Genomic DNA, 72,089 nt, shown 5'->3' on the forward strand with positions numbered 1-72,089 from the left:
CATTGCTGAGGCCAATCATTACAGCCTTGGTATACATTCAAAAATAGTCTACATATGAACAATTTATCATCTTTTCTGATTCTCTATCCCGTCACCAGGCACTGCCAAAAGTCTGTCCAAATCATCAAATTACTTTAAACATTTTAGAATTTTATAATGATCTTTCAACAGGCCAATACGACATCGCCTTTTCTTGGTTGCCAAGTCATGTGGGCTTAAAAGGCAACACAATGGCTGATGCTGCTGCTAAAGCAGCACTCAACAAATCTGTGACACCACTTCTAATTCAATACAGTGATTATAAACCTGCGATCAGATGTTACATCAAAAGAAGTGGGACACCCAAGTGGTTATCAATAAATTACATCAAATTAAGCCAACTATCGGTTACACCTACTTGGGTTGTCAGTCCAGATTTGAAGAGGTCATTTTACGACGATGTCATATTGGCCATTCAAGATATACAAATGAATATTTATTGAAAGGTGAGGATCCTCCATTTTGTATCCCTTGTGATGAGAGAATCACAGTCAAGCACACGTACTGCTTGCCTGTATTGATTTTGCCATTACAAGGGATCAATATTTCAAAGTTTCATCCATAAAGGATTTTTTTAATCTAAGTTCCAATTTAATAATACGTTTTTTAAAAGAAGTAGAATGAATTGATATTTTTTTATGTACAAAGTTACTTTTAAAGAAATTGTAGTGTATAATTATTAACCTTGATTGTTTGTGGCTGTGCCCTCTTTGCTGACAGGTTTTTATTCTTCTAAATTTATATATTATTAATGTTCTCGTCACTATAGGGATGAAATATTGCCGATGTGACGTAGAGTTTTAACTCACTCACACTTTATCGTGTTATCTATAAATAGTGTATTGCGTAAAATTAACATACCCAAAAATCTAACATACTCACTCACTCACCAACCCATCCACTTACTCACTCCTTAAGGATTAGTGGATCATGAACATGAGCTTAAGCCATAGTTTCGTTGTAAAAGAAAATGAATTTCCTCTCTCTATCTGTTGCCAGCAGGACGTCACGTGTTCTCTGCCTTGTGTCTATTGAGTGCACAAACACGTGACGTATATTTATACGGAATGGGATGGGCTCACCCGGTCCGGTCATGTGACATATTGTAACTGAAGGGTAACAGTATAAAGACAGAGACTGGCGTAATGCGGTGCTGCATTTGGAGCTAGAGCTACTACTGGATTCAGGCAGTGCTTGGTCACAGCTGGTAAGTATCGCTTATTCTTTACTGATGATATACTGTTGTAAGTTTTGAAAAGATGTAAACCATAACACTATGATTAACCATGCCATGCAGTCCATTAATCAAGTCAGATATGTTTGTGAAATTTCAACATTTGAATTGAAATGAAGACAGGGGCGAAACAGATCATAACGCCAATTCAAAAACACAGACTGTACATGTAGACACCCGTCATCGGCTCAAGTCACGTTACTTCGTCCTTCACTAAACATGGCAACCGTTCAAGTAGTATTACTTCCTTCTTTGTTGCTCCCTGTGCCTTATGGGACGGGGGAGAGAGTTTTACGTTGGGAACTGACCTCATGTTCATGTACAGGTACTTTCATTTTTGTCGTTTTGATGCGTCAGAAATGACGTCATGTATGGCCACGTGACTTTCCATATAAGGATCTGTCCTGTCTACCTGTTGAAGTGATGGAGCCGACACATAGAATCTTGAATAATGCGATTACAGATTTTGTTCAACACAAAAAAGTATCATAAAAACAAGATATATATGTCTCAAGAATAGTTATTCAGTATCGGAAATACATACTTACCATGCCTCTTCGAACCTAAGTGTTTAGTTGAGTTAGGGTGGATGATCCCCCACTTTACCTTACCCTTTGGATCCTTGAATGAAAAAAGGGAACACAATATTCCGCTACTTTACATTTTTAACTCATTATTTCCGAGGAATTCGATTGGAGTCATGCATGGCAAATGAGAAGGAAATATCTCTGCACCAACTGATGATGGAAGCTTCAGCATTCGGTGGGGATGTATTTCACAGTAGCGAAATAGCTATAGGCTGTTATCTCAACTTATTTCTGAGTGAGTGAGTGAGTGAGTGATGAGTGTGGTTTGTCGCCACTTTTCGCAATATTCCAGCAATATCACTGCGGGGGACACCAGAAATGGGCTTCACACATTGTACCCATGTACCCGAAAACGGGTCTTTGGCGTGACGAGCGAACGTTTTAATCACTAGGCTACCCGACCGCCCCCGTTATTTCTGAAATATTCTGTGTTTAAAGATGACTGTGCCAATAATTATTTTTGGACACTATGAGCAAATGTGGTTATTGCAGTATACAGAAAAATTTGGGAAAAGTAGTGAATATGGAGTGTGTGTATCGGAAATGTGACAATCACGTAAACCGGGATCTTGTGATGCAGTACAATAAACACAATCCAAATTTTCCCAAAGCACTCCCCAGTCATTAGTAGATCAAAGCATTACGGTGACATTCTCCTTTCAAACAAGACAAATATATTAATTTATTGTTATTTCATTCCGTGACTGATTCAAGGATATATAGTTCGTATGACAACATAAATCGCACCTAATCGCAAGCACACAAAGTATGTATCTAAACTACCAGTTGACGGACTTTTTTCTGGAAGTCTAGGTGGCTGAGTGGGTTAGATGACTGGTTTTATGTGTTTACGATTAGGTGCATAACTCTGGCAGTGTTGGTTCGAATCCGGAACGGGACTTAACCCCCAAAAGTACGAGAATCTGTACTTTACTAAAAGGTGTTATCCCAAATATAACATGTGTTATATTTGACAGTTTTCTAAATGGCATTGTGAATTCATGCATTGAAATAGGTACCAAGGGAAAAATGGTACTTTCCTAATTTGTTGATGTCATGTTCTCTGCCTGAAATACAAAGTCTTTTCGGGCAGTCTAATTTCAATCGGGAGCTATCTCCGTTGTTTTCGTACTTGCGAAAAATGGCGTCAGTCACGCTGTACGTGGTCGTTGGTCAAGCTATTAATCGGTCATCTAATCCTTAAGGTAAACATTATATAATTATCTTTCCATTCGTAACTTGCAGAAAATTATAAACGGTGCTTACCATGAAATTGATAACTCGTAAATATTAGTTTTCCCAAAATGTAGGCCCACTCTCTCTCTCTTAGGTTTGTTTGACCCGTGAAGATCCGGGGTAGAATAGGTCCGACTGCGTGGATCGATGCTCAAGATGTCAATCACTGAATTGTCTGGTCTTAACTCGATTATTTACAGACCGCCGTCATTTAGCTTGAATATTGCGGAGTGCGGCGTTAAATATGCTAACAAACAAACTTAGGTTTGTTTAGTGCTGTTCCCCCCGTCATATATGGTGATCAAAACAAGTCGGCCCACATTTGTATAGGACTACAGAAAAGCTTCATTGGGTTGGCATAGTGTTGATAATCAATTTCTAAAGGGGGGCAGACTTTTTGCCGTCATAGTGATTGCAACGGGAGGGACTACATTTATAAATCGCGAAGTTCCATTTACTGATAACCATTTTCTAAAATGTGTGCCTACATTGTTCCCGTCATATATGGTGATCAAAACAAGTGGGCCCACATTTGTATTTCACCTAGCTTTATTAGGCTGCTTAACTAATGCGGATAATCAATTTCTAAATGTTGCCCACATTTTCCGTCATAGTGGTAGCGACAGGAGCGAACACATTTATAAATTGCTAAGCTTCAGTAGGTTTGCATACTAATAACCATTTTCTAAGATGTGGGCCCACTTCTTCCGTCATATACTAGTATATAGTGATCGAAACAGGTGGGCCAACATTTATAGATCGCTAGGCTTCATTGGATCTTTTAGTTGGCGCACATTTTTTAATAATTACATACTTTAAAGTTTACACTGTTTCTTTCATGCTGATTGGCTGAGTCACGTGATCTGATGTTTGGAGTTCACACACCTGTGAACGGAAAGAATTCTCGATCGGTGTTTACAATCTGCTCGTTTTTCTATTTTCTTTTTGATCCCTGCATTAATTAGCAGTAATTAATTAAGTATTTTTGCCTGGTCTTAAAACATTTCATCTGACTTAAAAATAAATAAATGCTTTGGTTCTTGGGTTTATAATTTTATCTATCTGCTAGATGAAACAAAATGGATTACCCTTACGGTGATTTGGATATAGAATTGCTATCTATCAACACAAATAACGCATGTGAAGAAAATGAATTCTGTATAATTTCTGAGGTGAACGAAATTGATTTATTCAGCGATATTGACTTTGATGCCTTGTTTTCGGAAATGACAGGAATCTAGCACCAAGACAATTGCGAATAAAAACAATGCTGTACCCTGCTCAGATGTGGCCACCCACACAGATCAACGTTTAACGCGACTGCTCCTGAACTAAAACCCGATTCACTATCGTATTGGGGAAAAATAAAAATGTAAGGAAAGAAACTTTAATTAAAAAACAACAAAAACCAAAAACTTGCCTACCCGTTTTACCGATTGGTCACTGGAAACGAGGAAATATCTGTTAACGGCAATCTCCGTACAATCTAGGCCGAGAAGCGGCGGCACATGAGGAATGACGGGGCACACAAATGAAGCTGGCATCAGGTCATACAGTAGGTCCATCTTCGATGACAAGAAACACCAGCTGAGCAAAGGATTACAGCACACACGACAAATTCCCTAACTCCAAATAAAACACACCCTGACGTTGAAAATTGATACAAACCACACAAGTTTCAGAGCACTCCGTTCAATTCCCACCAGTCCATTCCACATCGTCCGAATTGGTTTGCGATTATCCAAACACAAGCAACACATTCATAAATCGGTGATATTCCCAATTTGCTAGTGCCGTAGGAGGGTTCATTCGTCAGGGTGACAATTGAATGACAAATTATTAGCTTATGCTTGCCTTTTTATAGCCACTACCACGAGTTACGAATACCATAACTTGCACGTGCGTTTGCTTTACTGTTTTCCTCCATGACATTTTGGAACAAGTGTGAAAACAATGTCGTTTAAGACATTGCAAATCGACATTGGCTGCGTTTTGACGCACATTTCCAATAACATATATCCAATTGATATACCAGATTTATTGTGTAGTCAGGTTCAAAGAACTACATACTATCTGTGCGTTTCTATTTTTTTAAGAGTCTATATTATGAAGTCATTGAAGTTTGAATAACGTCATTACAGCTGATCACTCTCGTTCAAAAATAGAGTTTTGTCAAAATAGTTACGACGCAAGAAACATACTTTGAATAAAATATGAGAGGCAATACCACTGAATCTACTTTTTCCAGTATAACACATCAATCTAATCATACATGTCGGTGGAGATATAAACCTGAAAACTCTGTCTACACATGAATCGAACTCGGACATGATACCAGCCTAAGACCTCAAACGTTTCAGGGAACCTGTTCGATAAAAGGAATAACTCATGAATAATAATGACACAATTAAAAGTCACAATACTCATTTTGTGTAGCCAAATGGTAGTTTTTGATACGGGTCTATCTACATAGATAAGCCAAGCTGGTCTTGTTCCCTTCTCGAACCATCGAGAATGCGGTTTCGCCTAACTTTATGCCATCTTCATCCAAATCTTGCGCTCTTCAATGGATAAGTGCCATTTTATATGAATATATGCAGCATGGTATATTCGTTGACTTCCATACTTTATTTTCCTGTCAAATGTGTGTAGTTGACGGCGTAATTTTCCACGATCAATCTTCTCATTTAATTCTCATGCACAGGAAACTGATTTACATCACGTGACATATTGCAAACACGTGTTTATTTATATTACCTTTTCCTTTCAAATTCATTCAGTTTCATTTACTATTTCTTCTGAAAAGTAACATTAAATGTAAATGTTTATCCTACCTTAACTTCATTTATTTAGCCTAAATACTTGTGTTCAGTTTCCAGTTTTATCCAGTTTCACGAATTTATTCCTATTTTTGTATTAGAAGTTTACACTACTTAAGATTGGGCTGAGATTATATTTCCGTGTGCATAACCACCCGTCCTTGATAAGCCTGTTGATCTGGTTACACACCCATGTGAACAATAAAGGCGTTCAAAGCAAAACAGGTTATTAATATCACGACAAAGATTATGTTGTTAGGTGGTAGAATTCCAGGAAAAGGAGTTACTGTACACAGAAGGACGTCATATAGCTAGACTGTTGCTGGACAAACAACCTAACATTCTTATCACATTATCTGAATCGTACAAATGGACTCTGATTCCTGCAGACGTTTCTGTAGTTGAAGTTGACACTCCCTGATATGACTTAAATACTGTTCAAAGCGGCTTTAAACCCATTTCACTCACTCAGTATCAATGCATATCATTTCGAAGATATGTTAAACGCCACGACATCATACTTATCTCCACTATGTATGTTTTCAACAATCATATGAATTCCTGCCATGCGTCTAGTTTCGTATATTTAACCGAACCTTGACATCTCGAACCCGTTCTCTTGAATGTACAAATATCTCGAACCTATTCTCCGATTTGCCCACTTATTTCGATTTCGAGATTAAAACAAATTGTGTGATCTCGAACCTTTGATTCGGTTCCAACATCGACTTTGCTATTTTATATCTTTATCTCGAATTTGCCACATTAACAGTTTTGTGGAAGTATATGTAGGACCTATACTCACACATAAAACATCCCTGTAAAAGTACAATGCAATCTAAACTAATTTGGTCAACCAATGATGTATTTATTTTTAATACATTTGTAATGGTAATCTTTTTGAACAAATAAACCACCGTGATTAGACATGAGTAAAATCATGGCGGCACTTCCTGATTACATGAAAAAGTGCTAATCAAAGTCGGATTAAACGCATCAAAGTGGTGTCATGCTACTCACAATATTGAATTACCAAGGATGGTGCAAGAGTGGCACTTTATTGATTTGTCAAGTAGATAGACTGTATAGTGATTGCTAATTTCTTGTGTATGTAACCGTAAGCTATGTATGATACTATCTATATATAATACTGTTTCTGGATCTGTTTGGATGTCCATACCTCGTTATCTCGAATGTCCGAATATCTCGAAGTTACAACACGGTCTCACTTAGTTCGAGATAAAGGGGCTTTTTATGATCAACAAAGCAATTCTTCTTTGAACAAACAATTCCATAGTACAATTCACAATTTCATAGGCAGTGCCATCTGGACGGCTAGGCAACTTGACAATTTGTCACGTGATAAAACGGTAATGCGGCCGGCTAAAGCTACTGTTACAACTGGCTTAAGTGATATCTTCAGCATTTATATGGTATCATCATGCAATAGCTCTTGTAGATAGGATATTTAAGATGGTAACGTTGTGCAATAGCTCTTGTGGAAAGAAGTGATATTATAACTGGCATGTGTGTTGATATAATAAATATTTGAGATGGTAACATCAAGCAATAGCTCTTGATGATGGAATTGATTTTGAAACTGGCATATAGGATATCAATAATATGTTAGACTTAATTCATATTTTAAGACAAGTACTTATGAGATAGACCTACTGTGAAATAAGAGGTCGTATATCGGATTTATAATAGCACTAAATTAAATTTAAAAGCGAATGTTTTTGTTTGAATTATTACCAAAAGTGGCAATGTTTATGTGGACTGACGGCTTTTCTCGGTGTTTGATGTTGATGTGGGCCTATCCTCTGTTAACTTGTCATGATAAGTGTTCATATCCTCAACATAATGTGACAATAAATCGAATTCAATATGTAATTTATTTTAAAAGCAATAGCTTCATCTATTGAGCCATGATATGGAATTAATGTGACCATATATTTTTGCTGAATCTTTAAGAAAGCAGACTTTCCATAAATTTAGCCGAATTCGACTGAATACTTTTTTCTCTGCGTATGGAGTAATTTGTTTAGATGATCACCTGATTTGCGCAAGTAATGAGTTGAGCTCATCATCACTCAATCCATCTTCGAAAACAGATGTGAAATTTCCAACAGCAAAATCGCCGTAATCCATCGTCATATCGATAGTTTGTTTGGTGTCAATCAGAATCAAGTATTTACTCAAGTCATGGTAGAAAAAGTGTTGAATAATTAATTACTTTCTTAGTAACTGAACACCTTTCCATCAACTGCACCAAACTGTTGACCACTCGCTGGAGTGGTATTAACCTAAGTCAGATTACTTATTTACCAATCCAGATTCATTTATTGAATAATAATCACATACGTTTGATGGTAACACCACGCAAAAGTTCAGTTTAAATCAGTGTTAGTCCCAACCCACTTTATCATTGTAAAGTGTGCACAGGTGTTGTAGTTTAAGACAACCTGGTTTCAATAATGAAGGGATCTTGTATGTTTCATCAAAGCACTCAGCGCAGCAGACTGTTTGAACACAGCCTCTTTTTCGCTCTGTCACACAATGCATGTATCTATGTAGGCCAGCATGCACCAGGTGTCACTTCCTTTTCGCTTCACAATACGCAAGATATTTAAACACGCAACGTAATACACCAGTGGTCGTTTAGTAGGCCTTGATTGATTCTAAAATGCGCAATATTGAGGTTTCGGGGTATTGATGTCTGTGTTCTCTGTAAATGAGAAGTGTCGGTGAGGTAGACTTGTGGTTAACAAACTCGCTCGTAACCCCGACGAACCATGGTTTGATTCACCACATGGCCGTGAACCGCATCTTCAGCACATGAAGCCCGGGTTAGAATATTTGTTTTGTTGTTGTTTTACGCTGCATTCAGCAATATTCCCGCTATATGACGGCGGTCTGTAAATAATCGAGTCTGGACCAGACAATCCATTGATTGACATCATGAGCATCGATCCACGCAATTGTGATACTATGAAATGCATCAACGAAGTCAGTGAGTTATTTTCTTCAGATAATTGATTGTTTATTTCAAGTTCATGCTTTTGAAAGGTTTTATAGCATTTAATTGATAAATGATATTCTGTGTACTTCATCTTTCGGAATGACAAAACCAATTCTGTGCCAAATTCTTTTGGGTTCTTTTTATTTTTGCTTTGATTTGGAGATCCAGATAATATCATCACGCTTTGGCCACTGCTACTCTCTATTCTTTTTCTTAGGAAGGTAATTTTGATCTCATCGTCATCATCAACAATGGAGCAAATATACCAGTCTCCCTCATACACAACTCCGTTGACATCTGCAATGCCTGGACACATTTGATCAACAGAGAGTAATATGGCGGCCTGTCTTTCTTCAGCCTTCTTTGTGTAAATGTTACTTCTTTTCACTATTTTCTCAAATCAGAACTCGGAAAATAAAAAGAAATTCTCCACTTTTCTTTTTCAAGATAGGACTCCAATTATCCTCCTCTCTTCCTTTCTGTTTTGTCTTTTCCCTTCTCTACATTGGTTTTACCCATTTGTGAAATGTACACGTTTTGTCCCTGTAAATATTGATCTTTGTAACGTAGGATACCCCCTAAAGGTAATGTACATTACCACAACAATATTGATAACGGATAAGGGGGCAGTCGGGCAGCCTTATGGTTAAAGCGTTCGCTAGTTTCGCCGAAGACCCACGTTAGATTCCCGACATTCGTACAATGTGTGAAGCCAATTTCTGGTGTCCCCCGCCGTGATATTGCTGGAATATTGCTGAAAGCGGCTTAAAACCAAACACGCTCCCTCTCTCACTGATAACTGATTAGCAATTGCAGGGAATGCTTTGATAATGTGCGTTCTACAGACTTAGTGCGTCTAACTTTCAACTAATGAAATAATACAAATAATATATCAATAAATAAATTGTATTTATGAGTGAGATTTACTTTAAGATGGTCCATGTACAAAGTTATATCATATTTGTGAAGAGAATCGTTGTCGTCCCTTAAACCACCCTTTAAGATCGAAGTAAGAAATAATTTTCAGCAACCCAGTCGGGATTGGGTTATCACGCTTGCTGACTTAATTGACTGTATGTCATTGTGTCCCAATTGAGTAGCTCGATGTTCATATGATGCACAATGACCTGCTGTTTTTTTAATGGGGCCTGAAGAGTTTAGTCAGGGCCTGCAGCTTCTGAAGTCTGTAGGTCCCGATGGCAGCCTGGTAATATATATTTTTATTTTAAACACTGATTATTTATCAATTTATCGTTACATGAGACTGTTTACAAGTGATGAAGAATTGACACATTCTACAGTCAGAAAAACGTAAAGCTAAAGTCTTCTTGTTTTTAAAATGTTCATTACTGGTAACCAGGTAGACACTCTAATCAAGAACAGCAAGATTCATGCTGACCAAACGTGACCCATTGTGACCCATTCTTGTCAAATGCAAGTATTCTGACGTTTCTTTTTGTCCTTTGAGGAAGTATCACAAAACTAATTAAGATAGAAGAGAAATAGTCTCAATATCTTTTTTTTTGTGTGTGTAATATGAGTCAATCACTTAAATTATTCATACAACTTCAAGTGAAGTCATATATACAGGTGACGTACTTTACAATCATATCAATTCTTTATTCCCAAAGCACCCACTTCGGCGGCAGGCATATATTTATAACAATTGCAAAACAATCAATAGCATGATCACAATAGCGGGTACGGTCTATATTTTGTTCTAACAACACTAATAATAAATTTAGACAGACTTTTTTTGTAATAGAGAAACATATAAGAATAGGATTCGATATATCTATGTATCTAATGTTGTGTAATACTGAAAAAAAGGTGATATACAAAAGACAAACGACATATGCACTTTGTCAGTTTTTTCAGGAAGACAAACTAAATAATAGAATGTATCCAGTGTAAAGTTGTTTATGGCAGAACTGTTAGAATGCGTGCACATCTAGGTGGGAATTTTAAAAACGACAGCAACGTAAATCAAATCTAAAATTATAGTACATCTGTGTCTTAAAAAGAATCAGTAAAGAATAAACGTTATATAGGTTGCATGTAATTGATGCGATCCCACATTTAATGCACATTACACCTTGAAATTACCATGGTCTGTATTCAGCATACAGCACAAATGCAACGATTTATTGAGAATCATTCGTGACCAGCTCGTCCCCTTTCGGGAAGAGACGAATGTAGACTCAAGTCCCTCTGTTCGATACTGGCGTACTAAAGAGTACACGAACTACTTCAAAATTGCTTGAAACAATTATAAAAGTAATTTATACATTATCCTTTCTAGACAGTGTTGACAAATAGTACATATATTTTATATGAATTAATTACAATACAGTTATGAAGGAATGTCATATCCGCCGTGTCTAGAGATGTAGAGAAATATTTCTAAATATATACCAACAACATGGCGAGACCATGTTAACATTCAAACCCCTTGTTTCAATCTATTAGACCCACAGTGTTTTGCCACAGACTGCTGACTTGCCTGGCCAAGTCTCGATTATGTATGAGCAGCCGTCATTTACATGGAATATATCAGTGCAGTGTTAAACAACAAACAAGCTTGAATATATAAAGCTCGTTCAAATTTAATGTGTTAAGAAAAAGGGAACAATGACAATCTTATTAACTAATGTAAAGACACGTAAGAGGTGAGACCCAATGAATTACAATATCGAAGCCCTACAGAAAGCTAGCGACACTGATGTTTAAAGACATATTGTCATGCACCTCACTGTCGCATTTGTAATAGCATGTGTTTATTAATGTGCTAAACAATACGAAGGCGCTCCGAAAGGCTTGCAGCAATCAAGCCAGTCTGATCTGATTTCAGAATAATCACGTTTGCTTACGAAATACGAGAAAACTCCGGTCAGGTGATATGCAAATAAGCCTGTGGCAGCGGTGTTATACTACGTCACCACTGCGCCGGAGTGTGATGCAAGTGAAATGAGAGTGGAATCAGATTTCAAAAGGAGGGACCAAGAAGGGACATAACTACGATCGAGCCACGCAATTCCAGCCTTGTTCGGGAAGGGTGAAAACTGGACGTTCATTGTCAGTTAACCCCCTTGCTTCGGGAAGATGACAAAGTATACGTGATGGATACATAGAGGTTATCACGCGAGTGTGTTTGGGGATGGTAAATAACCTTCATCCACGGGTAGCTGGATGTAGCTCAGAACTGTTGAGTCCCACAGATTTTAACGAATTAATATTTTGTTTTGCTTTTTTGCAACATTTTTTCAATGCTTTTTGTAGCCCTCGTGGTGAGGTTCTAACAAGAGGTGTGTCGTCTGCAACCGAAACAGTTGGAATTTCTAGACCAAATACACAAATACCACTATTTGCTTGTCTAAGGGCTGTTATAAGGTCATTAATAAAGACTAAGAAGAACCAAGCAGAGAGAACTCTTCCTTGCCCGACACCTTGTCTTACATGGTATATATCTGACTGTTCACACTGATAAGTAACAAAAGCATGGTATTTGTATAGCTATGGTGTAATAACTTCCATGTATTTCCTCTGATACCCATTTGGTGTAATTTATAAAAAAAATGCCGTTCTGCAATATTCTGTCGAAAGCCTTTTCATTGTCTAAGAAAGCAGCATATACTGTGGAATCTCGCTGTATGTAAATTGAATACTTTCAATAAGGTAAAAACAGACATTATTGCCTCATGTTCTTTCCTAAAGCTGAACTGGAGCATGTCGGGGAAATCAGGATTTGTCTTTATCATTTTTAGTTCAAGGCACTTAGCAATAAGTTTTTCAAACAGCTTTCAATGTATGAAGTTAAGGTTATACCTCTATAGTTTCGGGGATCCGATTTGTCATTCTTACCCTTGTATATAGGAATGACCATTCCTAGTCTATAATTATAGACTTAACATAGCATTAAACAGGGCACACAGATATCTTATCACGGATTCACCCCCGTGAATTATATGCTCGTTTGTAACTTTATCAGGCCCATGGGACTTGTTTCTACTCAGTGTTTTTACAGTTTCATATATTTCTACAGTAGAAACTTGTCTATCTAGTTCCTCATCATGTGCCCCTATCTCTTCGTGAATACGTTCTTGGGAAGAAGATATATTGATTTCATTGTCGGTTAACCCCCTTGCCTCGGGAAGATGACAAAGTATACGTGATGGATACAACATAAATATCTTTTGTATAGTTGGTATTTAGATATTTATATTACATTAAGTTTTTATTAATAACTTCTGTATTTAATCGCCGAACTCTTTGCGATAGCTTAAAAAAGCTTCCTTTTATGCGAGACTTTCCTTGTTCAAATTTCGAAAACATTCGTTGGAATAAAATATCTTTGCGTTCTTGATTTGTGGTGTACCAATCATCATATTGTTGTGAATGTTATTGATGAATCAATTGTTTATCTCACTGTTCAGTTAACTCTTGTTACTGTGATAAAGGTATGTGACACGGATCTGACATAATACAGAGGAGAGTGTGTAAGGATATCTTAGAGAACCTGCAAACCACCAAATATATATTTAGGGCGATTAAATCCGTTTAACATATATTACCGCTGCCCTATGTTTATAATCCGCCCCCACACGTATCCACCCGTTAATATGCAAACAAAGAAAAGTTAAACATCATTAAAGCACTCGTTGTGGAAGTAGATTGTCTCTAAATATGTCAGTACTAGCTCGTATACATTACCTTTATACCCCAAAGAATTGTCTGACAAAGTCATATTTATGGATTGTATTTTTTAAATACAAGTTTTCATTTAATACAGGTGTCTAAACTCAGCTAAGCAGACATAGACTTTAATTGTGTTTGTTTCATATGATCCATGAATATCATGAGAAATTTGAATGACCTGAGAACATTCAGCCATCTCTATTGTTAAATGTCGTCTTTTACAAATTCTAATAATTCAGTACACAGGTTTTTTATATCTTTACTGGAGCATTATCCAACTTGGTGTGTTACACAATCAAATCCGTAAATATCACAAAGGGACTAAAATGTCCACAACACAACACAAACTCACAATGAGAGTTTAATAGGTACGTGAATAATATGTTTTGAAATTAGTGATTAGTTAATTGCTTTAATACATTTTTTAACTCTCGGTATAGTATACCAAGGGTTATTACACAGAATATCGTTTTGGAAATCCAGGTCTAGTTATAACGCCAATGAATGAATGTCATAGTCAAGTGGGGCGTTACCTGAATACAAACGAACACACCTGATCTGACAATCGACATATTTCCACAGTTTTTAAATCAAATGCATATTGCTAAAATGAATTAAAAACTATTGATTATATTGATCGAAGTACCCATATCCTGACACGCAATCTTATAGGCTTGCGCCGTTTCGACGTATGGCTCCTTTCGAGAAGGGGACGAGCCTTAATGTAGGTAACGGAACCATGCGAGTGGTGACAAATGATTGAGAGTGAGTAATGAGACTTATGTGTCTCCAGTCTTCCAGGTGTTAGATAGTTAATGAAACAGAAATGTGGAATCCCCTCTTTCTCCGGCTATGTAAAACAACTTTTGAACTTTACTACATACTAAGCAACAGTCAAGTCGGATTAGCATTGTTACATTAACCACATACATGAAGAAGTAATACCTGAACAGGTCTTCCTCAATGCAGTGGACAAAGATGTTGGCTGTTGTTGCATTCTCGGAAGTTACTCCCAGCTGCAGTAATTTCGGAGAGGACATCAAATGAATAGCAAAACGATGACCATGAATGTCCCATTTAGCAAGATAGAAAAAAAAACGGGCATGGGGTACGCTTAGAGTTGTTGCCTGCTTTCGACTTTCCACAAGACTGTATGACAAAGAGGGTGACTTCCAATAGTCAACTTTCTGGAAGTCAACTTTCCCTTTATGTGGAAGACTATTCCAACAGCTCCAGACTTTGGTTTCACAACTTTATAGGTACAATCTAGCATACCCTTTCCATTATCAATCTAAGGATGTGGTCGGAATCGCTCAAAGGACTCCGATCACGCCACGGGTTTATATCAATGGATTCATATAACTGAAAACGGCTCGTCTCTTTGTAACCATAACAAACTCTTGGTACGTGTCATTTGTCTTCTCCGAGAGAGATACACATCAATTGTAAATGTTTTCCTATCATACGTGTATGCCACCATGTCATGCAATCAAGCAAGTCTCCGTGTACGATATTACAGTTTCTTATATTTGTTATGCCCCCGAAAGAAGAAACAGTTTTGATAACAAAAATAATATGAAATTATTTTTCATCAACTGAAATAAGCTGTGGAAAGATTATGTATCGATTAACACCATAGAATATTACAGGACAAAAAGACGGCATACTTGGGGTCTTAGGCGTCGCAATTCGCTTTGAACAGTTGCACCTCTTAGGCGTTCAAGGATCCTAAGATCATTGGCAAGTGTTTTCTCAGCACCCTACCCGTGGTAAACTCACTCTCTCTCTCTCACTCTCTCCCACACACACTCTCTTTCCCTCACTCTCTCTCTGTCATACTCTCTCTCACTCTCACACACTCTCTCTCACTCTCTCCCACACACACTCTCTCTCACTCACTCTCTCTCACTCACTCTCTCTCCAAGGTATGTGACACCCTGATATCAGCATACTGCTATGTACACGTGACGTCGGCAGTTGCACCTTTATCTCCTGTGCCAGTCAATGATTTAATTGATTGTCATGCCTCCCCTAGTTTTGACACTGTGGATTCGTCTCTACAAGTTATATCTTGAGATACCTCCACACTTCTTGATGGCGTCAATCGTGATACAATGCACGATTCTTCATCCTGGCGATTTTTGTGATCCGTCTAGATCTACAGGACGCGTATTTACAAGTCCCGATTCATCAGGAGCACCAATATTTCCTGCAGTTCATTTTCTTCGCCCGCCACTACCAATGGAATGTACTCCCATTTGGAATTTCTTTGGCCTAGTGGCTATTTACCAGTCTCGCCAAGCCCATCGTCAAATTCCGTCACGTTTGAGGCATCATCTTCGATTCGATTGTGGCCGTTTATCCCAATGATGCATTCCTTCATTCCCACCCCAACCGTCTTGTTGTCAGAAACTACAAGTGGCAGGGCAGTGGTCTCTCGAAAGCCATCTTCATATCATCAACTTTGAGTTCAAAGCAAGGATCTTGGCAGTGTCTCATTGGGCGACACTTCTTCCTGCCTCCAGTCTGATGATCCAGTTGGACAACCTATCTGTCGTCAGGTATATAAACCAGATGGGCTCCACTGGTCTCCACTCTCTCTGGTGCTCAAAATTTTTCAACTGATCGACTAACTCAACATTAAAGTTTGGTCGAGACACATCCCGGCATCTCCAACATCATGATCCTTGTCCTGACCCGACAAACCAATTATCTTCCAGTGGATTTGCCTGTTATTTCCAACCTGCGTTAACACTCAGCCAGGGATGTCCTATCATCCATGGGAGATAATGATACCCCTGAAAAAAATTATGGTGAATTATATATTTATATAATTTTCCTATCTCACACGCAGTATGCCCTCCCGTCCATCCCCACATTACAATTCCTCTGGTCTATTAAGCTCTATAAAGAGAATGAATTGGCTGGGGAGATCACGTGTTGAGAGAGTCTTGGTCGACTTGCATGAAAAGCATGCATTACCATATTGATGGGAGATGAACATCGTGATGCTAGGTGTTTTCTGGGGAATTGTATTTTAGAAGCTTGAAACCTTTGCTTAGGCACGTTTCACTTAGGATCGAAAAAAGAATGAGAAATGCATAGTGCGAGATAGGATAAGTATATAAACATATATTTTATTGTAAAATTAACAATTTTCCAAATAAATGCATCCCGTAGATGGGTTCTGCATTATGTTTGGGTGCTTCTGTCATTATATATTTCCACAGAACAGATCTGGCACACTAGTTTATATATCTACATCCACTGAAAATATATGTCACAAAATATTTTATATCACCTTCCCACTTATATACCCAAATGTATACCTTTTTGACATAAAAAATCAACCCCTATGCAAGCTTTATGTAGCTGTAGCAAGCCCTATGTTTCGATTTTGATGAGACTGCAACAGATGTTTATCAAAGAAACAAAATGTTATAGCAAAGGTAGAAAGTTTTACATGAAATCAAGTATTTGTTGTAATATCAACAGTTCTTGTGTTTAAATCAGCTCTGCTTCAATAGAAAATAAAGAATAAGCATTGTGCCGGACAAGTAAACTTTAAACAGATTTGTCCAAATATTAAATGTTGGTAACCTCATTTGTTTAACTTGGCTTTATTGACAAAATATTTTGCAAACACAAATTAAGAAAAATAGGTGCAATTGGTGCCAACTCTTGACTCAAATCAATATCTTTGTACTTAGTTGTGTTCATCAGTATTCGCTGAATGATCATCAAGTTGAACATATTAATAACAATAATTTTAACTTGGACCTTTAAAGCATCACAACCTGAAAGACTAATTAGCAAACTATTACCTCGTGCTATCAACCACTGGTCGCCTGTCACAGAATTGATTAATTTCATACTGCAGAATGTTATGATAATTAATACACACATGTAGTTGACACTATGGTGTAATACACCGTTCCTTTCTTCCCTTCGAAAGAATCAAGTTCATATAAAGGCATGTTCGTCAGTGTTCATCACAATGTCACGGGTTGATCTCTAAAATTTAGTGTATTTGATCCTGCATTTGGTCCCTTCTGACTTGAAGTAGGTTTGTATTGTTTCATCTTTTGTGTCTATACTGCACAGCAGAACCACTCTCCTGCATAGCCTAGAAATACCGTTAATGTACATAGTTCATGGAGCAAAAATACCAAAAAATGCATACACAGTGTAAAATTAAGAACAAAAAATATTGATAAAAAAGTGTTTCATCCTTACAATTTACTACAAAAAGGAAAGTTTCACATACAATTTGGGAGCATTTTAATATGGCCATTGTGTTTTTGTGAAAGTATTTTTTTTGTCATTATGTTTGGTACTTGCAGGGGCTAAAGAAGGTTTTTGGTATACAATATTCACTTCTTAAGAGTGGAGTAAGTGATCATTCTCCCTCAACTTTTCATTATTTCAACAAACCCGCTTTTATTTTTCTTATCACACAGTTAAATGACATGTTTTTTACTTTACATTAAAACAAAATTATCATATTCATTAAAAAATTAAAAATGATTTTTTTTCTTACTTCATATCATAACAACTAAAAGACCAATATTTTAATTTGAACTATTAAGTGCTTCAAGATAATGCATATTACTAATTAACCAATTAATTTTGAAAAAGTAAAAACACTATATAAAATATTTACAATGTAAATAATCCAATGATTGACATCATGAGGATCAATCCACGCAGTTGGGATATGATGAAGGCAAGCATGGTTTGCTGAAGACCTATTCTACCCCGGATCTTCATAAGATACGATCTTCAACAGATACGATCACCACAATTCAAGTAATATAACATAGTTTAAATAGTTCAGTTCCAGGTGAGAACAGACCACTCAGACGGCGCGGGGTGTATTATCAAGAACTGTTGTTTTTTTCTGGTTCAGACTTTTATTAACGTTCTGAGTGAAACAACAACCAAGTTTCATCTAGTTCTCTAAATGATTTCTGTTTCAGTATTTGGGGCCTCGGTTAAAGGATGCTGAAGAAAACATGAGGGAACCAAATGAAATCCAAATTAGAGGTATACATCCCCTGAGCGCCATACTTGTGAAAATGTATATTTTGTACAAGATAGAGCTACCTTGTTGGTAGCCACCTTACCTGAATCTGTTTAATCATTATTTATTTACCCTCTTAAGATGTTTATGTTCCCACATATCTTCAATTACCAATGATTACTGCCTTTTCTTTTCAAATTACAGTACCATTATTACGTACACTCCAGGTTTTTGTGAACATTATGATAATGTGAAGAAACCTGTTATATATTGGTGATACGATTTGATTCTTTTGTTTGTTTTCAGGAGGGGATAATGTGAAGCAGCAGTTTATCGCTGGTGTGGTCTATGATGGTATGGGAAATACCATCTACAAAAGTATGTATCTCACTACTTCTGATTCATATTTTAACTAGGACCAATTGCACAAAAATATTTCATATTTTCTTACATATTGTTAGACACATACAAAATCATTTCATCCACAGATGTAAAACTGATAATATACCAAACTTTTTCTTCTTTTTAGATATATTAAACTCTCACTATGACAGTGTTCATGTGCAAATATCCTTCAATCTACAATCCTTTAACACAGAACCAAAAGGTGTCACTCTACTAGAAGGCGCTCTCCAGCTAGACACCGATTAGAGTTACCTCCACTCGAGCCCTCACTTTTCCTTCCATTGCATTGGCCTCATTTCAGTTCTTCTGGATTACATTTGTGATTGACATGTCATTGGGAGGTTACTACTTACAATAATACCATGTGTCATTGTTTAGTTTTTCACCATTTTCTGTGTTTGTTATATATGATCTTCGGACGAAATTTCAAAGGTAAGCAACAGATGATGTAGAAATATCAACCAACATCATCTGTTTGTTACATTTGCAGTTTCTCTATAGCTGTATCTTAGATTAATGTTTCCAAAGCATGTCTACTAGAGATGCCCAGGCATCATAGAGATGCCCAGACCACTAACATTGGGGGGGGGGGGGGGGGGGGGGGGTTCTTCTCACCCAGGTCTACAACTCAACAACGCCTCCAGGCACACCTTCTTAAGTACGTCCACAACTAGTTCTGACACTTTAAGGTTGGGAATGTGTTCTCTCTACAACTGTCTTGCCTTCAACGCGTATTGTGCCTACTATGACTTCTGCGCCTCTTATGGCTTTTCACACACAATGGAGTATTCTCGAGGCCTCCCAAGGTGTCACCTACAATTGCCGTACAAGATGATAGTTTCAGTTGTGGAATTGGAAAGCACCTTCCGAGGTAGCATGCCATCATCGGCCCTGCATCGGCCCAACGTCGGCTACACCATCGGCCCAACGTCGGCAAACTTCATCGGCCCTGCATCGGCACTGCACCGGCCCAGCATCGGCCCAGCATCGGCCCAGCGTCGGCAAACATCGTCGGGCCGGTGAAGTTTTGCTCATCCGATCGACATCGGCCCAACGTCGCCAAACGTCATCAGCCCTGCATCGGCAATGCACGGGCCCACCATCGGCCCAGCGTCGGCAAACATCGTCGGGCCGATAAAGTTTTGCTCATCGGATCTACATCGGCCCAACATCGTAAATAGTTATCTGGCCAGCCATTGGTCAGTCATAGGCAACTGTAATCGAATCAGCATCGGATAGACATCGGCCCAACGTCGACAATAATTATCGGCACAGCATTGGGTTCACATTGACCTGACAGAAATTAGGGATCCAAGCCAAAAGGCTGGAAGCCCTATTGTATTCGGCCGATTTATTATTTATTATTATTATTCCGCCGATTTCTGTCTCCACACATAAAACATCAAACCCTGTTAGCCGATTTTGTATGTCGTATTTAGTTGCGGCCATATTGGATTTTGAATTTGATAATTTCTCTCTCATACATTTTACTTTAGAAGATGATATCTTCTAAGGTTATTCACAGAAACCAATGAAAATTTGCATGAAGTTAGTTTACCATATGAACCTCATTTTTTACCTGGTTTGCATTGTGAAAGTACCACCATTTGGTGGTAATATTTTATTTAAGATTTTCATTGTGTTTATTGGGGGTACATTGGGAGTATCTCCTCTGGATCCACTGCATGAAACACTTACACACCTTCTGAGAATTGTCTCCATATATAACACATCAAACTATGTTAACCGTTTTTGGATATCTTTCTTAGTGACGGCCCTGGATTTTGATTTTGATGATTTCTTTTCATCGAAAGCGCTCAGATAACCTGGGATTATCTCCCTTTCACTGTCATGTGTCTTCTGCATAACCTATACTTCCCTTGAAAATGAGGGTAAGAGTTGGTCTTAAGAGGCGATTATCGGGATCGGGTGGTCAGGCTCCCTGACTTGGTAGTTCATTTCCCAATTGCCAAATGCTACCGTACCTTACTGTTCATGGTACTGTTAAAAGCAAACCCTTTGAGGATTCGCACATGAGGATTCGAGGTCGGGAAAGGCCTTGGACACCCCGGCACATGCAAATGTCATAGCGTTGATGTCCGCAACCGGTGCCTACATTTGACGGAGTTAGTACAAGCAAACCCTTTGAGGTTTCGAAGATGGTCGAAGTAAAACATGGGTTGAGAACACACTGGGACACATATGGTGATGTCTCACAAGCGTTTCCCTACCTTTGACGGTGTCGGTTCAACCAAACCATTTTTTTGGATTCGAACATGGACGCGATTGGAAACAGGTTCAGCACTTCATCTTAGCAATGCAACAGAAACCCGGGGTCCTGACTAGCTCCTAACGCTAATCCGACTGACTGACAAAGAAGTGACAGCCTGTTAAAGAGTCACCAAGCCAAATGGCTGAAGAGCCCTAGTGTTATCGTTCGATTGAATATTATTATTATTCCGCCGATTTTTGTACCAGAGCTAGCAGCATTAACTCTGGCTCGATTATGTTCAAATTATGTATGTGTATGAAGAACGTTGAGTACTAGATTCCGCCCAAATCCCAAGGCCGTAGCCCTAATGGCCAATGGCAGATAACTGAAAAACAAGTATTTTTTAAATATATATTTCGCCTTATTGATCCGCAACTGCTTATCCGATTACTTTGAAAACTTGCATGTGTCTGCTGCTTTGGGTGCGTGACATTTTTTGCTCTTTGACAGTTGTCATTGGTCACGTGGTTTGGTAGCCATATTGGATTCAAGGTTTTCACAGGGTTTTTAAGGGGTATATGTCTGAACCCACTTCATGAAATGCTTTCAAACTTTCTTAGAACTGTCTCCATATGTAACACATCAAACTCTTTTAGCCGTTTTTGGATAGATCTTTCTTAGTGACCGCCCTATTGGATTTTGATTTTAAAGGGGCACTGATCTAAAGCAATTCCCCGGGACTGGTTGTTGCGTTTGTTATTGTTTTTTCACAGTGAGTACCCGGATGTATAGCAGAAATCTAGACTAGTTCGCGACCTCTGGTGCGCCATTCGTAAGCGCATTATTCACTTTTAAGGGTAGTATAAGGGTGTATGATCACATTGGTCAACAAAATAAAATACTTTTTTCGAGATAATAAGGAAATGTAAGTATATTTGTGGGTAGCATCGGAAATGGTGACGAAGTTTTGATAAGTCACTTGCTTAGTAATTTTGCGATTTTCGTTTACACTATTTTGACTTGCAACTCAAAGTAAATATTTCACCTGAGCATTGCTTTTTGATAATGTGTATATATTTTAATGTCAAAATGTGTAACATGTTCAAATTTATTAAACGCCTAAATATTCAGTTATTTAAGTGACTGAAAAACATTCCATCTGTATTATTATGATAACGAATTCCAAACATTTTGATGTTTAATGTCATCACCAAGAGACTGAAAATGTTACGTTGAAAAGTACATTTCTATGTTGTTTGGCTTCTAATCCTACATAATTATCTGTTGTGATGTTTGTAGGCCCTTTTGATCGTCTTAATCAATCTGGACAGATTTTTTCAGTCAAAATGACTGAATTATCTACACATTTTATAAATTGCCTGAGAGAATTACATTTTACAAATTGACGGTAATATATACACGCGTACAAAGGAAAAGGCCTGTGAAAACAACGTCTATCGCGCATTGAAGAATTTCCCAACCAAGACGTAGAGAAACAAGGAAGAATCGGTTCAATGCTACAGCAAATGAAGGAAAACAAAATGCAAATACCATAATTACAACCTACCAAATTTATGTGTATAAATTTTAGGCAGCTTCCTTGTTCGAGGAATGTATCCGTGAATATCCACACAAAGGAACAATATTATACTTGTCTGTAGCTGTACAAAGAAACTTATTCGATGTCACGTGTCTCTGTAACAATCAAATATTTTAAAAGATATATATATCGTTTCGGGATATTATAACCCGTGTTCGTTTCTCAGCTGATCACTGAGATTGTTTCAGGTGTTTCACATCGGTGTCAAGTCTCAAGGGTTGGCTGAGAAAGCCCACGTGACAACTATTTTCATAACGTCCACGGTTCCTAAAAAATCCATTGAGTGATAGATAACAATGATCAATCAATCAATCAACGTATTATCAGTTAACCCTCTGAACAAAGTATGTTGTTTTAACATCGGCACTTCATGCCATGACATGAGTGTATTCCCTTTGTTTTAGTAAACCTAGACATGTAAACACTCACTTTTGACACATCCACTGTGCAAGATAACAGTGATTAATCAATCAACGTATTTTCTGTTAATCCTTTGATGACTAGGAACGATCCGTTGATTTACAGAAAAAGTAAATCAATTGATCATTCCCCTCTTGCTGGTCTGCCACGTGCATATTACATAACACACATTTCACCTCACTTCAAACCTGGATTTAGATTGAATAATTACCCCAGACACAATACATGCCAAATGGGAACCTTTGTCAGGTTATCTAAGTGGTGCTACCACTAATTGTACCTGTAATAAATTCATTAACTTAGCATCAAGTGAATGACGACAAATACACAAATGTAGGATTATACCAGAAAACGTGGATGACAACAAGGGAGTAGTTATAGTATTATCGACTCAAGCCGAAATCCGAAAATGCTTTCACTGCACGGATACTTTTTTTATTATTAAACTATAACCATCTGGGGTATTCCCAAATGACGACATCCGATGAGCTCCGCCGTTCTTTTTGTCTGTTTGTTTAGGCTGAAGAAATAAATTAACATGCGCCCTTTGTCGAAATCTTTATAGATCACAGTTAACCAATCAGTGTTCAAAAGTGCGTAAAACAAATCTTGCCTCCAGCTTCCAAGTTTATTTAGCTGTCCTTGCAGACGGTAGCCCAGTCTCTGGTCACGCTCAGTTGCGTTGCGTGTCATCCGGGTACTCACGGGGAAAAAACAATAACAAAGGCAACAACCAGTCCGGGGAATGGCGTTAGATCAGTGCCCCTTAAATGATTTTCTGCACGGAAATTTTACTTTGAGGATCATATTTTGTAAGGTACTCCACAGAAACTATTGAAAGTTGACATGAAGTTAGTCCGACATATGTACCTCATCTTTTGTTCTCGATTGTATGCTAAAAGTTACACCGTTGGGTGGTAATATTTGATTAACATTTGGAACACTCCTGGAGCACGCCAATTTCGTAGCAGCGATGTCCCGTGACTATTTTTTAATGGAGTTGGTACAAGCAAACCTTTTGAGGATTCAAACTTGTTCAAGGAAATGGGTATAGAACAGACTTGGACACCACGTCACACGACAATATCGTAGCGGCGATACCCTACAAGTGGTGCCTACATTTGACGAATTTGGTACAAGGAAACCTTTTGAGGATTCCAACATGGACGTTTGTGCACAGTGTCACATAGCTGCTTGCAACTTTAATTACAGGTTTAGAATCAGCCTTGTCAAACCTCAAGTCCTATCACCATCCAAGCATTAGTCATTCAGACTTTATCATGTCGAGGTAAAAATATGAACACGATTGAAAGACAGTTGCAACTTTGTCTAAATAAAATCAATAATTGGGCAGAACAGAACGGCTTTAAACTTTCTAAATCAAAAACTAAATGTATCCATTCCTGTCGAAAATATCAACCACATAAGTACCCAGAGTCACATCTAGCTGGATCTCCAATAAAAGTCGTAAAAGAAGCTACATTTTTAGGAATAATTTTTGATCATCTTACGTTTTTACCACATATTAAATGTTTGAAAGCTAAATGTCTGAAGGCACTGGATTTATTGAAGATCGTTTCTAATTCCAAGTGGGCAGGAGATCAGACGACCCTCTTTCACTTATATAGATCACTTGTTCGTTCTAAACTTGACTATGGCTCCATCATTTATGGTGGAGCCTGTAAACGCAATCTCAAACTTTTAGATTCCATCCACCAGCAAGGTCAAAGACTCTCTCTTGGATCTTTTAGAACATCTCCTATTGACAGTTTATACATTGAAGTTTATACAGCGCCGTATAAAACTATCATTACAATACATAACTAAATTATATTCAAACAAGTCCAATCCAGCTTACAACTGCGTTTTTAATCCTCTTTATGAGGATCTGTTCAATAAAAAGTCATCCCTTATTCCACCACTAGGAATCAGAATTAAACCTTTCGTTTCTGCTGCAGGAATTGAGCTCCAGGATATATCTCCTTTCCGTCTGCCTTCTTCTCCTCCTTGGCAATTGGTAAAACCACAGGTGGATCTTACCTTATCTAAGCTAAAGAAATCTGACACCAACCAACTATATACAATATCAACAAGAATATAATCAGTTACGAAACGAATAAAACACTTACAAATTAATATTTACAGATGGATTCAAGGATGGAGGTGCTGTTGCCAGCGCCACCGTCATTGGATCCAGAACTATATCAACTAGATTACCAGATGACTCTTCATTTTTTACAGCTGAATCAAAGGCCATTTTAACTGCTCTAGAATATATAAATAAACAATCTAAACATAAGGAATTCGTTATTTTTTCGGACTCCTTATCATGTCTTCAGGCAATAAAAAATACTTCGTGTCAACATCCAATTTTACTTAACATCAGTGAGTTACATAATAATCTTGCTACTGGCCAATACGACATCTTCTTTTGTTGCTTAACAAGCCATGTCGGAATTGTTGGTAATACAATGGCTGATGCTGCTGCAAAAGCAGCACTCAACAAATCTGTGACACCACTTCTTCTACCCTACAGTGATTATAAACCTGTTATTAGATGTAATATCAGAGATCTAATGCAGAAGAAGTGGGACATCCAAGTGGGTATAAATAAATTACATGCAATAAAAGCAAATATCGGTTATACCTACTTTGGTTGTCAGTCCAGATTTGAAGGTGTCATTTTAAGAGATGTCGTATTGGCCATTCACGGTACACTCATGAATATATTTTAAAAGGTGAGGATCTTCCCTTTTGCATCCCTTGTGATGAAAGAATCACGGTCAAGCATGTCCTGCTTGACTGTATTGATTTTTCCATCACAAGGGATAACTATTTCACAGTTTCATCGCTAAAGGATCTTTTTAATCACGTAAGTAATCATTTAATTATTGGTTTTTAAAAGAATTAGAACTATTACATAAATTTTGTTGATATGTTCTGTAAATAATACATATTTTAGTATTGGCAGTGGAAAACTTGTTAACTGAGATTGTTCATGGCTTTATCCTTGATGGGGGTTGAAGTGGTGTAAAATGATTGTCCCCCTGAGAGGGTATGTCAGACCACGTCATTCAAAGTAATGTTTTTTCACCACAATTTTAATTGTAGTATATATGTTCATTTAACCTGGCTAAATTTGTCATTAATCGCCAACAGCGGAAGGGATGATGTAAATCCGGCTGGGGTCCATGCAGGTAGCAAAAGTACTGTAAGTCACCACGGACCCTACAAATGATAGCAAAAAATGTCAGTGTGCATATCATAAGTCATTGCATGCACTCTGACAATTACAAGCAATGGACTTCACAAGTGTGTCAAAACAAGTTATTGATAACATATTATTTTAAGTCTTGACACATGTTAAGAAATACAGGGTTCACTCAAGGAATTTTCTGACATGGGCCCTTTACGTGACTATTTCATATATTCCCTAGGAACACCCGCACTTGCCAGTACAGCACAATGTTAAAATGCCCCGTTGTATTTGAAAATGTTGGCCTTTTTCCAAATTTAGGGGCTAAAAGCAGAAGGTACCACCCTAGAATTATGGGAATCCCAGCAAGTAAATTGATGAGTTTACAATATGTGTAAATAAGTAAATTGAATTGTGTGTAATTATATAAGCAAATAACATAACCCCTCCCAATATTGGATGGTAGGTCCCTAATCTGTAATAATAACCACATGACCCCCCCCCCCATATGTGCATCAAAAGTAAGTCACTATGAAATTTCATTTGGATGATTACGATAGTAAGTGTCAGGGGCCCTTAATAGGGCAAACATGATATCAAATAGATGCTTATAAAAAGTTCAATCAGAAACATGTATCAGTTGGTTTGGTTTGTTTTTTAACGCCTCACTCAGCAATATTCCAGCTATATGACGGCAGTCTGGAAATAATCGAGTCTGGACCAGACAATCCAGTGATTAATATCATGAGCATCGATCCACGCAACTGGGATCCATGACATGCATCAACCAAGTCAGCAAGCCTCGCCTCCCGATCCCGTTATTTGCGTCATACGACACGCATATTCGCCTTTTACAAGCTTGGGTTGCTGAAGACCTATTCTATCCCGGATCTTCAATATGTATCAAACTTGGAATACATTTCCCATACTTAATACATCTAAAGGAATTTAATCCATATTTAATCGTATATTTGCACTTGTACATACAGTCCTTATCTGGAGCCATGTTGCAGAAATACTTTCACTTTATAAGCAATAGCTCCGTCCATTGAAAAGCCGTGAGAAAATCCCAATATTGACATAATATTGAACAGATCCTGTGAAGTCTGGTTACCACAAAACAGATTTCATTTATTATATGATACCATATATATGTAGATTATATCATGGTAAACCAAAACTGCAAATAAACCTTTATCAATAAAAGATCAGATACAAAGGTATGTACATATTACAAACACTTGTATGCCAAATATAGCAGGAAAGTTTTGGGCACAAGTAATTTTATGCACAGTTTCATTGCTTGTAACATAGGAAAAGGGATAATGATAAACTGAAATAATATATCTTTAGTTAGAATAAATCAAATTTGAAACAAGGCTCTGGGCGTTATTCTACAATAATATCCTGAAAAATCTGTACTGAAGTATATATTCTTCCTCATCAAAGTTTTTTTACCATTAATTTGAATTTTCATTAAATAAATGACATTTTAAATTGTCTTGTAATAGATCTATATATTTAGCATCAATAACCTTTGAAATAGTACATCTTTAAAATATTTTATTCCGTATTTCATCACAAATGTACATAATAAATTTTTCAACCTGATAAGACTACCAAAATTCGCAAGTAACTATGACATTAAAAAAACATAAAGTTTAAAACAATTTTATATTTCAACTGTTTGGTGATCGAAAACCGAACTCGGCAGTGTAGATCCGTTCATCGATGAGTAGGATCATTAACTAGACCGCATGACACGTACACGCAATGCTGAAAGTTTCAGAAAGCCTCGTTATGAATTTCATGTTCACTGCTTTTTGTGCTGACAGCAATCACAAAATTGATTTGTAAATTCGAGTTTGTAATTAATTTTCTAACCTCATCCATCCCCACACTTAACAAATACGCCTGCGAAATGACAAATGAAGCAATGTTCACTCAAAAATATTAATGTTAGTGCATTGTTTGGCTATTCATTTGCTTGCTGCTGTAATACTCTCACCCCGAGATTGCGACTCGTGGGTTGAACATCGCAGAAACTACATGGTAATATAAAACATATTTTGTCATATTTTGCATTTGCCCTTGTTCCCGCGTTTTGCTAGAAATATGTATATGGTGTTTAAAAAATATAAATAGTGAGAATGCAGTGTCACGACATATTCCACGGATTTTGAGATCCGGCTGTGGGGTGTCCCATCGTGAAGTTATTTTTTATTACAAAAATCTCTTTATGAAGTGACCACTCCATTGTCACTGTCCACTGGGATGTTCATCTACCCGGGAACTTGTCAAACTTTCATCCGGCAGATGATGGAGTCTGTCAAGGCAAACAATCGATCAAACAGTGGGAGATGTCCCACATGAAGTTGAAATCTGTCATACACTGGGTTTATCTCTCATTTGGTTGGGTGGATAAAGAAGATCATGTTCTGATGTAGTTGAGATCTGTCTTAATCCGCCGCTAGAAAATCGTCCTGGTAACAACCATGAATAAAGAATAGCTGTATGTGGGCAAAGCTGAAGACGGGAGCCATTATTCGGGTGAATGGAAAGGTGCTATCGAAATCCCAAATGGAAGGACTTAAACTCGTAAAAGACTTCCATTACTGCAAAGCGTAGATATTTTCTCGATGACTGATGGGTGTGTACATAGAGATAGGCGTCTTGTAAGTTTTTCCTGATTAGCCAATCTCCCGTTCTGAGGGTCGAACATAACTGCTGTACAGATTCCATCTGGAACAAGTGAGGAGAAACAAGAAATGATTTTGGGAGAAGCTTCAGATCAATGATCATCTGAATGTCTGGGAGTTTTAGACTGTTAGACTGGGAGTCAGAAGACTGGAAGACTGATTAAAAAACGAATGTAGAGATGGTTCTAGAATCTGCGATCAAACCAACTGCCAGATTTTGATCTTTTTCTCATACTTACATACCGACGCATAAGCTTTCACAGCCAGGTTGACAGTGAAGACCTGGAATCGCTCTATTGTATCTTGACGCTCTTCCTTGATGATCTTTCCTAGCTTGTCATTAAAGAGCTTGATGGGTTGTGACATAACTATCCTCTTAGACTGATCTGAGGCAGATCTGGTGCGAATCTAGGAAAGTAGCTGTTGATACTTGACCCATATAAGCTGAAATGACATCCAAATATTGTTGGAGAATAAGTCCTTAAGCATGCGGACTATGGTATCCAGAAGACTATGTATGGGTCTTACTTGGTCCTGATGGCCTGTGGCGTGTCCCCGGTGATTTCCTGTAAAACTCCTGTAGTGGTGGGATGACATATCAAATTCCTGCCACAAACCGGCTTATATACGCTCCGATGTCCATGGAGTTTTTATTTGCCTAGCTAATTCCCTATCCATGCCATGGTCAAAGGTATCTTAGTAATGGTGTACGGACTGTCTGATATGATCTCTTCTTCAATGTCGGTAAGGGAAGATGATGGTCATCTGCATATTCAGGCATCTGTTGTAATTACCCTTCTTCCAACTTCTTCCAGATTGGAGAACAGGCATAAGGTGATAAGGCTTTTCCAGTAGTTCGGATAAGATATGACCAGGCTCATAATCTCGTTGAGGAGAATAGTCGGACTGTAAATAAAATTCCTACATGAAACCCGATTCAGAATCCGAAGGGGCGTGGGATCCACGTGGTCCCCATGCGGATCATCGTCCAAGTTTCCAGAGTCTGTGAAAGAATGTTGTTACCAAATGGATCTGAACTGGTAGGCTGGTCTTCTTTAAACCCACTAGGGTTGCTGGTGATGAGAGCTGGTGACTTTGGCGGAAACCGTTTGCTTCCTTGAAGCTCGTGCAGAGTTGGAGTCTGAAGATCGACAGCTAGTAGAGTCCATGCAGGGTCCATGCGGAGGCTGAAAAGGTCCCATAACGGTAGATGACTTGTGCGTAGGGCGCGCAGTGGTCGGGAAGACCCCTTATCAGTAGATGATTTGATGTTCATAAGGTCCGAGTTCATAAAGACATGGCATGGAAAAAAGTTGTTCAGGCATACTTAGGGAGAAGCTACAGCAGTTTAGGCGTCTTTGGTGTCGCGGGTTTAGGAGACGGCTCAGTGGAGGAGCGGCAGTGGAAATGGTTAAAGACATAATCACATTCACATTCTTCTTTGCCACATCATTATGCTTGGCCTTCTCAATGGCCTCAAAGAGCTTGTTGAAGACTGCTTTGGAGATGGAGATACCTTCCTTATACCAAGAGTTTTCAGTACCTCCAGCCTCCCAATATCTTCTAGCTGGAAGCATGAGTATCCCCTGTAAATATGAAATGACCACACTTCTTACATGTTGAGTGGAGGTTGATGATGCCATGAGAGAGAGAGAGAGAGAGAGAGAGAGAGAGAGAGAGAGAGAGAGAGGTTATCACGCGAGTGTGTTTGGGGATTGTAAATATCCTGCATTAGGAATAAACATTGTATTTAGAGAGCCTTGGCGAGCTAAATACATAGTGTTTATTCCTAATACAGGATATTTACCATCCCCAAACACACAAGCTTGATAACCTCTTTATCATATAATGTCATTTTTTAATTCTGTGCTTCAAAATGTGATGTGTCAGTCGGACAGTGACAATAGCCAATATTGTTCCAAATGAAATCTGTTTCTTGTACAGTGGCGAAGCAACATATACGCAAAACAACAACTGTTTTTAATTGCCTTTCGAGGCAATCAAACGGTCTGTGCGTTAGAGTAAGTGCCCTTTGTCAAAGGGAAGCTACTCTAACCCTAGTCTATGAGACGTTACGGCCACGGTCAGACGTTGTTGACTGTCGGTCTGTCCTGTCATAACGTTAAGAAGTGTAGTCCTATGTACACACAGCGACAAAACGAAACAAGGTAACACTTCAAACATATTTCGGGCAAATCCAACTATTTTTATTTGTGGAGAAGGTTTAAAGCCACAGTGGTCTACAAGCACAGATATGGCTTCTGGTCCGCTTGGCTAGGCCTCGTGCCCTTGGAATATTGTTTCGAAATTTATACCTCCAAAGTTGCCATAACTTATAAAATGTCTTAGCTACGTCACAGTTAGACACTGATTTTCAGTATATTAGACTGCTCTTTTGATAATGATAGCAATTATCCCTGTAGTTTATCCAGATTCCCGATGGTTAATTCTGACTCGATCGCCGAATGACGAGGGCAACGCCATGTTTGTTTATGAACAGTGAAAGTAGTCCCTACTTGACCTTTGATATTTGCATCTCTATCCGCATATGACCCCAACGGATATCGTTTTTATCCGTTGGCTTTATCCTGCGGAGAAACCTACCCATTATATGATATATATATATATATATATATATATATATATAAATATACTGTAAACATTATTCTAATCCAGTCAAGAATACAATCGGTTGGTTAGTTAGGGCTGGTTGGTTATGTGTATGTTGTTTAAGGTCGCATCCAGCAATATTCGAGTTATATGACGGCAGTCTGAATATTATAGAGTCCAGGCCAGTTAATCAATCCATTAACATCATGAGCATCGATTTGGACAAGATGACTTGCAATCAACTATGTACTTAGGCTTGAATTTGAAAACATATTGTTCACGTTTTTCACTGCATGTGACCTCTTCTGGATTACACTAAGCTATTAGCCCATGAGTACATGTAATTATGCGTTGATAAAGAGTATAATTTTTAAGTGGTATTGTTGTCATGGCAGTAATTGAAAAATCTCATGCTAAAGCACTCGGTTCAAAATTGATATAAGATGTACTTCAGCTACTGTTAAGACTATCACAAAACACTGTAGGCTTGTCTCCTATTATCATTCCAGGATATCTATTTTTAAAACAACTAGCTAGCAGGATGAAACATCAAATTTGGCTTACGTTTTCATAAAGAAAACCACTATTTTGTGTAATGTGCTGCTAGATGACAATTGCTGAGGATCCATAAGAATATGGGTTCAGTTACTATTGGTTGTACACGAGTGAGTGAGTTAACATTTAAAGCCACGTCGGCAATATTTCAGCCATATCGTGACTATTGTACATGAACATATCACCAACAAATCACATTTTTAACATGTGATACACATCAGAGACCGACTTTATCTTCTTGAAACTGGTTATGTCAACTGATCCTGTAAAATGTTACATCAAATGGTTATCTAAAATGTTGAGCATTTATTATAATCAAATTGAACAACCTTTGTGTTTCAGACAGCTGCAGTAATTCCGAACTGGACAATGTAGTCAGTAAGTACTGAAATGTTTCACCTGTGAAAGCAAACACAAGCTAGTTCAGTTGATTGGAAGACCTACAGGTATATTTTAAGGAATGAATTAGCTACCCCTACTTAATGGACGCTTGGGCGGACCATACTGTCTGATAAAGAAAGAGACTGCTTCCAAATTTTACTTAAAGAATACCCACACTCAACAAGGATGTGATACTTGGAAAGTTACAAGACTGCCATAAGATCAGAATGGATATCAAATCTCGTGATCCACTGGATTCACTACACCCAGTCACCAACACTGTTGTCTCTGTGTAGGAGAAACCATGTCTCCGAGGGATTACGAGGGATTGTAAACCCTCTCAGGAGGTAACGTCCGGAGGGGGCAGTAGGCCCCGAGAAACGTTCCCGAATGTGACGGTTTACAATCTCTAGTAATCTCGAGGAGACATGGTTTGTCCAACTTATCAACCGACTCATCGCATAGACAACGTTTTTAATTAAATAACTGTAATCAAAACTCTAAAATGTATAACCGGAGATGAAATATCGCCTGCAGTCGTGAACTCGGTTCAATTAAATCGGTGACCTCAGCACGTGGGTTTCGCAACGGTGTGAAATCTGCACGTGCGTCTCGCAATGGCACGAAATCTGCACTTGCGTCTCGTAAGCTGTTCGTTGTTTTTGTTCTAACAAGGAATTACAATGATTGAAAGCCCTCCTGCGAGGTGCTACAATCGTTGTAATGCCTCCTACGAGGTGTTACCAAGATTTCAAAAACTCCATATCGAGTTACACAAACGGCCTGTAGGTGACCATACACCCTTCTTATCTCATTGAAACTGTTTCTATAAATAATGTACTTTTGTGAAATGTTCTTAGCTTGGGATTCCTTCTATTTCAAGCTCACCTGACTCAATATCAAGTGAATTTATTTCATGCTCTGTTTGTCTGGAATTGGTCCAATGAACGAGTTCGTCACATGCTCGTTTCCCACCAATAATAAACCTGCATATGTTCATGAGGATGAAATGGCTCAAAGTAGGACATCATTTTAAAGATGAATTTAACATTTGACACCTTTATATGTTAAAATTAGTGTGATCTTGCTTTTACTTTATTTACTGAAAAAAAATGAAATAGTTTTTTACAATAAAGCATAATATCGTTTTTTCAAGAACCACAATTTACAGGAAGCTGAAACTGTGTTTAAATGGGGATTAATGCAAGTAGACTACAGATTGTTTAAGTATTAGGATTCCTGGATGATGTTAAAAAAATAAGTATTTGTCCTTTTATTGCTGCAAATATTCTGAAACTCAGCGTAGACATTTGCCACCATAATATTGCCGGAGTGTAAGAAGAGAAACAAACTTGAGAATTTGCTATTTTGAAGAAAAAAAGAAAGTTTCGAATATTTTAAACAACACATTTACTGAAAGCATACAAACATAGAAAATGGAAACAATAGAAATCATGAGACAATAAGAAGTCACTTGAAGGTGAAAAGTCAAGTTTACCACATAATTGATGAATACTTTCAGTGGATCCCTGTATTGGAGCATTTTGCCATCAAAGTGAAATTGTTGTTTGGGCCAACCCAACTAAAATATGCAAAGATGAAAGAAAAGCTTTATACAGGTATAAAAAGATATGTTTAAAATCTTAGGGAGTTTCCGTATTTTGTTGCTGGCTTTGCATACAACGTTCCACTTTTCTCAGAAAAGGTATATTACAAACAAACTGTTACTTTATATCTATGCTTCTCATCATTATGTGGTCAAGATTTATCAAATAGGGTACTTTATCGTTTCTCAAATTATTGATGTTATACAGAGTTATGCTTGAAAGCGGGGCACGGGTGGCCAAGTCGTCTAAGGCGCCAGGATTCGCTGTGCAGAGTTGCGTCCCTTGGGCACGTCAGAAATCTATGACTTTGGGTTTGAATCCCGGTTCGCCCTGATTATGTTTCTAGGTCTGTCAGCACCATACCCGTGCTCTTGAGTTTCACTGAAGTGGAAAACGTCTGAAACCTGCATCACATCGGGCTTTCCTCCCACATTAAGCTGACACGCCATGATATAACTGGAATACTGTTAAAAGCGGCGTTAAACCAAGCTCACTCACTCACTCACTATTCTTGAAAGTATTAGAAATGTCAATGTCAGACAAGAACTACTTGAATACTGACACTAACATATAACTGCAGGTGATGCAAGGAAACTTATCAAGAAGGCCGATTCAAACAAGCATGTATCTACACGCGCTGAGAGGTCTGCATACAATGTACTAAAGCAGTATGGATCTGTCTTCTTAAAAGGAAAGTCAGGCTCAGGGAAATCTACACTTGGTCGAAAGATTTTAGCAAACATATCACAAGAAAAAGACCGCTTGCCAATCGTGCTCTCATCATGGAATGAATGGAATCTGATTCCGAAGGTAAATCACGAGAACCACCACGGGGATGAAAGTACTGAACAGAAAAAGTATGTGGTGTTAATCGATGATATATTTGGATCAAGTAATCTGGTTGAATCAGATGTGAATAATTGGGTCAAGTTGTTTGACCGACTTTGGCTAAATGTGGAATCAGGTCATGTATGGCTTGTCATTACCTCAAGATCTGAAATAAGTTCACAGTGTGATGCCAAGATCAGTAAGTACAAACTCATAAAAACTATTCAGTGCATAGTTCTAGATGAAGGAGAATATGTTTTCACACCAAAAGAAAAACTTAAAATGATAGAAAAGATATGTGGAGAAAAATTCTTTTCTCATCAAGAACGTCATGACATTGTTAGAATGCCCACTGTCCTCGGTTTTCCCCAGTGTTGTACATTCTTTGCATCAAGCAAGGAAGCACAATCAAAAGGCATGGAATTCTTCAAAAGGCCGCAGGAGTTCGTTTCTGAGGAAATAGCAAGAATGCAGGAATGTGATGGAATTGGTCACCTTGTCCTCCTTCTCACATTGATGAAAGATGGTACCCTCAGCTCAGATCAACTGAAACTCTCTACCTATAAACAAGAACTTGAGTCCACGGTTGAGTATCTTAAAGAATGTTGCAACATTTCCACAGTTGTCACAGTGACAAACATTAAATCAAAGATAGAGGATTTCTGTAAAGTGTATTTAGTGAAAACGGGAAAAGTATACCAGTTCCAGCATCAATCTATACATGACGTTGTATTTATCAATATTTCAAAACGGGAACCTGAAATTGCTATACACAATTGCCCACCAAAGATGCTGGTGGAATTGATGCATACACAGCATATGAACAAGGATGACTTGGCCGTTATCCTACCCAGAGACAATTTCCATATATTAGCTGACAAGATCACAGATCTTCTTCTGTCAGAAAATTACAGTGTCATACTTGATCATCCTTCTTTACGTCATGAGGAATTTGTGGAGTTTCTGGTAGAACGTTGGCGGGAAAATAAAAAGTTAGCTAAAGTTATACAGAAAAAGCACGAGGTGAAATGTGTTACGATGGACGTTCCCTCTTCTGAAGGAGATGATGATTTGCATTCAAGTTTTGGTTTTTATCATAATTCACTTACCCTTTTCACCTATACGTCCCTTATCTCTGATGTAATTTTACAGAGGTTGACGTTTCTCCTGAAGAAAATACTGTCTGACGTGTTCCATGAAGTTGATACAATTGAATTGCTGGCACCTGCTCTGTATATCCAGGATAACGACTTAGTGCGAAAACTGCTAGACAAGTGTACAACACATCCGTCTGATTGCTTCCTGGCACTGTGTGTTTCACCGGCAATTGATCAAGCTGTCAAGACACGTCTGACAAAGAATATTACCTCAGAGATACCTCAGCCATACGATGTACTCCTTGTCACTGTGTTAGCTGGAAATAAGTACTTAGTGAAACATATACTACAATATCTTAAAAATGACAAGGATATAGTATCAAGGTGTCAGGAAATATTAAAGCTGTCATTGCTTCATAAGAGGTGTAACTGTTCAAGCAATTTTTCTAATACTTGTCAAGACTCTACCATCATGTGTGACATCTTACACATGTTGATACATTTGATACCTGCCAACTGCCCCCTTCAATATATCACAGATGGAAAAGGTAATACACTTCTACATATGGCAGTTCAGGCAGGAAATCTTCACTACACTAACATGTTTTTAAATGAAGAAAAAGGTCAACATCTGCCATTAGATCCACAGTGCGTACACAGGTTGAATAGAAGTGGAAGTACTCCGCTCCATCTAGCAGCAGAGAATGAAAGAAGTGAGACAGTGGAACTACTTTTAGACAAGGGAGCTTGTGTATTCACACAAAACAAAAATGGTGATACTCCTCTACACATATCAGCAATGCGTGGAAATAGTGAGACAGTAAAACTACTTCTGAACAGGGGGGCAGATGTATCTACACAAAACAAAGATGAGGCTACTCCTCTTTATCTAGCAGCATCGCGGGGACAAGTTGAGACGGTAAAACTACTTCTAGACAAGGGGGCTGAAGTATCAACACACAATAATGATGGTGATACTCCCCTACACCTAGCAGCACAGTGGGGACATGGCGAGACAGTGACACTACTTCTTGACAAGGGGGCTGAAGTATCAACACACAATAAAGATGGTGATACTCCTCTACATGTAGCAGCACAGCAGGGACATGATGAGACCGTAAACCAACTTCTAGACAAGGGGGCTGAAGTATCAATACAAAATAAAAATGGTGATATTCCTCTACACCTAGCAGCACAGTGGGGACATGATGAGACAGTGCAACTACTTCTTGACAAAAAAGCTGATGCATCTACACAAAACAAAGATAGTGATACTCCTCTACACCTAGCAGCAGTTTGGGGAAATAGTGAGACAGTAAAACAACTTGTCGACAGGGGGGCAGATGTATCTAAACAAAACAAAGATGGTGATACTCCTCTTCACCTAGCAGCACATTGGGGTCATAGTGAGACAGTAAAACTACTTCCAAACACGGGGGCTGGTGTACCTACACAAAACAAAGATGGTGATACTCCTCTACACCTCGCAGCATCGCGGGGACATGGTGAAACCGTTAAACTACTTAAAAAAACGGGGGCTGGTGTACCTACACAAAACGACGATGGTGATACTCCTCTACATCTAGCAGCATCGCGAGGACATAGTGAGACAGTGGAACTACTTCTAGACAAGGAGGCTGATGTATCTTCACAAAACGAAAATGGTGATACTCCTCTACATCTAGCAGCATCGCGTGGACATGGTGAGACAGTGGAACTACTTCTAGACAAGGAGGCTGATGTATCTTCACAAAACGAAAATGGTGATACTCCTCTACATCTAGCAGCATCGCGTGGACATGGTGAGACAGTGGAACTACTTCTAGACAAGGAGGCTGAATTATCTACACAAAACAAAAATGGTGATACTCCTCTACATCTAGCAGCACATTGGGATCATAGTCAGACAGTGGAACTACTTCTAGACAAGGAGGCTGATGTATCTTCACAAAACAAAGATGCTGATACTCCTCTGCACCTAGCAGCATCGCGGGGACATAGTGAGACAGTGAAACTACTTCTATCTGCACAAAACAAAGATGGTGATACTCCTCTGCACCCAGCAGCATCGCGGAGACATAGTGAACCAGTGAAACTACTTCTATCAGCACAAAACAAAGATGGGTATACTCCTCTACACCTAGCAGCATCGCGGGGACATAGTGAGACCGTAAAACTGCTTCTAGACAATAAGGCAGATGTATCTGCACAAAAGAAAGATGTTGATACTCCTCTGCACCTAGCAGCATCGCGGGGACATAGTGAGACAGTGAAACTACTTCTATCTGCACAAAACAAAGATGGTGATACTCCTCTGCACCCAGCAGCATCGCGGAGACATAGTGAACCAGTGAAACTACTTCTATCAGCACAAAACAAAGATGGGTATACTCCTCTACACCTAGCAGCATCGCGGGGACATAGTGAGACCGTAAAACTGCTTCTAGACAATAAGGCAGATGTATCTGCACAAAAGAAAGATGTTGATACTCCTCTACACCTAGCAGCATCGCGGGGACATAGTGAGACAGTAAAACTTCTTCTAGACAAGGAGGCAAATGTATCTGCACAAAACAAAGATGGCAATACTTCTCTACACCTAGCAGCATCGCGGGGACATCATGAGACAGTAAAACTACTTCTAGGCAAGAAGGCTTGTGTATCTTCACAAAACAAAGATGGTGATACTCCTCTGCACCAAGCAGCATCATGGGGACATAGTGAGACAGTAAAACTACTTCTAGACAAGGAGGGAGATGTATCTGCACGAAACAAAGATGACAATACTTCTCTACACCTCGCAGCATCGCGGGGACATCATGAGACAGTGAAACTACTTCTAGGCAAGAAGGCAGGTGTATCTTCACAAAACAAAGATGGTGATACTCCTCTGCAACCAGCAGCATTGCGGAGACATAGTGAAACAGTCAAACTACTTCTATCTGCTCAAAACAAAGATGGTGATACTCCTCTACACCCAGCAGCATCATGGGGACATAGTGAGACCGTAAAACTACTTCTAGACAAGGAGGCTGATGTATTGTCACCAAACAAAGATTGCAATACTTCTCTACACCTTGCAGCATCACGGGGACATAGTGAGACCGTTAAACTACTTCTAGACAAGAAGGCTGGTGTTTCTACACAAAACAAAGATGGTGATACTCCTCTTCATCTAGCAGCATCGCGGGGACATGGTGAGACCGTAAAACTACTTCTAGACAAGGAGGAAGATGTATCTGCACGAAACAAAGATGGCAATACTTCTCTACACCTCGCAGCATCGCGGGGACATAGTGAGACCGTTAAACTACTTCTAGACAAGAAGGCTGGTGTATTTACACAAAACAAAGATGGTGATACCCCTCTACACCTAGCAGCATCGCGGGGACATAGTGACACAGCAATACTACTTCTATCTACAAAACACAAAGGTGGTAATACTCTCCTGTGCCTAGCAGCATCGTGGGGACATAGTGAGACAGTAAAACGACTTCTTACTACAACAAACAAACGTTTTAATACTCCTCTACACCTAGCAGCGTTCTGGGGGAAAAGTGAGACATTGAAACTACTTCTAGACAAGGCAGCTGCCGTACCTGCACACAGCAGCGATGGTGATACCCTCCTACATCTTGCAGCATCGCAGGGACACCCTGAGACCGTAAAGCTACTTCTGTCTACACAAAACAAAGATGGCAATACTCTTCTACACTTATCAGCATCACGGGGTCAAAGTGAGACAGTGAAACGACTATTGGACGAGGGGGCTTGCGTATCCACAAAAAACAAAGATGGTAAAATTCCTCTACACCTAGCAAGATCACGGGGACATCGCCAGACAGTAAAACTGCTTCTAGACAAGGAGGCTGATGTATCTACACAAAACAAAGATGGCGATACTCCACTACACCTCGCAGCATCACGGGACATAGTAAGACAGTAAAACTTCTTCCAGACAAGGGGTTGGGGGGTGGCAGATATATCCAAGTAAAACAAAAATGATGACAATTCTCTACCCCTAGCAGCATGGTGAGACAGCAAACGACTCCTAGACTCCGAGCTGAAGGATGAAATCCCTGTCCTATCAGTAAGCGGTTGGGTACAATTGATGATACATTGACTGCATGAATGCAAGGAGCAAGTTACTTACTAAGAAGCCGCCAGAAGCTTCGTATTACCCGCCCTACAAGGGAGATAACTGATCTGTCTCCTCTACCTCAGACAATAGTTCAAATCATGCCTGAGGCTCATATTCCATGACTTATCGACCATGTGCATATAAGTTCCGGCAGAATCTTTGCTACCAACTTTTGTTTCATTTTGAGGTGCAGGTTTTGTATACTATCACACTGACATTTGTTCCGGTCATACAAGATTTTCATACACATATGTTCTACCTTGTGGAACTGTCAACTGTTTTTCTTGGGCTATACTAAAAACTGGGCCCTGGTTCTTTTGGGGAGGGGGCGGGGAGGGATAGAGAAGGGATGCATGAATTTAAAGCATGGAACAAATACTTGCAATATATTTGTTCCGATCAGAACAAATGCTCTGTGTGTGAAAGTTCTTATTTGACATTTCCTTTTACATTTTTGGAAAAAAAAAAAAATTCTGGACACAAATGTTGTTGTTTTTATTATAGTTCTGTTACCATGGTAGAAAATTGTCATTTTCTGTTAAGTCTTTGGGGGACTTCATCCCGACACCCGTAGTATTCACCGGCGACTGCCGTTTTGTTTGATTTACTTGACATAAACACAGTCATTTCATGGAATTATCGTGCAGCAGTACATGTACTTCCGATTTCGGTTGCGTTTTGGTCTCTGCATTCTTTCCGTTTCACTCAAAATTACATGTTTTCACATTTGCCTTTATAATTGATAAACTATTGGGATTTGTTTCATGCTTTCCCTTTTCATCAGATGTTTTTGTAATCGTTTATTATTTGATATATTTGTATATTTGTATTGCGATTGTATGTCTTAATTTCCCCTTTTTTTCGTGTTGCACATTAACAATATACAGGAACATCGCTCATTAACAAACCCAAACATTTGTTTCTCTCAACCCGAACTTTTCACGACCGGGTCGGAAAGTTTTCACTGCAATTTTATGTAATCCTGACATTTTTTGCGGGTCGGAACTAAATTAAAGCAGAACAAAGGCATGCTTACACAATGACCAGCACAATGAGAGAATTACGAAATGTATAAGTTGCTTGAAAGACAAGTACTTTTGAAAGGATATATCTAGATATGTCTGTATGAGATCTTCATGACATCAGAGATTATGGCAGCATTCTCAAATCCATCTCACGTATGTTATGAATGTATATATATATGAATATGTATGTATGTTAAATGATAGAATCTTCAGGATTTCGCTATGGATCCATGACCTAGTGAAACACATTCTTATGTCACATGATGTAAATACACACTTGCCCACATGTTTGCATGGTTGCAGGTTCTATTTAGGTGCATGCCTGCTTCCCTGTGTAATAGTCTCAAACATTTGTATATATTATATTTTGTCAGAGATTCATTCCATAAATGTTGTTCCAATATTTACGTGTAGCTATAGAATATGCATTTTTTGTGTTAGTGGTGCCTAATTTGGATTTATGACCGGAGTAAAATGTGACTATGGATGGGTTTATCTTCTTTAGTTACTGATGTCACAAACTGGACTTTGTGTGACAGACAGGTGTGTTTTGGTTACTGATGTTACACACTGCGCTTTGTGTGACAGACAGGTGTGTGTTGGTTTCTGATGTCGTCACACTAGGCTTAGTGTGACAGACATCTGTGTGTTGGTTACTGATGTCACCACACTGGGCTTTGTGTGACCGGCAGGTGTGTTGGTTTCTGATGTCGTCACACTTGGCTTTGTGTGACAGACAGGTGTGTGTTGTTTACTGTTGTTACAAACTAGGCTTTGCGTGCGTGACAGACAGATGTGTTTATGCTACTGATGTCAAACCCTAGGCCTTGTGTGACAGGCAGGTGTGTGTATGTTACTGATGTCACACACTGGGCTTTGTGTGACACGCAGATGTGTGCATGTTACTGATGTCACACACTGGGCTTTGTGTGACAGGCAGGTGTGTGTATGTTACTGATGGCACACACAGGGCCTTGTGTGACAGACAGGCGTGTGTATGTTACTGATGTCACACACTAGGCCTTGTGTGAAAGGCAGATGTGTGTATGTTACTGATGTCACACACTTGGCTTTGTGTGACAGACAGGTGTGTGTTGTTTACTGTTGTTACAAACTGGGCTTTGCGTGCGTGACAGACAGATGTGTTTATGCTACTGATGTCAAACACTAGGCCTTGTGTGACAGGCAGATGTGTGTATGTTACTGATGTCACACACTGGGCCTTGTGTGACAGGCAGGTGTGTGTATGTTACTGATGGCACACACTGGGCCTTGTGTGACAGACAGGCGTGTGTATGTTACTGATGTCACACACTAAGCCTTGTGTGAAAGGCAGATGTGTGTATGTTACTGATGTCACACACTGGGCTTTATGTGACAGACAGATGTGTGTAAGTTACTGATGTCACACACTGGGCCTTGTGTGACAGGCAGGTGTGTGTATGTTACTGATGTCACACACTGGGTCTTGTGTGACAGGCAGATGTGTGTATGTTACTGATGTCACACACTGGGCTTTGTGTGACAGACTGATGTGTGTATGTTACTGATGATACACACTGGGCCTTGTGTGACAGGCAGGTGTGTATATGTTACTGATGTCGCACACTGGGCCTTGTGTGACAGGCAGGTGTGTGTATGTTAATGATACAACACACTGGGCCTTGTGACAGACAGGTGTGTGTGTGTGTTACTGATGTCACACACTGGGCTTTATGTGACAGGCAGATGTGTGTCTGTTACTGATGTCACACACCTGGTTTTGTCTGACAGGCAGGTGTGTGTTGGTTGCTTACGTCACACTCTGGGCTTTATGTGATGGACAGTTGTGTGTTAGTTATTGATGTCACACTGGGATTTTCACTGTAAATACTGTAGTCGAACAAGCAAAACAAAGCACATATTTCACTGAAACAATGTTTGAAGTATAAGGAACTGATTGTTTAAACATTTGTTAATGTATCATGAAGTTTATGAAGGTAGAATGTACCTTGTTGTATGCAGCAAAACTTAAATGTATTTTCATGTGTGTGTTTTTTTCCTGTTTTACTATAACATATGACCAACGACTGGAAACAAATTAAATAACACTGAAAATAAATGTAATAATGTGTATATATTCCTAGAATTGGCGTGTCAGGGAATTTCACACATGATTCTGATCAGATTTATTGATATGGCTTTCATGGAAGCAGTCGAAAATGCCTTTTTTACTATATCTGAATGTTATCAGATTGGGTGTAATTCGTTATGTGACATTTGTAACATACTTGGCAAAATACTTTATTAGTATTAGTATTAGTATTTTAATATATAAGTTTATCCCTCTATCAAGACAAGTATCAACTCACAACTGGAGTTCATACATGAATATATGGGTAGATGACCATTGTGTAGAAACTTATGTCTTTTGTTTTTGCTTGATTGTACTTAAATTCAAAATTTTGTAAATATATACAGTATTAGAAATAACCCAGACTCATTCAGGTTGTCTAGAGAGCGGCAATTGTTTTCTTAGGCTCCATCACGTGATACATCCTGTACATCCAACAGGTTAGTTGTCCACAGTGTCAAATATCTTCCCCATCCCCAGATCTGTGTGACAAAACAAGCAGGCCTAAGTATCTATTTAACCACCCCATAAGGGGAAATGATATAATTACACCAGTGCTTATGACTTTCTTATTAAGGTAGCTAGAGACATGGATGTTTCATCTTTTTAGTTGCACTGGATTGTTTGTTCCCCAAAATAGAAATGATATAATTACACCAGTGCTTATGACCTTCTTATTAAGGTAGCTAGAGGCATTTCCATTTAAATTTTCTAGTTGCACTGGATTGTTGTATTTCCCCAAATTGAAGTAATGTAATTAAACCAGATCTTCAAACTTCCTTATTAAGGTAGCTAGAGGCAGGAATGTATCAGTTTTCTAGTTTCACTGTAGTGTTGTTTTCCCCAAGGAAAATGATGTAATTAAACCAGATCTTATACCTTTATTATCAAAGTGGCTAGAGGCATGTATGTTTCAATTTTTTAGTTGCACTGTATTCTTGTTTTCCTAAAAGGGAAATGACGTGATTAAACCAGGTCTTATAACTTCCTTTTTAAGGTAGCTAGAGGCATGTATGTGTCAGTTTTCTAGTTTCACTGTATTCTTGATTTCCTAATAGGGAAATGACGTGATTTAACCAGATACTATAACTTCCTTATTAAGGTAGTTAGAGGCATGTGTGATTCAATTTTTTAGTTTCACTGTATGGTTGTATTTCCCCAAAGGGAATTGATGTACATTGTAATTATACCAGATGTTATAACTTTCTTATTAAGTTAGCTAGAGGCATGAGTGATTCAATGTTTTAGTTGCACTGGATTGTTGTATTTCCCCAAAGTGAAGTGATGTAATTATACCAGATCTTACAACTTTCTTATTAAAGTAGCTGGAGGCATGTGTGATTCAATTTTTTAGTTGCACTGGGTTCTTGATTTCCTAAAAGGGAAATGACGTGATTTAACCAGATCTTATAACTTCCTTATTAAGGTAGCTAGAGGCATGAATGTATCAGTTTTCTAGTTTCACTGTAGTGTTGTTTTCCCCAAGGGAAATGATGTAATTAAACAAGATCCTATAACTTTATTATCAAAGTAGCTAGAGGCATGTATGTTTCAATTTTCTAGTTGCACTGTATTCTTGTTTTCCTAAAAGGGAAATGACGTGATTAAACCAGGTCTTATAACTTCCTTATTAAGGTAGCTAGAGGCGTGTATGTTTCAATTTTCTAGTTGCACTGTATTCCTGATTTCCTAAAAGGGAAATGACGTGATTTAACCAGATCTTATAACTTCCTTATTAAGGTAGATAGAGGCACGTATGTGTCAATTTCCTAGTTTCACTGTATTCTTGATTTCCTACAAGGGAAATGACTTGATTAAACCAGATCTTATAACTTCCTTTTTAAGGTAGCTAGAGGCATGTTTGTGTCAGTTTTCTAGTTTCACTGTATTCTTGATTTCCTAAAAGGGAAATGACGTGATTAAACCAGATCTTATAACTTCCTTATTAAGGTAGCTAGAGGCAGGAATGTATCAGTTTCCTAGTGTCACTGTAGTGTTGTTTTCCCCAAGGGAAATGACTTGATTAAACCAGATCTTATAACTTTCTTATTAAGGTAGCTAGAGGCATGTATGTTTCAATTTTTTAGTTGCACTGTATGGTTGTATTTCCCCAAAGGGAAGTGATGTAATTATACCAGATGTTATAACTTTCTTATTAAAGTAGCTAGAGACATGTATGTTTCAATTTTTTAGTTGCACTGGATTGTTGTATTTCCCCAAAGGGAAGTGATGTAATTATACCAGATGTTATAACTTTCTTATTAAGTTAGCTAGAGGCATGTGTGATTCAATTTTTTAGTTCCACTGGATTGTTGTATTTCCCCAAAGTGAAGTGATGTAATTATACCAGATCTTACAACTTTCTTATCAAAGTAGCTAGAGGCATGTATGTTTCAATTTTCTAGTTGCACTGTATTCTTGCTTTCCTAAAAGGGAAATGACGTGATTAAACCAGGTCTTATAACTTCCTTATTAAGGTAGCTAGAGGCGTGTATGTTTCAATTTTCTAGTTGCACTGTATTTTTGATTTCCTAAAAGGGAAATGACGTGATTTAACCAGATCTTATAACTTCCTTATTAAGGTAGCTAGAGGCATGAATGTATCAGTTTTCTAGTTTCACTGTAGTGTTGTTTTCCCCAAGGGAAATGATGTAATTAAACAAGATCCTATAACTTTATTATCAAAGTAGCTAGAGGCATGTATGTTTCAATTTTCTAGTTGCACTGTATTCTTGTTTTCCTAAAAGGGAAATGACGTGATTAAACCAGGTCTTATAACTTCCTTATTAAGGTAGCTAGAGGCATGTATGTGTCAGTTTTCTAGTTTCACTGTATTCTTGATTTCCTAATAGGGAAATGACGTGATTAAACCAGATACTATAACTTCCTTATTAAGGTAGTTAGAGGCATGTGTGATTCAATTTTTTAGTTTCACTGTATGGTTGTATTTCCCCAAAGGGAATTGATGTACATTGTAATTATACCAGATGTTATAACTTTCTTATTAAGTTAGCTAGAGGCATGAGTGATTCAATGTTTTAGTTCCACTGGATTGTTGTATTTCCCCAAAGTGAAGTGATGTAATTATACCAGATCTTACAACTTTCTTATTAAAGTAGCTGGAGGCATGTGTGATTCAATTTTTTAGTTGCACTGGGTTCTTGATTTCCTAAAAGGGAAATGACGTGATTTAACCAGATCTTATAACTTCCTTATTAAGGTAGCTAGAGGCATGAATGTATCAGTTTTCTAGTTTCACTGTAGTGTTGTTTTCCCCAAGGGAAATGATGTAATTAAACAAGATCCTATAACTTTATTATCAAAGTAGCTAGAGGCATGTATGTTTCAATTTTCTAGTTGCACTGTATTCTTGTTTTCCTAAAAGGGAAATGACGTGATTAAACCAGGTCTTATAACTTCCTTATTAAGGTAGCTAGAGGCGTGTATGTTTCAATTTTCTAGTTGCACTGTATTCCTGATTTCCTAAAAGGGAAATGACGTGATTTAACCAGATCTTATAACTTCCTTATTAAGGTAGATAGAGGCACGTATGTGTCAATTTCCTAGTTTCACTGTATTCTTGATTTCCTACAAGGGAAATGACTTGATTAAACCAGATCTTATAACTTCCTTTTTAAGGTAGCTAGAGGCATGTTTGTGTCAGTTTTCTAGTTTCACTGTATTCTTGATTTCCTAAAAGGGAAATGACGTGATTAAACCAGATCTTATAACTTCCTTATTAAGGTAGCTAGAGGCAGGAATGTATCAGTTTCCTAGTGTCACTGTAGTGTTGTTTTCCCCAAGGGAAATGACTTGATTAAACCAGATCTTATAACTTTCTTATTAAGGTAGCTAGAGGCATGTATGATTCAATTTTTTAGTTGCACTGTATGGTTGTATTTCCCCAAAGGGAAGTGATGTAATTATACCTGATGTTATAACTTTCTTATTAAAGTAGCTAGAGACATGTATGTTTCAATTTTTTAGTTGCACTGGATTGTTGTATTTCCCCAAAGGGAAGTGATGTAATTATACCAGATGTTATAACTTTCTTATTAAGTTAGCTAGAGGCATGTGTGATTCAATTTTTTAGTTCCACTGGATTGTTGTATTTCCCCAAAGTGAAGTGATGTAATTATACCAGATCTTACAACTTTCTTATTAAAGTAGCTGGAGGCATGTGTGATTCAATTTTTTAGTTGCACTGTATTCTTGATTTCCTAAAAGGGAAATGACGTGATTAAACCAGATCTTATAACTTCCTTATTAAGGTAGCTAGAGGCATGAATGTATCAGTTTTCTAGTTTCACTGTAGTGTTGTTTTCCCCAAGGGAAATGATGTAATTAAACAAGATCCTATAACTTTATTATCAAAGTAGCTAGAGGCATGTATGTTTCAATTTTCTAGTTGCACTGTATTCTTGTTTTCCTAAAAGGGAAATGACGTGATTAAACCAGGTCTTATAACTTCCTTATTAAGGTAGCTAGAGGCGTGTATGTTTCAATTTTCTAGTTGCACTGTATTCCTGATTTCCTAAAAGGGAAATGACGTGATTAAACCAGATCTTATAACTTCCTTATTAAGGTAGATAGAGGCACGTATGTGTCAATTTCCTAGTTTCACTGTATTCTTGTTTTCCTAAAAGGGAAATGACTTGATTAAACCAGATCTTATAACTTCCTTATTAAGGTAGCTAGAGGCATGTTTGTGTCAGTTTTCTAGTTTCACTGTATTCTTGATTTCCTAAAAGGGAAATGACGTGATTAAACCAGATCTTATAACTTCCTTATTAAGGTAGCTAGAGGCATGTATGTTTCAATTTTTTAGTTTCACTGTATGGTTGTATTTCCCCAAATTCAAGTAATGTAATTAAACCAGATCTTATAACTTCCTTATTAAGGTAGCTAGAGGCAGGAATGTATCAGTTTCCTAGTGTCACTGTAGTGTTGTTTTCCCCAAGGGAAATGACTTGATTAAACCAGATCTTATAACTTTCTCATTAAGGTAGCTAGAGGCATGTATGTTTCAATTTTTTAGTTGCACTGTATGGTTGTATTTCCCCAAAGGGAAGTGATGTAATTATACCAGATGTTATAACTTTCTAATTAAAGTAGCTAGAGACATGTATGTTTCAATTTTTTAGTTGCACTGTATTGTTGTATTTCCCCAAAGGGAAGTGATGTAATTATACCAGATGTTATAACTTTCGTATTAAAGTAGCTAAAGACATGTATGTTTCAATTTTCTAGTTGCACTGGATTCTTGATTTCCTAAAAGGGAAATGACGTGATTTAACCAGATCTTATAACTTCCTTATTAAGGTAGCTAGAGGCATGTATGATTCAATTTTCTAGTTGCACTGGATTCTTGTATTCCCCAAAGGGAAATGATGTAATCAAACGACTACTTATGACTTTCTTATTAAGGTAGCTGAAGACATTGAGTTGTCATTTTCCTAGTTGCACTTTATTGTTGTTGTCTTAACCAACTAGAAATGATGTAATTAAAACGGACGTCCTTACACCTTTGTTATTAAGGACGCTGTTGCCAAGTTATACTGCTTTAAGTATGTATTTTGTGCTAAATCCAGAAGAGATGTCATTAAACCAGACAAATGTTCTTAGGACTACTGGGGGCTCAGGACTAAGTTTAGACATGAATTAGACATACTAGAGAAAACATTTCTACAGCTTTGTATCAATGGGGACCTTCTGTTACCCCATTGGCACTTATCCACTGTATTATATCTCCATTCTATAATGATAAATACCCTGCAGGCATTTGCTGATAAAAGGTCGTCCTGAGGCCAATTTGAATGGCTCAAAGATGAAATTAGACATCCGACCAAATACCTCTCCTGTGACATTTAGTAAGAGATGCAGGAAGACGCAGGTATATACAGAATAGAGATATAATTACTGGATAATCGAGTTTGCTGTCACCCCATTTCTGGACATTCAGGAAATGGTGGGAAATGGACTGCTTCTGTTGTTACATGTAAAGCAGAACCCTTCCTAGTTACTTTTAGTCTAAGATAACCAGGTCTCCCATAATCAGCTGTGTCTCTGTAGCCTCTACGTAATGTTCACTGACTTTGCATCACAAATATCACAACTAAGAGTGTAATTGTGTAGTCTTTTATTGTTTCTCTTGATAAATAAAATATTTCATAAAAATACAAACACGTGTTGACATTGTATATTAATTAATTCAAAACATAATTTATATATTACAAACATCAGTATGAATATGAATAAATGATCATTTCTACAAGACAGTTGGACAGGTAAGAATTAATTGAAGAAGAAATGTTGCCTGCCACGGGACAACAGGCAGACAGCTACGTCAGACACAATGTTGGAAGATAAAGGTACTAGGTATATAATCGCAAGTGTTAACTCTTGCAGTACTGTTGTAACCCTGACGGATACATTTCCCTACAATATCCCCATACCAATGAGGCTGTGTAATAACGAACACACCATTCCCTCTACATGACACATTGGCAGTATACTCAGCTTCACATGTACAGTTGGATAGATGACAATGGCAGCAAGGGTAAACGAGTGAGTCGGGTTCAACACTGCTTTGAACGATATCTTAGTTATATCAGAGATTACTGTTGAAGAATCATTCAAATGACACAGGACGTTTACAGTAAACACGGATATGGTGCGGACAGGCCAATGGCCACAAAGGGGTCCTATTAGACAACCTGTGCACATGACAATTCACTTGAAATAGAACATCAGTATGATAATTGTTGCCATTACTTGCATGCTAAAGGAATAGTTCATGATGGACCGTGGACCTGGTCCACGCAGAGATTAGACACCATATGTCATCATTTCATAGAGATACAATATTTAATGATGATATTACATTAATCCAGTGACTAGAATAACTTGCCTTATGATTAATGTCTTGCATCCATATTGAGTTTATTACGAGAGTAAGTTTTACACCACTTTTAGCATTATAACAAAATATCACAGCAGTGGAAATGGGCTTACATAGAGTTATCTTTTGAGCACATATGTAATAAGTATTATTTAATAAAATTAAGTGATTGATGTTTCTGGAGGACTGACTCTGTCAATAAACACCACAATTCCACAAGTTGGGATTTCAATTTTTGACGCCACAAAGGTTTAGGTTTTTTAATGTTAACTACCTCAGCTGCTGATTAGAATGCCTTACTTTAGTCTCAAGTCGAGATATACAGATGCCAAGCACATGGCTAGCTAGGGGTAATTAGAGTTATCTGCCCATTTGCTACTACTGGTCTTACAACTACAAGTATTTGTTAAAGATGTCTGCTGACTACTCTATATTTTACAGGTTAATTGAGAAGTCGTGGGTTACTGAAACTACCTATGTGGCTGTACATGTGGATGGCATAGAGAAACGTTTCACGCAGAATGCAGGAAGACTGATTATGTGATTGGAAACCTATGCTCTGATAAAAAAACTCATTGGAAAACAGCGAGTGACAATGTTCATATTAGTATTGCAAAAAGATTCTGCTCTTGGCTTAATGTCTCGGCATTTCTTTTAAATTTAACACATATAAATTTATCAGCTGGTGAAACATACAACACACATATATGATTAACAACAGCAGGTGCACAGTAAAGACACAATGTGGAGGTGATTAAATCAATTACTCTCATGTTTTGGTTTTCAATTTACAATATGGACATACTTTCTTTGTGTATTTCCAGGGTTTGCATTACTTGCTGTATAGATAAACAATCATAAGTGAACAATTAAAAATAATTTTCTTATTCTTCCTGCAAAGTCCTTTCGTAACTACCATTTTCACCTACCAGTTGATTGATATTGGAAGGGAGGTAACTCCTCACATCGTCATTTATTTAACACGTGTTGTCCTCGGTAATGTTCGAAGGAAGCTTGTGTATGTCATACCACACTCGTAGCGACCTCGTGCTGTAATTGACCTGATATAAACAAGACTTTTTCATGATAGACACCATGTGAGTACAACGTCTTCACGATAGACACAAGGTGAGTTCGATTCATGAGAGCACAACACATTATAATTTTCATGGGGAAGAGCAAACCGTGTCCTTGTCACGAGTATGATATGGGAAACGTGCATAATTCAAGTTAGCTACGGTGTACCTAGAGTTCACTACGATAATCAAGTGTTGAATACGAGCTTATCTAAGTCCGCTACGATATAGTCACGTGGATATGGGTGTGTGGGTTGCCTCACCAACCCAGTCTGGAGATTACGCACAACCACACCCACACAGAACTAGGACCAGACACAGTCCCTCAGGACTCGGGGAGAAGGGTAAGGACTCTCTATGCGGGTCCACCATAGGGAAGTTCTAGAACCCTGTCGTGGTCTCTCGTGTCAGTTCCTGCAGCAAGGTGTCCTTGCACCGGACTTGACTTGACAAGATGGCAGCCGCAACATGCGGTCTTATTCTGGTTGCGGTTTAGTCGTGTTGACATCGTGATAAACTCATAGAGATCGTGTTAATGTCGTGATAAGCTCGTAAGTAACTCGTACGAAATAGTCTATATTGTGCCAACATCGGTATGATTCAGAAATGACATTTCTACTAAACATCGTACAAAACTTGTAGTAACCTTGTGATGTGCTTGTATACACACATACAATTTTATAACCAGTACAATCACACATCATGATATACCGCGGTCTGCATTGCCAAACTGGGCAGGTACTTACTCTATCACCATACAGTAATAAAAAACACTTAAACCTCAACAATGCTGTATAAGTATAAAAGCTGCTGTAGTCCAGTCTGTTTCTTTAAGTAAAATAAATTATTAATGTGCCTTGCTATTGGAAATATGAGTTTTCAAGAATGTTAAGTGGTCATCGGAAAAGGATGACATCATCTGTTTCCATGACAACAAAACTGCTTCTCCGAGCATCAACTAACACAAAGCTATTGTCATATATATTAATGATGTATGAACAATTAAGAGGATAAATATACTAACTCATTCTGTCCAGACAGACACAATGAATAACGATATCTCCCTTCTTTACCTTCTCAGCCATTTAAAACATTTTAAGTATTATAACAGTGTATCTGAGATATATGCAAATGCCAATTGACCACAGTGTTAATACAACAGCAGAAACACCCCCTTTGCATGAGTCTGTGTACGCACATTTAATATACCAGATATCGGCGCCAATGGAAAAGGTCAATGTGACCCAGTTGTCCCTCTCACCTTCCCGGTCAAGCTGGTATTATTGCACTCCAGTCCTGTGTATAAAACTCAATATTGCCTCCTCATAGACCTGTCATGTGATCATATAGAATTATAAAAGATGATTCCATTACAAAGTTTCATCTCTATCAAAAACAGGTGTGATTGTATTCCTTATAGGGAAACATGAGCTAGCTCGAGTTTTGAGGACAGGGCACTGAGTACCGGAACATCCAGACACCAAAATACCATAGCATCTGGACACCTAGATACCAGGGCATCTTGATTCTAGATACCAGGGCATCTGGCCACCTAGATACCAGCACATCTTGACACTTAGATACCAGACATTCAGACAGATGTGCACACAAACACCTTGACGCCTAGATACCAGCACATCTTGACACTTAGATACCAGACATTCAGACAGATGTGCACACAGACACCTGGACGCCTAGATACCAGGACATCTGGACACCTAGATACCAGCACATCTTGACACTTAGATACCAGACAGTCAGACAGATGTGCACACAGACACCTGCACACCTAGATAGTCTTGATCTCACACATCTTCACCTCCTGCCAAATCCAAATAACCATTTATGAATCTGGAGGTACATAGAAGCTGTCTAATCATGGTGTCTTGTTAATCACAGCCTTGACCTTGCACTTGACGTGGTCAGTTATACAGTTCAGATGATCTTCAGCAGTGAACACAGTTGACACGACACCAATCTCACGGTGTCCTGGTCAGTGAGTCAGGGCCTATAAAAGCACATTTATGACGTATATTTCCTGCTAGAATTTACTTGTAGGCTCGTTACACATACACCTTGGTCAGTTACTGTCAGGGTCCAAGATAACGGAGTCCAGGCTGGTGGTGCTGGGTAATGAAGGTAACGTCTTCTGTTGCCGCCGTACGTTCCAGTGGAGACAGTCAGCGAGACCATCAAACCAATCGTCTATTTGGTCCTTGGCACACACCGAGGGAACTGGGTACATCGCCGTGGTGATACGCAGCCTGGAAGTGAGGGACAGTAAGTTATAGTATACATGGTAATACAGTGTACAGACCAAGGGAATCGAGTACATCCCCGTGGTGATACGTAGCCTGGAAGTGAGGGGCAGTAAGTTATAGTATACATGGTTATACATGGTTAGACAGTTTACACACCGAGGGAATCGGGTACATCGCTGTGGTTATACATAGCCGGCAAATGAGGTACAGTTAATCGATAATACTCATAAATGTTCTTTCAACTAAACATTCCACATTGTTACAGGTCATACTTTAAAACAAAGTGAAACCCACGATAGACAACATCTAAACCTCTACTCACGTGTCTCCTTGCTGTATTTCCTGTCTGTTCCGGCCATCAAAGGACACCCAGGCAATGTTCCGCGCATCCGGAGACACCATGATCTGAACAAGCAAACACATACGCTACACAAGCATGTGGAGGTTCACACTTACAAGAAGATAAAGATATTTCTAAAGACAAGTTACATCTGACAATTACTGTATTTCACTTTCACATTTGCAACTTGTTTTGTTTCTTTACCATATTCCAGCTCTATGACAGGGGTCTGTTATAATCAAGGTTGATATTATGCCATTAGGGTTTGATGAAAAGCTAAAAAACATGTCACGAAACCTGACCACATGATCCATTCAGTCGCCTATAACGACAAGTTGCAGTGGACCATTTTGTAACTGCAATCCACACAGAAGAACACTCCCTACGGAGTTGAGAATGTAAATGAATAATCACTGAAAGCCTTGTGCGATGTCAGTGCACTATTGAAACATTCTCGAAAACATTTTGTCATAAGAAACTTCTAGCCTTAAGAGATAATTTCCTACGATTCTCATCACAGTATAACTTTCTGGGCTGGAGTTATCCCCCTTTATCTGAAGGTGTTGGTGTGATGTGTTTCTTCATATGACAGCAACGACACATATGATCAGAGAACATAATGCTGCGTCAATGAACATCACAAGAGCTTCATTTGGACATTTAAAAGACCACTGTATGACCTCACCACAGACATAATGCTGGGTCAATTGACTGCAACTGCAGACAATCTTATGACATTCACAAAACCATCACAGGACAATCACTAGACCTTCACAAAGCCCTCACAAGACCATCAGTAGACTTCCACAAAACCCTCACAAGACCATCACTAGACTTCACAAGACCATCCCTAGGCCTTCACAAAGCCCTCACAAGACCATCACTAGACTCACCAAACCATCAGTAGACTTCATCTGGCCATAACTAGGCTTCACCAGACTTTAACAAAACCCTCACCAGACCATCACCAGACTTACCAGACCATCACTAGACTTCACAAGACCATCACTAGACTTCACAAGACCATCCCTAGCCCTTCACAAAGCCATCACAAGACCATCACTAGACTCACCAAACCATCAGTTGATTTCAACTGGCCATAACTAGACTTCCCCAGACCATCACTACACTTCACCAGACCTTCACAAAACCATAAACAGACCTCCACAAAACCTTCGCCAGACCATCACTACACTTCACACAAGACCAACAGAAGACTTCACCAGACTATATCCAAGGACTTTCACAAAGCCCTAACCAGATCTTCACACAGACTTCAGGCTGTTTGCACAATACCTCCAGGTGACCATCACCCTTCTAATAGTCATATAACTTTACTCACTTTGATTTCCACGCCGGCTGGGACGACAACGGGCCTGAATGAGAGTGAGTGCGTTGCAGATGGGTGTGATGAGGATGCAGGGGACGTTGGGATGGATCATGGATGCCCCTGCTGCCACCGCATACGCAGTGCTGCCCGTCGGCGTGGAGATGATCAAGCCTGAAACAGGATGTGCAGAGTTTGGTTTTGGACACATTCAAACAGTCAAGCCATGGGTTCTGAAAGAGTCCAACTGTCAACTATGGTCAAGGTGGTCATAATGAACATAATTCTCACTCACCACCTTTCTGTACTGACATGACAAGTCGACTCTCTATATATAGGTCTATATTGCACAAGTATGGGGGAGGCCCTCTGTCTATCACTACTTCATTCAGCACCTGAAACAGAAACATCACCATCAACACTGTATCATTGTGTTTGTTTTTGTTTGTTTGTTGTTGAAAACCGCACTCAGCAATATTGCAGCCAAATGATGGCGGCCTGTAAATAATCATTTATCACCCAGACTGGCTTTCATAGGAGATATCCCTTGTGTGAGATCAAGCGATATCTACATTGTAGACTGGTGACAACTGTGTGCATCTTCACACGTAAGTAGTTTCTATGTTGCCTTGTTATATGAGAATGCTTAAAAACAATATGTACTGTCAGATTTCAGCAATTTGGGTTAATGTTTCCATATCACTCAGAAACTATGTCTACATATCTTAATTACCTTGTAAAACACTGGTGACTTGTTTCCCTATCACTCAGAAACTATGTCTCAATATCTTAATTACCTTGTAAAACACTGGTGACCTGTTTCCCTATCACTCAGAAACTATGTCTCCATATCTTCATTACCTTCTAAAACACTGGTGACCTGTTTCCCTACCACTCAGAAACTATGTCTTCATATCTTAATTACCTTGTAAAACACTGGTGACTTGTTCCTGGAAGTTGCAGAAGTGGAATGGAGTGAGGAAGCCAAGGGATCCCATGTTGAAGGCCATCACAGGAGGGACACTTTGCTGGGGAGAAAACCACACTCTACACACAGCACTCTACATCATAATAACTAAATCACATCATGTACGACTTCATGTTGGCAGGTGTCTCGTTAGATCAAGGGGAGGTAATTTCCACAAACAGAACTCATAAGGCACAGACAAGCCAACCTGAGACCCATGTGCACCAGAATTCTGACAACTACAACTACCTATTCTCAAATGGATTTTGACTCAGCTTTTCGAATGGATTTGATAGTTGTCTAGCTGAAGGAACCAAAGCTGAAAGCTGTCACAGTAGAGAGTGGGTGTGGTCTTACGCGATTTTAGTAATATTCCAGTAATATTACGGGGAGACCAGTAATGTCTGCACATTATACCCATGTGGGGAATCCAACTGGGGCGTTTGGTATGATGAGTGAACGCGACATTATCAGGAAGCCCAATTATCTACAGTCACTACTGCTGTCCATTTTCAATGAAATCTTCATGTACTTTACAGACAATACATGTAATTATTCCTCATCATTGTCTTGATGATGTGGAAGAAAATTTACAAAGTCTTCCCTTTGATGTTCGCAATTTTCGGGAAGAAAAAATAAATTGACAATTAAATGTGACATTTGAAAAATAAAGCCACAAACCTCTGTAGCTTTCCAAATGAAGTAACAACAGTGTCTATGGTTAAAGTTAAGTTGGAATTCTGTGAACAGGTTTTAGAAACCATAGCTTGAGAATCATTTCTGCAGGTGAGTTTAAAAGGGAGGAGGGACAGAGAGCCTAACATATCTAGGATTCACCCTTCAGATGGGCCTATGATTTGACTACATGGACTGAAGAGTTATCTCCCTTGTTCTGCTGTTGCACTGACTACACCATGGCTCCTTTCTTTCTCCCACAACAAACAGATGCTGACAGTGAACAGCAACTCTCTACAGTACAGCTCAATCTATTCTACCTTCCTCAATGCCCTCAATGCTCCGAACCCACTCTTTTGCATGACCCACCCTCATTACAGTCAGTGTTTGAAATAATTTTAAAACCCAACAAGATACTCAGGCAGATGACCCACACATTCAGACATCAGAAATATTGAACAATCGCTAAACAAATAAGCCACAAATCGCATGTGATGATCTTGATTCATTTAAAATAATGCAAATAATTACTAAAGAATCTACAAGGAGTAATAACATAACGGAATACTCAAGTAGTCTCAAGCAACCCAACAGGAAAGTTACCAGCCACGGGCTGTTATTTCGGACACTGTGTACTGGGAAAAAAATAATCCAGCAGGCAGGGCTAAAAAGTGCAAAAATAAAATAAAAATTCCAGGGTCCCGTCCAACAAAGTGATTGCAGCACTAATACTACCTGGAGCCTATATCAAAAGTATGTAGCTAATGATTATCGTAGCACTAACAGAATTTTGTGCCAGGAGACCCATGCACAAGTAACTGGGAACCTTGCATCATCATTGATTTACTTGAAATAAAGATGAAGCAATGAGCAGTGTCCCATCACCACCGAGGCATTCTATGAAGTCACCTTCAACCAACATCACTTGTCTTACATGGCATGTATACATGACTAATTCTTCAGAAGCAGGGAACTACAGCACTGACAGCAGTATAAACAGTTAAATGTTAAACGTCATGATCACTGTCACTGCTGTTTCAAGCATTTGAAGTTCCCTAAAATGAAATCCATGTAAATAGAGAGGGTTGTGGTGCCTTATATTCAGCACCACTTTGAACACTTCTCCAGTTGCATGAGGGAGTTGCAGCACAAAGTGTGAAAAAGCGCTATTGAATGCCAATTAAGGGTCTCTATTGACCAGGGGTCACAGTAGGTGTGACAATAGGCATGCCAGAATCCTATCCTAGGAATCTGCTTGGCTGCAACCACACAAAACTAATCATCAGAATGTTCAATAGAAGTCCTCTTCACTGTCAACTACACAAAACTGGTGGTTAAGACAAAAGAACATCCAATCAGCATCCAGCTCTGTAGCTTCACAAGGCGGGAAATCCTCATGTCTTGAAGTGAATGTCAGCTTTTCAACTGAGTTTAATCTCTAACACTTGGGGTTATGTTGTCAAACCAGATAATTAAAATTCAGATCGCTACAGAAGTACAATAATCCCCATTTCACCTCACCTCCCCCTTCTCTGGACATTTTATGTTTGCTGCGTTAATTTATACATATGTTTTTTCCCTTGACACACTTCAAACAGCACTGCCAACTATTAAAGTTAGGTTCATCTTCGCGCATTATTTAAGTTATATATGGTGCAGACAAAACTACTGATACTGATCAGGGCTTTACTCGGAATCGATTCAAACCATCCGTGAATACAGCTACGATCTAGAAAGCAGCTCCAGAGAGGAAAAATCCCAAACCCTCAACACTTTCGTGAAATTTATTTTTGCATAATGGTGCTCGCAAACAATTGATCAGGGCATTACTGGGATAAGATTACTGGCGGCCTGTGGTCTGTGGGGGATTTTGAGAAAGTTATACGTTGGACGACTTTGACCATAGTACAAATACTTCAAGTGGTAGAATATTTGCTGCTGATGATAAATATGTACCCCTGTGGAAACAACGCCATGCTAGTGTTACATTTATGTATGTATGCCACGACTGACTAATTAACCTATGTGTGATGCATATACATGGGTCGGCTATAACATGAGACCATGACTGTCACTTAACCTGTATTCAATGCATATACATGGGTCGGCTATAACACTGAGACCACGACTGTCACTTAACCTGTGTTCAATGCATATACATGTGTCGGCTATAACATGAGACCATGACTGCCACTTAACGTATGTGCAATACATATACATGTGTCGGCTATAACATGAGACCACGACTGTCACTTAACCTATGTGCAATACATATACATGGGTCGGCTATAACATGAGACCACGACTGACTACTTAACCTATGTTCAATGCATATACATTGGTCGGCTATAACATGAGACCACGACTGTCACTTAACCTATGTTCAATGCATATACATGGGTCGGCTATAACATGAGACCACGACTGTCACTTAACCTATGTGCGATGCATATACATGGGTCTGCTTTAACATGAGGCCACGACTGTCACTTAACCTATGTGCAATGCCTATACATGGGTCGGCTATAACATTGAGACCACGACTGTCACTTAACCTGCAGTGTGCAATACATATACATGGGTCGGCTATAACATGAGACCACAACTGTCACTTAACCTATGTTCAATGCATATACATGGGTCGGCTATAACATGAGACCACGACTGTCACTTAACCTATGTTCAATGCATATACATGGGTCGGCTATAACATGAGACCACAACTGTCACCTAACCTATGTGCGATGCATATACATGGGTCTGCTTTAACATGAGGCCACGACTGTCACTTAACCTATGTGCAATGCCTATACATGGGTCGGCTATAACATTGAGACCACGACTGTCACTTAACCTGCAGTGTGCAATACATATACATGGGTCGGCTATAACATGAGACCACAACTGTCACTCACCCTATGTTCAATGCATATACATGGGTCGGCTATAACATGAGACCACAACTGTCACTTAACCTATGTTCAATGCATATACATGGGTCGGCTATAACATGAGACCACAACTGTCACTTAACCTATGTTCAATACATATATATGGGTCGGCTATAACATGAGACCACAACTGTCACTTAACCTATGTTCAATGCATATACATGGGTCGGCTATAACATGAGACCACGACTGTCACTTAACCTATGTGTAATACATATGCATGGGTCGGCTATAACATGAGACCACGACTGTCACTTAACCTATGTTCAATGCATTTACATGGGTCGGCTATAACATGGGACCACGACTGTCATTTAAGCTATGTTCAATGCATATACATTGGTCGGCTATAACATGAGACCACGACTGTCACTTAAGTTATGTTCAATGCATATACATGGATCGGCTATAACATGAGACCACGACTGTCACTTAACCTATGTGCGATGCATATACATGGGTCGGCTATAACATGGGACCGCGAGTCACTGAATTTTTGGTGAATGTATATACATTTGTCGGCTATAAGGAGAGTGAGTGAGTGAGTATGGGTTTACGTCGCTTTAAGCAATATTCTAGCAATATCACGAATGAGGACACCAGAAATGGGCTTCACACATTGTACCCATGTAGGGAATCGAACCCTGGTCTTCGGCGAGACGAGCGAACGCTTTAACCACCAGGCTACCCCACCGCCCCTATAACATGAGACCACGACTGACTACCTAACCTATCTTCAATACACAGGGGGACCTTATGAACTGGAAACAATGTCTCAACAATATTACCTTGAAATATGTTTAATATATCTAACAACACTAGTTTAGTTGACCGTCAGTATGCCGCATGAGTACATGCACTAAGTGACTGTTCATTTACATTTAAATAATATTTCATTGATGATTTAACCGTTTGGATTAACACTTTCATATATTACATTATTTACCTTGATTTATGAACGCGTCTTTCACAAATGATGTTTTTTAGAATCCGAATTACAAGTTGTTTTTATATCCCAAACGTAAAGATCGTTTTGATAATGAAAACATTCTGAAACAATCAACTGTAATATTAAAATTGGGGAAAATGAATGTTTTGTTTCATGTGTCATGAATTAACCATGGAAGATGGTGATGACAGGATGATAAGTTGCGTCCCTTAGGCGTGCAAGGATACTATGACCATGGACTCGAAGTCCAGATTAGTCCTGATAATCATATTTGTTTTGTCAGCGCCAGTCCCGTACCTGTGGTTTCAACACAGTGGTAAACGTTTGAGACGTGCATCACTTGGGGCTTTCCTCACACGTCAAGCTGACACATCATTTAACAGATGAAATCAGCTTCAGACCCCACCCATTTTCTCACTGTAAATTAAGCACTAATGGGGCTGTTTAAGACAATCGTTTTTTAATAAGGGAGGTAACTCGTACGTGCATACCACCTATGCTTTATCACTGCATCCAACACGCCGTCACTTATCTGTGTTGAGCACGGCCCCTCTCTCACACACACTGTGCATATCGATCTAGGTCAGCATGCACCAGCTGTCACTACCTTGTCGCTTCTCTATACGCAAGACATTTAAACACGCAACGCAAAACACCAGTGATTGCTTGATTACTTCTCATATGTTTTGCAGAAGGGTTCTGATTTAGCGCAATATTGAGGTTTAGGTGTATTGATGTCTGTATTTCCATACTGACAAGAAGTGGGGATATGGTTAACAATTCCACTTGTAACTCCGAAGAACAGGGTTCAAATGCGTGAAGCCAATTGCCTGTGTCCCAAACATGATATTCCTTGATATTACCAAAGCTGGGTAAAACTTCACCCCCGAACTCATTCACTCACTCGCACACTCACTCGTACACCCGCCCACCTACTCACTAATTCACTCACTCACCCTCCTACCCGTGAAGAATCTGGGGTAGAATAGGCCTTCCGCAACCCATGCTTGCAGTAAAAGGCCACTATGCTTGTCGTATAAGGCGACTACCGGGATCGGGTGGTCAGGCTCGCTGACTTGGTTAATACATCCCAATTGTGTGGGTCGATGCTCATGATGTCAATCACTGGATTGTCTGGTCCAGACTCGATTTTTTTACAGACCGCCGCCATATAGCTGGAATATTACTGAGTGCGGCGTTAAACAACAAACTAACAAACAAACAAACACTCGCCCTCCCACTCACTCGCAATAGTTAATTGTCCCAAAATTGACGGGTGCACTGGAAATCTGTATTGACACACATTAAATAAACCCTCATAAGCCGCCATGAGTAAGATCATGACAGCACTTCCTGGTTACATGAAAAGTCGTGATGATATCTTTAGTATTCATATGGAAACATTATGCAATAGCTCTCGTAGATATCATCAATATTTTACATCCTAAATTGTGTATGCAGCGCGATGAAATAGTGATGCGGATGGCCCTAGATACTGTTATATCTGGCATTTGTGATGCTATTTAGTATGTATTTGGAAACATCAATAGCGTTTGTATATAGGAGTGATGTCCCAAATGGCATGTGATGATATCATTGATATGTAGATTGTCACATTTTGCAATAGCTCTTGAAGAAGAAAGTGAATATTACAACTGTCATGTGTGATGATATCATTGATATTTTAGATGGTTACATTATGCCATAGCTCTTGTAGATGGAAGTAATGTTACAACTGACATTTGTGGGGATATTATTAATATTTTAGATGGTTAAATTATGCAAAAGTTATTGTAGATAAACGTGATGTTAAAACTAACATGTGTGATGATATCATTGATGTTTGAGATGGTTACATTATGCCATAGCTCTTGTAGATGGAAGTAATGTTACAACTGACATTTGTGGGGATATTATTAATATTTTAGATGGTTAAATTATGCAAAAGTTCTTGTAGAAAAACGTGATGTTAAAACTAACATGTGTGATGATATCATTTATATTTGAGATGGTTACATTATGCAATATGGAAGTGGTGTTACAAATATCATATGTGATGATATCATTAATATTTAGATGGTAACAATATGCAATAGCTCTAGTTGAAGAAAGTAATGTTACAACTGACAAGCATGATGATATCATTAATATTTAGATGGTTACATTATGCAATAACTCTTCTAGATTGAAGTGATGTTACAACTGACACTTGTGATGATGTTATTAATATTTTATATGGTACATGTAACAGTATGCAATGTCTCTTGTAGATGGAATTGATGTTATAACTAACATCTGTGATGATATCATTGTTATGTTACATGGTTAGATCATGCAATATCTCAGATTAGCATGAGTCCCAACTCTCATTCTCAGGGTAAACTGTGCACCAGTGTGGTAGTTGCAGACAACCCGGCTTCAATAAGGGAGGTAACCCGTACACTTATACCATCTCTATGTTTTATCAATGCATCCGGCGCAACAAGCTGCTTTCAGCACGGACACCTCTCTCTCTCTCTCTCTCTCTCTCTCTCTCTCTCTCTCTCTCTCTCTCTCTCTCTCTCTCTCTCTCTCTCTCTCTCTCTCTCTGCATGTATCAATCTAGGCCAGCATGCACCAGGTGTCACTTCCTTGTCGCTTTACAGGCTAGTCCAGACTGTATACAGATTTACAGACTGAGTGCTGAGTGCGGTGCTAGTCAACAAACACACAAACAAACAAACGTGCTAATGATAAATTATAGTATGAACTGCATAACGAACTTTTTGAAGAGAATTCTTCCACAAAAGTTCCACAACCTGGTTTCATTAAGCTGGCACGCCTTACTCACTCACTCACTCAATCACTAATCCATTTGCATATACTTTTCAATGAATGACATTTCAAACAAACATCGTGTAGATGGAAGTGATGTTACAACTGGCATTTGTAAGGATGTAACTGATATTGTTGATGGTAATGCTGTGTTTGCTGTGGTAGTAGCTAGTATATCTCACACTGCTCTTCTCAATAGGTCCGTTGTCTTCGCTGTGACATGTTGTACAACATGCAAGGTAAGCCTACATATAGAATGTACACAATACACTAATTCGGAGCAAAACACGATTTAGTGTTACCAGAATTGATAGTTCCCCACTTGTGATGAAAGTAAATAGATAGGTCGACTGATCGTTTCTTTATTTATAAGACCATGAAGGGCTTGGTTATCTATGCTAGATGATTGTACAGTTGTGAGATAGACAGCTGTAAAGTGATATTCACGTGTGCAATGAAACGTGAAACAGTCTTTTGTAGGGGCTTTGCTCAAAATGACACACTAAGCCAGAGGTATTTTAATTCAGAAAGCAGAATCACTGGAGTTAAATGAATGTTGAGAGGCAACAAATAATCAGGTATTACTAATTTACACAATACGCCAGAAAGCCGATTACAAATCCTTTTCTGTCAGATCTGAAAGACATTCAGTTTGAATGTGAAATAACGCTTTCCGGAATCATATCTGATTCCAGTTCATCCGCACATGTTCAAACTCTGTTCGCCACCTGTAAGTAAGCAGGCTTGCTATCTTAATAACAAATTGTATCGTGTTAGTGATAGCTTTGCATGGGACGGGTGCATCTGGTCATGGTGACCGAGGCGGAACATGTTTAATCAAGTTTTAAGAGCCGCATAAAGGAACATGTCAGATGGTGCTTTACGTCTTCAGGAGAAGTGCCTATTTCCGAGGAAAGAACGACTCATCTGTCTGTTCACAGTTACAGATTTGGAATGTTTTTTTAATACCACCTGACAACTACGATAGTGTAATGCCCTATACTAGAGTAAGTCTAAGTAATATAGTAGTACCCCTGTAAGAGCGTAATGCCCCAGTAATAGTGTAATGCCCCTGTAATAGTGTTATCCTCCTGCAATGGTGTAATGCCCCTGTAATAGTGTAATGCTCCTGCAATAGTGTAATGCCCCTCTTATAGTGTAATCATACTGTAATAGCGTAATGCCCCTCTAATAGCGTAATCATACTGTAATAGCGTAATGCCACAGTTATAATGTAATGCCCCTTTAATATTGTAATTCCCCAATAATAGTGTAATGCCCCTGTAATAGTGTAATACCCTTGTAATAGTGTAATGTCCATGTAATAGTGTTATGCTCCTGTAATAGTGTAATGCCCCTGTAATGGTGTCATGCCCCTGTATTAGTGTAATGCCCTTGTAAAAGTGTAATGCCCCTGTAATAGTGTAATGCCCCTGTAAAAGGTGTAATACCATTGTAATAGCGTAATGCCCCTGTATTAGTGTAATGCCCCTGTAAAAGGTGTAATACCATCGTAATACTGTAATGCCCCTGTATTAGTGTAATGCCCCTGTAAAAGGTGTAATACCACCGTAATACTGTAATGCCCCTGTATTAGTGTAATACCATTGTAATAGTGTAATGCCCCTGTATTAGTGTCATGCCCCTGTAAAAGTGTAATGCTCCTCCAATAGTGTAATGCCCCTGTAAAAGTGTAATGCTCCTCCAATAGTGTAATGCCCCTGTATTAGTGTCATGCCCCTGTATTAGTGTAATACCATTGTAATAGTGTAATGCCCCTGTATTAGTGTCATGCCCATGTAATAGTGTAATGCCCCTCTAATTGTGTCATGCATCTCTAATAGTGTAATCATACTGTAATAGCGTAATGCCCCTTTAATAGTGTAATGCCCTTTTAATAGTGTAATTCCCCAATAATAGCTTAATGCCCCTGTAATAGTGTAATTCCCCAATAACAATGTAAGGCCCCTTTAATAGTGTAATTCCCCAATAATAGTGTAATGCCCCTGTAATAGTGTAATGCCTCTTTAATAGTGTAATGCCCCTCTAATAGTGTAATGCTAATATCTTATTTGAATTAACAATTGAAGTATAAAATAAAGGTTAGGTTAATATAAGCAAGACAACTGTCGATATCTGTGGTACATTGTGATTTTATATTTGGTGACGCTCATAGTACTTTTCTACCTGTGTTTGAGAATTGTATTCTCCTGATGTTCTATAAACAAAGCAACATTTACACAATAAAAAAATGTGTGATGATCATTCAGATAACCTGTTGCGGCCTGAGTCTATTTTGTTGGTAGATTCTTTCAGCGATTGGACTCATTTTTGGGTAGTTGAGGGGAATCTGCTTATATTTAACTAATTAAATACAGATCTTACACACGGACTTGAAACAACATGTACGCATGCTATTAAGAAAGGTTGGTTACAAAGTGGCACGCAAGTCATGTAGCTTTGTGATTGTACTCTCAGCGCTAAGGTTGACATATCGCACGAAGATCGAGTTACGGGGAAACGGTCGTAACTTCAGACTGAGGTAAGGTTAATTCGCTGGGGTCGTATTGTGTTGTGGAGCCGTCATTGTCTACAAATAGCTCATGAGCAATCATTCCTAGAAAAGCTCATATGGTATACCAACATAAAAGGGGGCCACTTGATCCCCCTAGCACCCTCTGTTCCTATGGGCCTGTATGATGCATTATACAAACGAGAAATTCGTATTCAAATATCACTAGATGGTAGGAATAAAACCACATAACGTGTTATATTCACAAGATATTAACCATTATGCCTTACATGTAAACCGACTTGAACACAAAGTTATATTAGACTACACTAACCACAAGCATAACATTTGTGATAGGCAAAGCAAAGATTCCCGAATTGCAACAATGTGTTAACCCAGAAATTGGTGAAACCAACAAACAACCAACAAGTGGTATACAGTCAACAAATGCATTATGAACTTCACTAAGTTTACAAATCAATATATTCAGTTAATATATTCACCGGTATGTTCTAGCTTCCGAGCTAAGGGATGACGAGCAATCCTCACATGAAAGCTGGTTCCTATGTTTCTTGAGGTAAACAACACTTCCTGTGGATGGCACGAATTAGAATCGCACCCAGCATAGAGGCTCCCCTAGCGAATAGACACCAGTGCAAACCGCCACATTGAAATACAAACCCTCTCAACGAATTAACCCTTCCCTGGTACAATTACGTCCTTCCTATTGATGTTGAAGCGTCATAACATTATATTACATTGTGTATGATTTGAGTAAGTTTTGTATTGTATAAAGACTGGATATATTCCATACGTAATTACGAACGTAGAATAGGTTTGTATGGGATATATAAAAAAATTATTTTCAACGATTTCAACGTCAGATATTTATTTGAAGGAGGGAATGCGGAGTGTGTGTGTCTAAATAAACATATATCAGTCATGTAAATCGTGATATTATAACACATGAAATCAACACAATCCAAACTTGTTTCCCAAGGCACCCAGTCATTAATAGATTAAAGCATTACGGTGACATTCTCCTTTCAAACAAGACAACAATATTAATAATAATTGATATTATTGATGCCAGTATATATAATTCTTATGACAACATTATATTATTGACTTTTTCATTTCACTCTGCTGTTGCCATACTTGCGTAGGAACTTTGCATTCATTGCTTGGTAATAGCTCAACATTTTATTATATGCCTTTGCATAAAGTACACTCTGAAAAGTAAATATATGAAAGACCTAAGAGCAGTGTCACATGTCTTGTTTCATTTAATAGTTGCATCTGTTTTGGGTGCCTATTATTTTAACGCCTCTCAGCAATAGTCCAACTTTATGGCAGTCGTACCTTAATAATCGAGTCTGGAAAAGATAATCCAGTGATATTATTATCAATACTCCCAATTAAAAAGCAATGTCATGGCACTCACAATTAAATGCTTTGGAATAGGTACCAAGGGAAAATTGTACTTAAAGTTTAAAACCTTGGGAGTACTTTCCTAATTTTTTGATGTCATGTTCTCAACCTGAAACACATAGTCTTCTCGGGCAGTCTAGTTTCAACCAGGAGCTATCTCCATTGTTTTCATATTTGCGAACAATGGCGTCAGACACGCTGTACCTGGTCGTTGGCATAGCTATTAATTGACCATCTAATCCCTAAAGTAAACCCTATTCTTAAATTAAATGTTTAAACACATTATATATTTAATATTCTATTTGTAAATTGCAGAAAATTAACAACGGTGCTTGACAATAAAATCAATAACTCGTAAAATTAGTTTTCACAAAATGTGTGCCTGCTCTATCTTCGGTTGGTTTAGTGCTGATAATGTGGGCCCACATTTTTCCGATCAGATATGGTGATCCAAACAAGTGGGCCTACATTTGTATTTCGCCTAGCTTCATTAGGCTGCTTAATTAGTGCTGATAATCAATTTCTAAATGTGGCCAACAGTTTCCGTCATAGTGGTTGCGACAGGAGGGACCACATTTATAAATTGCTAAGCTTCAGTAGGTTGGCAAAATAATAATTATTTTCTAAGATCTGGGCCCACTTCTTCACCATTTTGAAATTGCTAGGCTTCATTGGATTGACTAAGTCATTTAGTAGGTGCACATTTGTTTTGTTGGTATGGATATGTAGCATTATATATAATTCTCATATATTTCAATATATATTGATGAGAAATGTCTCTATAAATTATTTAGTGTGACGTTAGCTCTACGATAGGTACAAGAAGTCAACTTCATTAATCTTATCATAAATGTCGGTGGTGATTTAAACCTGAAAATAATGTCTACCCTTGAATCGAACTCGGACATGATACACGCCTATGTCCTCAAACTTGTTCCATAAAAGGAATATCTAATGAATATCACTGACCCCACGACCTAGTTTTGCGATGTTCGTAGAAGTGAGCTCTGCTGTAGTTTCTTCACATTTGCTAATTGTAATACAATTAATAGTCACAATACTCTTTTCAAATAGATAACATAATAGTTCGTAATACGGGCCTATTTATGTAGAACATAAATTCTGCAACAGGTGCGATTTGTTTCGAATGTTCGAACTTTCGATTAGACAAGCAGAGTTAGCTCCATTCTCGAACCATCAATAATGTAGCTTCGCCTAACTTTATGCCATCTTCATCCAAATCGTGCGCTCTTCCATGGATAAGAGCCATCATATTTGAATATGTGCAGCATGTTATATTCATAGAATTCTATACTTTCTTTTTCTGTCAAATGTGTGTAGTTGACTGCGTAACTATGCATGATAAGTCTTCTTATTTTAATTCTCATGCACAGGAAATTGATTTACATCACGCGACAGATTGCAAACACGTGTTTTTTTTATGTTACCTTTTCCTTTCAAATTCATTTAATTTCATTTACTATTTCTTCTTAAAAATAACTTTAAATGTAAATGTTTATCTCAACTTAACTTCATTTATTTAGCCAAAATGTAAAGTATAATATTATGGCGTTCCAACGTTTATATATTTTTAGCTGTCCATATTTATCGCTGTTGGAATTATAACATATTTTCATTGATAATTTTGTCCGAGTTGATAAATCTGTGTTGAATATCATACCAGATGGTGGAATGTTTCATCATGATTCCATTCCCCCAGAAAGCTTTCCCAGCAGATGGTTTTATCGCTTACATCTACGCGTTCAGTTTCCAGTTTTATTCAAACGGCCGATCAGTGAGGCTGGGTCTCTATTATCATGTTTGTCAAGGTAGACACAATTTTAGGGATAACAACTTCTTTAATACTGTAAAAAGCGACGTTTCGGTATAGATCCTTATACCGTTGTCAAGCAGTCTATACCGAAATGTTGCACTTTACAGTATTAAAGAAGTTGTTATCGTTAAAATTGTGTTTACCTTGTCACCCGTCAACTTCGAAGTAATGCCTATCAAACATTTTATCATGTTTGTGTTCACGAATCTATTCCTTATTTATCCCCCGCCACGAAGTGGAAGAGGGATAAAGGAATGGGTGCCGTCCGTCCTTCCTTCCGTCCTTCCATCCTTCAGTCCTTCCGTCCATCCGTCCTTCCGTTCGTCCGTCCGTCACATTTTGTTTCCGGATAGGTCGAGTGGTGAACTGGTGCCTTTTAATAGTTTGGGATTTTTAAAGAAATTATTTTTTGAGTTTCCAGGGCAACGACTTTGACTTCGACTGATATTGGCAGTAATCCTCGTTTCCGGAGCAGATCTTGAAAACAAAACCATATTTCCTCACCAAACTTGGCATATAATGTCATCTCGCAGTTTTGAATACATTTCCTTTCTTGTTGGTTAGTTCTGCATTGCTTGTGTGTATGTTCCTCCAATAGTGCCATGGACACGGTTGTTGCATTCACTGACTAATTTCATGCAGAAACACACCTCATCACAAATACAACAGTGTAACTGATCTTAAACCTACTCAACTGCATAAACACTGCCTCCTATCCTGTATACATTCTTGTCAACCATACTCTGTACTTCACTTGCTTGATAACGGTGTTAGAACCTACACCGAAACCATCGATCCTAATTGTAATAAATAAGTTGTTTGTCCATATGTCTCATCCCTACTCATTACAAATACAGTTACATATTCTATCATAAACTGCAGATGGCAAAACAACACCAGTAATAACTTTTTTAGAGCTGCAAAAAGGCCATTTACCGAAAGGCCCAGTGAACATAGTTCACAGGAGCTAATGCATTGTACACAACCGGACATGTCATATTGGCGGGGGATATGAGTAGTTCATGCTTGTTCGTATTAGAAGTTAACACAGCTTTAGATTGGGCTGAGATTATTTTTCCGTGTACATACCCACCCGTCCTTGACAAGCCTGTTGATCTGGTTACACACCTGTGTGAACAATACAGGCATTCAAAGCAAAACATGTTTCAAATATCACGACAAAGAATATATTGTTAGGTGGCAGAATTCCAGGAAAAGGAGTTACCGTACGCAGAGGGACATCAAATAGCTAGACTGTTGCTGGACAAACAACCTAACATGCTTATGACATAATTTGAATCGTACAAACGGACTCCTGCAGACAATTCTGTAGTTGAAGTTGACGCTCCGTGATATGACTCAAATAGTGTTCAAAGCGGCTGTAAACCCGATTCACTCACTCACTATCAATGCATTTCATTTCAAAGATGTGCTAACGCCACGTCATCATACTTATCTCCACTATGTATGTTTTTAACAACCATATGAATCCCTGCCATGCGTCTAGTTTCGTATATATAACCGAACCTTGATATCTCGAACCCCGTTCTCTTGAATGTACAAATATCTCGAACCTATTCTCCGGTCCCGACCGCCTCACGATATAAACTAAATATAGATTTGCCCACTTATCTCGATTTCGAGATTAAAACATATTGTGTTATCTCGAACCTTTGATTCGGTTTCAACATCGACTTTGCTATTTTATATCTTTATCTCGAAGTTGGTATTTGCCACATTAACAGTTTTTGTAGAGTACATGTAGTACCTATCCCCACACATAAAACATCGCTGTAAAAGTACAATGAAATCTAAACTAATTTGTTCAACCAGTGATGTATTTATTTTTAATACATTTGTAATGGTAATCTTTATTGACAAATAAACCATCGTGATTAGACATGAGTAAAACCATGGCGGCACTTCCTGATTACATGAAAAAGTGCTAATCAAAGTCGGATTAAAGGCATCAAAATGGTGTCATGCTACTCACAATATTGAATTACCAAGGATGGTGCAAGAGTGGCACTTTATTGATTTTGTCAAGTAGATAGACTGTATAGTGATTGCTAATTTCTTGTGTATGTAACCGTAAGCTATGTATGATACTATCTATATATAATACTGTTACTGGATCTGTTTGGATGTCCATACCTCGTTATCTCGAATGTCCGAGTATCTCGAAGTTACAACACGGTCACTCTTAGTTCGAGATAAAGGGACTTTTTATGATCAACAAAGCAATGCTTCTTTGAACAAACATTTCCATAGTACAATTCACAAATTCGTAAGCAGTGCTATCTTGACGGCTAGGCAACTGTCATTGACATGTTGGACAATTTGTCACGTGATAAAACGGTGATGCGGCTGGCTATAGCTACTGTTACAACTGGCTTATGTGATGATATCTTCAGCATTTATATGGCATAGTGATGTTATAACTGGCATGTGTGTTGATATAATAAATATTTGAGATCAAGCAATAGCTCTTGTTGATGGAATTGATT

The 72,089-nt window shown here is 38.5% G+C and overlaps 1 protein-coding gene and 1 pseudogene across 1 annotated transcript; one reads left to right on the forward strand and one right to left on the reverse strand.

Moving 5' to 3' along the window:
- The first annotated feature begins 1,171 nt into the window (after positions 1-1,171).
- Positions 1,172-40,301, forward strand: LOC139471225 (serine/threonine-protein phosphatase 6 regulatory ankyrin repeat subunit C-like). Its single transcript, XM_071253518.1, has 5 exons — positions 1,172-1,246; positions 18,612-18,678; positions 18,962-19,033; positions 32,695-32,730; positions 34,921-40,301. Exons 2-5 carry the CDS (start codon positions 18,648-18,650, stop codon positions 40,209-40,211), a joined length of 5,430 nt encoding a protein of 1,809 aa, XP_071109619.1. The 5' UTR covers positions 1,172-1,246; positions 18,612-18,647; the 3' UTR covers positions 40,212-40,301.
- A 13,217-nt stretch (positions 40,302-53,518) lies between these two features.
- On the reverse strand, positions 53,519-58,013 carry LOC139471480 (NAD kinase-like; annotated as a pseudogene).
- Positions 58,014-72,089: the final 14,076 nt, after the last annotated feature.

The sequence above is a fragment of the Haliotis cracherodii genome, unplaced genomic scaffold, assembly GCF_022045235.1.
Source record: "Haliotis cracherodii isolate W230 unplaced genomic scaffold, xgHalCrac1.p SCAF_22, whole genome shotgun sequence".
Lineage (NCBI taxonomy): Eukaryota > Metazoa > Mollusca > Gastropoda > Lepetellida > Haliotidae > Haliotis > Haliotis cracherodii.

Excerpts from the sequence above, each read along its gene's own strand:
- LOC139471225 (XM_071253518.1), top strand. The coding sequence starts at position 18,648 with ATGAGGGAACCAAATGAAATCCAAATTAGAG. Across the intron at positions 18,679-18,961 it reads AAATGAAATCCAAATTAGAG|GAGGGGATAATGTGAAGCAG; the intron begins GTATACATCCCC and ends GTTTGTTTTCAG. Across the intron at positions 32,731-34,920 it reads CGAACTGGACAATGTAGTCA|GTGATGCAAGGAAACTTATC; the intron begins GTAAGTACTGAA and ends ATATAACTGCAG.